This window comes from Pyrus communis, chromosome 5 (genome assembly GCF_963583255.1).
Source record: "Pyrus communis chromosome 5, drPyrComm1.1, whole genome shotgun sequence".
Classification (NCBI taxonomy): Eukaryota; Viridiplantae; Streptophyta; class Magnoliopsida; order Rosales; family Rosaceae; genus Pyrus; species Pyrus communis.
This window is the reverse complement of record NC_084807.1, coordinates 24,221,291-24,283,338: the sequence shown is the minus strand read 5'-3', so window position 1 is coordinate 24,283,338 and position 62,048 is coordinate 24,221,291. Positions and strand designations below refer to the sequence as shown.

The following is a 62,048-nucleotide window of genomic DNA, read 5'->3' as shown; positions in this document are numbered from 1 at the left end:
TGCATATTATTAAAATAGCTTTTAAAAGCAACCTACAACCTACTTTTAAAAGTTGTTGTTTGGAGCCATTATTTTTAACATAAGCAGCATATTTACTTTTACCAAACACTTTTTTTATTGCTTAACTTTAAAGTGAAGTAGTTTTTTTTTTTTCATGGGTCACTCTTTCAAACCTTCTAACCTCTTGTACATTTTCTCGTCTCCTTAATGAATATTATACTTTCATAAAAAATGAAAGACAGTATTTGCTACGTCACAGATGCATCGCAATTTGCAAGAGTAATAATTGTGAGAGCAGAAAACAAGCCAATTTACCATTTGCATTACGGTAGAAAACTAGCTAACCTTCCACTAAGGTAGAAAACTAGCTAAGTGCAAAACTAGCTAACATTCCACTAAGGTAGAAAATTAGCTAAGTGCAAAACTAGCTAACATTCCACTAAGGTAGAAAACTAGATAACATTCCACTAAGGCCGAACATTTCATAACTAACATGTAAGTCACTTTCTGCTTTCTATGATAGTTCTCTATGTTTTATTTTTTTTAAGTCACTAGAGAAATTTTTTTGATTGGTTTGTTGGATGTCAGCATGTGGGACACTTGAGTTTGAGTACCTTTGTCTGTTCCGATATGATAATGCGATGTTAATTTAGGCTATAATGATGAATCTTTGTGTTTAAGATTTTTTTTTTTTAATGACATATTGTGAGGCATTAGCCATGATTTCATCTGGGCAATTACGAAATATCAAAAAGTATCCCTTCTGCTAAGGATAATACACTCTTGCAGGAACTAGACATCCCAATATTTTGCAATCTGATTACAAATTATCTACCAAAAGTACATACCGCTATCAATTGTATGATATTTTTAGATTGTTAGTGGCTTTGTTCTATTTTATATATTGACGTACAACATTAAAATCCCGATCATGGTCAACTAAAAAGTATTAAACGTGTTATGAATAGAAACGCATTCTAACATGGATTTCTTTTTACAGTGGAATTATCTACAGAAAAGTTCTCAAAGGTGGTTACAGTGGAGACCAATATTCAAAACACAGTGAACAAGTCTTTACAAGCTAATCCCACCGGTAATAGGAACCACATCCTTTGTCTCTCTGCTTACATGCTTTTTAACATGGAGAGAAATTTAATCTGTATTTCAAAATTAGTGGTTCTTGATGTTTAACCGTAGGGAAATGGTTCTTAAAATTGTATTTTGGAATTAGTGATCTTCATTCAGAACAAAAGGACTAATTTCCTTCCTACATTCCACATGTATGTAAATAGTATCGCTATTATATATATATATATATATATATATATATATATATATATATACACACACATATATATATACAATTCTTATATGTTCTAATTTCTATACAATGTTGAAACTCACAGCATAAGAGACCTCTGTTTTCTATATTGATATATTTCCTAAATATTTTAAAGACCCGCAGCAACGCCTTAGCACTATTTCTAGGCTTATCTACTTTGTGCTTTTTAAAAACCAATACAGTAGAAAACTAGCTAGCAGATCTCTACGTTTTACTTTCTCCTTTTTATGATAATTCTAATGTAAAACGTCAATGTCTTATTTTTTCATCAAGAACCAACGTGTAAGTTACTTGAGTAGTGCAACACTTATCACATATTTGTATTATTATTTCTACCGCTTTTCTAATAGAGGTTTGTATTATTTTGGAAAGGCTCCATCTCAGCTGCAATAATCTTAAACCTCTTGGAAAGGTTTCTCTTGTTAATGCATTTGATAATTCTAACTTCTTTTTGTAACTTATTTGGAGAAGTTTCATGAGATCGACATTTTTTTTTACATGTTCGGTAATTTTTTTTTTTTTGGCTTAAACCTATATGGTTAGTAGTAATACATTTTTCAGTCATGGCTTTTCGAAGGAATTTTATTTTTGAGATTTAATTTAGATTTCGAATTCATTTGCAAGAAATTTTGCTAGATTAGTCTCCAAGGTGTGGGAGCAGGCATATCCAGATTTGTCTGTAGGAAAATATGAATCAAATTCTTAGAGAAATTATGTGGATATCGGTATAGTTTTGACAAATCAAAGCTAAAAACCGCGTTGATCCAATTTTCTTTTTGCTGACTAACAAGGCTGTGATGTCTATTAATTCCCTAGTCTTAATCTAACAGTGACGGGCATTTGTTTGCTCTCACAGACTATCAAAGCTGTTTGTCGTGTTCCCTAGTCTTAATCTACCAGTTGTGCAACCCAATTCGGACCCTGAAATTGACTCCATTCTTTGCGTCAACTGACAGTTACATAAACATCCAGAGCTTCATTTTGCAGCCTAGCTAAAATGGAGTTCTCAAGTATTCATATTAACATTTGGTTTATTTTCATGCAACCGCTCTTTCTTCTCTTTCTTTTTAGCTCTGCCTCCTCCTCCCGTTTAGCGGGAAATGAGGTGGATAGGCTTTCCTTGCTTGCCTTCAAAGCTGAAATCATGACCGATACCTTGGGCATCCTTAGCTCTTGGAATGAATCCCTCCACTTCTGTCATTGGCCAGGCATTACTTGTGGCCGCAGACACCAGAGGGTTACAGTGCTCGACCTCCAATCAAGCAGGCTGGCAGGCCACCTATCTCCCCACATCGGAAACTTGAGCTTTCTGAGGATTTTACGCCTCCAAAACAATAGCTTCAGCCACTCTATCCCTCCAGAAATTGGTCGTTTGTTCCGCTTGGAAAGATTAATCCTTTATAACAACTCCTTCGGTGGTCATATCCCATTCAACATATCACGTTGCTGTAACCTCCAATACCTGCGCTTATATGGCAACACTCTTAGTGGCGAACCTCCAACTGAAATTGCCTCATTGTCCAAGCTTCAGGAACTTGATTTTGGCAGGAACAATTTTTATGGGAAAATCCCACCTTCTTTCGGGAATCTTTCTTCTCTTCAGGTGCTATCTGCATCTGGAAATAATCTGCATGGAGGTATTCCAAATAGCCTTGGCCAGTTGAGAAGCTTAGTGTTTTTTTCTTTGGGTGAAAATTATTTGAATGGTACCATCCCTCCCTTCATATACAACCTCTCGTCAATTAAAGTCATTTATATACCTCAAAACAACCTTCATGGAACTCTTCCTCCTGGCTTGGGCCACACTATATTTCCACACCTCGAAATCTTTGTTTTCCATGCCAACCAATTCACTGGACCAGTACCAGCTTCAATCTCCAATGCCTCAAACCTTTTACTATTTTCTATTGCAGGCAATAAGTTTACTGGAAAAGTGCCTAGTCTGGCACGCCTGTCAAATTTGAATTGGCTTGATCTTCAAGAGAACAATCTTGGAAATAATGAGGAAGGTGGCTTGGATTTCGTATCTTCTCTACTTAATTGCACCAATTTAGAAGTTTTATCTGTCGGCGTTAATAATTTTGGCGGAGTGCTGCCTGAATCTATCAGCAATCTCTCAACAAAGCTCAGGTCAATAAATTTTCTTGACAATCAAATACGCGGAAACATTCCCATCGGGGTTGGAAATCTTATCAACGTGGAGAGACTAGGCTTTTCTGCAAATTTATTGGCAGGCACTATACCGAGTTCAATAGGTAAACTGAATAAGCTTTATGAGCTATTTCTAAATTCGAATGAATTGTCAGGTAGTGTTCCATCATCTCTAGGAAATCTTACTTCATTAAGCACTTTGCTTCTCCAGTCAAACCAGTTACAAGGCAACATACCACAAAGTCTCGGAGGCTGCAGGTTTATGTTATATTTGGATCTTTCCCACAACAATCTTAGCGGTCCAATTCCAAAACAAGTTGTCAATTTACTTGTTGAGTTGGATCTATCTAGAAACAAACTTACTGAATCCATTCCCATGGAAGTAGGTAACTTACAGCATCTTGTTTTCTTGGATGTTTCTGAAAACAAGTTATCTAGTGAGATTCCACAAAGCTTAGGGAGTTGCACAAGTTTAAGAAGTCTGTATCTAAGTGGGAACTCATTGCAGGGGACAATTCCTAAATCCTTGAGCTCTTTGAGAGGAATTGAAGAATGTGACCTCTCTCACAACAACTTGTCTGGCATTATTCCCAACTACTTGGAGAGTTTCCCCTTCTTGCAGAATTTGAATCTTTCATTTAACGATTTTGAAGGTGCAGTACCAATCCAAGGAGTTTTCAAGAATGCAAGTGCGGTATCTGTTGTGGGAAACACACGGCTTTGTGGAGGTATACCTCACTTAAGATTGCCTAAGTGCATCTCCACTCAGGCTAAGCGAGGGTTATCTCCTAAGCTGAACTTAATTATCTCAGTTTCCTGTGGGGTTGTCGGCTTGGTCTTAGTGTTGTTACTTGCGCTTCTTTATCGATCAAGAAAAGCTAGAGCGCTTAAGTCAACTTCAGGATCATCACTGGGGGTTTCACTCTTGAAACTGTCCTATGGAGATCTCCTCAAAGCAACTGATGGGTTCTCTGCTTCGAATCTGATTGGTGCTGGAAGTTTCGGGTCGGTGTACAAGGGAATTCTCAACCAGCATGAAGAAAGAAATGTTGCTGTGAAAGTACTCAATCTTCAAACTTCAAGAGCTTCTAGAAGTTTCATAGCTGAATGTGAAACCTTGAAAAGCATTAGGCATCGAAATCTTGTCAAGCTACTGACTGCTTGTTCAAGCATTGATTTTCAAGGAAACGATTTCAAAGCTCTGGTGTATGAGTTCATGGTAAATGGAAGCCTAGATGAGTGGTTGCACATATCAGCTGAAGGAGTAGATAGGCCGACCAATCTGCCGAAGAATCTGAATCTCACTCAAAGAGTTAACATTGCCATTGATGTAGCGTGTGCTCTGGATTATTTGCACAACTGCTCCCACATGCCAATAGTTCATTGTGATATAAAGCCCAACAACATTTTATTAAACAGTGACATGACTGCTTGTGTTGGTGATTTTGGCTTAGCAAGGTACCTCCGGGATGCTTCTTGCCCATCTCCTTTGCACGACAGCAGTTCTAATGTCATAAAAGGCACCATAGGCTATACTCCCCCAGGTAAATTTTCTTTTGTATGTATTTTATTTGTGCTTGCACTATGGTTTGTATATAGCAAGAGATTTTTGAAGTCACACATAAGAACAAAGCTACGTTTTTGTGCATATAACTTAAAGAGTATGGAATGGGAGGCGAGGTGTCAACATATGGCGACGTGTATAGTTACGGAATACTGTTGTTAGAGATGTTAACTGGCAAGAGGCCGACAGATGACATGTTTAACGGTGGTATGGACTTGCACAATTTTGTTATGATGGCCCTACCAGAACATGTGAGAGAAATATGTGATCCACTACTTGTTCAAATAGTTGAAAGCAGCAGCAGTACTAATCCCAGAAGTAATAGGGGGAATCATGCCCAAAATGATCGAAGAAAAAGGGTTGTGGAGTGCTTGACGTCCATTGCAAGAGTTGGAGTTGCTTGTTCTGTAGCAATGCCGAGAGAGCGAAAAGACATGAGCAATGTGGTAGCTGAATTGAGTCTAATAAGGGATGTGCTAACTGGAACTAGGACGCCTAGAGAGTGTCCGTGATGACGATCCAAGTAGTGAGTAATAATACCCTGTTATCATTAAATAAAATCCCATGACAATGCTTGAACTTTGCATGGTGATCTTCTGAATGATGACGAGGTGGATTTTCCTGTTTTGCAATTTCATTTTGTATGTTTTGTAAATGATCTTAATTTGTAAGATCATCTTTATGTTTGCTTGGAAATTTGGAATTTGTCAGTCTAAGTTTGGTTCTTGTTCTTATTAATTATGCAATTTTAATCGGGTTTTTATCACAAATGATTCATGAGATTGATCAAACTTATCATTTTGGTCCCTCACTTTCAAAATCAATCAATGTCATCGCTGACATTCATTATCCCACATCAATTTGATCATTCTGTTAAAATTCCGTCAACTATTCTGTTTGTTTGTATGTAGGACCCACACATTGAATGAAATGATGATATGTGGATTTCACAAATAAGGGTTTTTATCGCAAATGATTCCTGATATTAATCAAACTCCTCATTTTGGTCCCTGAGTTTCAAAAATCAATAAATTTTGTCCTTGACTTTCACTATCGCACATCAACTTAGTCATTCCGTTAAAATCTCATCAATATTTTTTGTTTGTGTGTTGATGTGGTCCCACTAATGCAATCATATGGCTTCACGTGAATTAACAATAAGGAACTATTTTTTTAAGAGTGAACCAATGGACGAGTATTCCGCACTGACATTTTTCTGGCATCCCACAACCCCAACTGGAAAAAAATTCAATCTAAATTCAATAAAATCAAATCCAAATTTAATTTAAATTTGAAGAAAATGACCAATTAAAGAGAATGAAGAGTGGAACAAAAAATAGTTTCTTTTCTTTTTGAGCTTACCTTGATGAAGACGATGATGGCTTTTTTTTCTTTTAGTTTTGGTTTTTGGTTTCTTATTTTACTTTTAGTTTTAAATCTTAAAAAAAATAGCATCTTATAGTTAATCCACGTGGCACCTTATAATTTGATTAGTGGGACAAAAAATATTGACAAAACTTTAACGGAAATATTAAATTGACGTGTGGTATTGAAAGTCAGAGACCAAATTTGTCGATTTTTGAAACTCAGGGACCAAAATGAGGAGTTTGATCAATGTCAGGGACCATTTGCTATAAAACCCCTTATTTTGTGCAATCCATATGTCACCATTTCATTAGATTTGTGGGTCCCACATACAAACTAACAGAATAATTGGCGGAATCTTAACCGAATGACCAAATTGATGTGTGATAGTGAATGTTAAGGACGACATTGATTGATTTTGAAAATAAGGGACCAAAATGATGAGTTTGATCAATCTCAAAGACCATTTGTGATAAAAACCCATTTTAATTTGGTGTTCTTATGCCTCGCCTTATGAGACATAAAACACTTGTTTGTAAGATCAGCTTTATGTTTGTTTGGAAATTTGGAATTATGAGTGATAAAATGTCAGAATACAATTTTGGAGAGGCTCCATCTCAGCTGCAATAAGCTTAAACCTCTTGGAAAGGTTTCTCTTGTTAATGCATTTGATAATTCTAACTTCCTTTTGTAACTTATTTGGAGAAGTTTCATGAGACCAGCAATTCTTTTTACATGTTCGATATTTATTCTTTATTTTTGGCTTAAATCTATATGGTCGGTAGTAATACATTTTTTCAATTATGGCTTTTCAAAAGAGAAGTTTTATTGGATTTTATTTAGATTTCGAATTCATTTCGGAAATTTTGCTAGATTAGTCTCCAAGATGTGGGAACAGGCATATCTAGATTTGTCTTTTGGAAAATACGAATCAAATTCTTATAGAAATTATGTATTTCTTGATAGGATTTTTACCACCTGCAAAAGTAAAAATAAAAACACTTAAAAATACTTGCAAGTGAACAAGGTTGTCGTAGTATAGCAACTCAAGTAAGGTCATTTTCCACATGAATTGAATGAATAATTTGTATTTAACTAATTTTTAGCTAATTATTTAGAACAAAGTTTCAAAAATGTTGATTTTGAAATTTAAAATAATAAAAACGAATTTAAAATAAAAACAATTAAATAGATCAACAAAGTAAAGAAAGCAAAAGAAAACGGTTTTGGAAAACAATTTAAACACTAGGGTTCTGCTGTCATCATTAACAATCCTATGCAATTTTACCAATTACTTATGAATTTCTACATACATGCTTTGAAGGTTAGACTTTCCTAATACATATTTTCCTTGTGATGTTTAAGCGAAAACGTATATCTAACATGCAACTCATCTATGATGTTTAGATCAAACATAAACATGCAAGACTCATTAAGCTTTGCAAAAACCCTTTGAAAAACCATGCAACCCTTCAGAGTGTGATGTTCACCTTAAGTGAACTTACAATTACTAATCACAAGAAGCCCTCTTCAATTTCAGGGTGATGTTCTAGCAGAAATTGCATCAAATTACTTATCTAAAAACCCTAATTGCCGCGAATCACTAAAACAATTAGAAAGTTTAATAACGGTGATTAATAATTCAAGGCAAGCATGCATTCATTCATAAGCAAATTAATAAAATCACATATTTATGCTAAGGCTCATGGCATCACCCTAGCAAACGGAAATTAGTTATGAAAAACTATAAAAACTAAAGAAAATATATTAACCAGAAAAAAATTGAAAATACCTTGTAGGTAAAAGGTTTGAAGTTCTCCAAAATAATGCGTGTCTTCTCCACCCAAACCCTAATGGCTAAAAAACCTTAGTTATACGACTCCAAATTAAAGCCCTCATAGAAAAGGTTTTCTAAAAACTAGGAAATAAAATAATAAAAAGATAACTAAAAATATCATTCCTATTATGACTAGGAAATCTACCAAGCAAAGAGATAGCTATGTATATAGACTTTCAGGGCCCCAAATCAGGCCCAAAATTACTCAAATTAAAGATTAGGACCTCATCTTCAAGTTCCAAGAAGAGCCCAAGTTCAAAATCCATCATCTTCATGCTCAAAAGTTGCAAATAAACTCTGCAGCTCAATCTGCCGGCACTGCACGCTGAGCATAAATTAATTCGCCACGATCAGATGCTTAGGGATAAAATTATGAAATTTTGAAGCGACCTTCTTGACAGATTCACGAACCCGCTCCAATTAGAATCACTCAAAAATTCCACCGTTTGATTACTTTATGCTCATAAAAAATTCGCATATCCTACATTAAAAATACATAACAAAGCATTAAAATCTCACCGAAATAATAACAAAAATATACCAAGAATTGGGAATAATATATAGTATAAAATAGCCTCATCATGGATATTGGTATAGTTTGACAAATCAAAGCTAAAAACTGCGTTAATCCAATTTTCTTTCTATTGACACAAGGCTACGATGTCTATTAATTCCCAAGTCTCTGCGTCATCTAGCAGTGACGGGCGTTTGTTTGCCCTCATAGATTATCACTAGACTAGATTGGACCAACTATTAGTCTAGTCTCATGTTTGTTATCATGCGCGACTAACGTTAATGAGATTAGCCGAAAACATTTCCAGGGTACTTGTCGGTACCTCCGGGATGCCTCTCGTCCATCTCCTTTGCATGAAAATAATTCCAGTGTCATAAAAGGCTCCATAGGCTATACTACCCCAGGTAGATTTATTTCTCCACCTCATCAGTGTAAATGTATTATTTTGTAAAAAAAATCCAGAAAAAAGTTATCAAATAGCACTTTTATGGTTGTGAAGTTATCAAATATCACTTTCATAGTAGCGATGTTCTCAAATAGCACTATTCCAATAACAAATCAACAATATCAATTAGGGAAGTGATTTTCATACACCTGTATCAGCTTCCCACATATTTCTCTTTATTATGACCAACAAATTGAAAACAAGAAACATGATTAAATAGGAGCGTGTGTGAAACTAGAAAATGTGTGCATCCTTATCAACAATAACATCATGATTATTGAGGATTTATTTGTTTCTTGTTAATGTCATGAGACGACATGGAGTCATGGACGGGGCAATCTAGTCAACAACATGCTGACGTACCCAGATGACGTCGATATTATAGCGTATTTGCAACGTCGCATAATGCATTGCAATTTGCAAGAGTACTAACTATGATAGCACTCATATGAAGGCAACTGCAGGAGAAACTTGCCAATGTACCATTTGCATGAACCTTCCTCTAGCTATAAAAAAACTAGCTAGCGAGCCTTTATGTTTTACGTTTTTTTCCTAGATGATGATACGTTTATCATATTTTTCATATCGTATTTGTTCTTCCCAATACGAGCATTTAATAAATAACGTCTAAGTCACATTCATCTATCTATGATAACACTATCTGAATTTTTTTTTTTCTTCTTCTCAGTTTCCTTTTACTACATCTGCAAGCTCGACATGGCTTTGTAAAGAGCTAATTAAAAAGAGCAATGATATACTTACTATATTTTTCATACTACATTTGTACCACCTTGTTAATAGAAGTACGACCCATCAATACATGTGGTCTCATCATATTAAAGATGTGATACAAATATAATATAAAAAATGTAGTAAGATTATATAGCATTTTTGAAGAATTATTGCAAGTGCCAAAGTTGTTTGTTGTGTTCCCCAAACCGTCAACCACGGGATGCATGCAGAAACCAGCTGTGGAACCTAATTCAGACGCTAAAATTGGCTTCTTTCTTTGCGTCAACTTACTGGTACATAAATATCCAGAGTTTTAAATAGAGTTCTCAAGCATTCATGTTAGCTTTTGGTTTATTTTCATGAGATCAACCTTTCTTTTTTTTTTTTTTTTTTTTTTTTTGGGCTTAAATCTATATGGTTAAGGTGCAGTTTGGGATTGAGGTGATTAAAAAAAAAGCTACTATGAAAAAAAGCTATGAGAATTTTTGGTGTTTGGTAAATTTTGAAAAGCAGCTTTGTTTCAAAGTTTGGGGTGAAAAAAAGCCCAAAACCTGAAGATGACAAGAAGCTGCAAATAGCAGCTTCCAAAAACAGCTTATTTTGAAAACACACGGGTGAACAGTGTACGTTTAATGAAATATTGAATAACCCAAAACTGCCCTCATTTCCCTTCACCTACGCTCTCACCTTTCAGAGCTCTCGCACATAACCCGAACCAGAGCGATCTCTCTCGTTCTCTCGTTCTCTCGTTCTCCAGGTTTCTCCAGGTAAGCTTCTCTTGTAAAAATTTGTTATTTATTTGTTTGGATTTTTCAAATTAGGGATGGGAAGATTAGGGAAAGAGGGGTGGGAAGAGCAAAGGGATGAGGGTATTGGTGTCGGGAAAAACAATTGGGGATGGAGGGTGGGGAAAAATTAATTGGGGAAGGTGATATGGTTTGTGGAAAAAATTAATTGGGGAAAAAATTAGGGTTTGTGGAGGAAGCTCGGCTGCGGCCAGGTCGAGGAGCTCATCGAGGAGGCGCGCGACGAGCTCACTCTCATCGGCAAGATGATCGGTCAGTATAATATGTTATTTTTATTGCTAGTTTTGGTAATTGATTTATTTAGTTTGTTCTCGTTTTTTAAAGAAATGAAATTGAAAATGGTTATTTGTGTTTTGGGATTGACATTGGCCATGAAAATTGGAATTTAGCTCAGAAATGTGGTTTTATTCTGGGAAATTGAGTGCTTGTTTGTGATTTCGACATTTTTTCTTAGTTTGGTTGATGAGAAATTGAAAAGTAATCGAATTGGCTGTGTAGTTTTGTTTTGTGATGGTAACTTAATAAGTTGTTCATTTCTAGTAGTGGAAATTAGGGGAAAAGTGAGCGAAGTTCATAAATTTTTTAGCAGTCGGGTTTTTTGTTTACTACGTCATGAAACGAAAGGTGGGTACTTGATTTTATCAGTTCCGAAGAAACTATGATTGCCCCAAAATGCTGGTAATGCATATCATATGAGGTGGTTAAAGAAGAAAAAAGAGGGTGGCAGAGGGCGGGTGGTGGTTGCAGTTAATGGACACAATTGAATCCAAGTTCAAGTGGAACATATAATAAGAAAATCTGTTTTCTTCACTTTGAAGCATTTCAAACTCTCGTTCAATGTCCAAAGTAGGAATCTTTGTTTGTGTGAACTGTGAACTATGGTTTTTACTAGCCATTGTGTACTTGCATGCTTTAGTTAATGCTGACTTTTTGGTTCTTCCGTCTCAGAGTTTTATCATTCTGATGATCAAACTGATGCCTTTCTGTTGCCTTTGTATGAAGTTCTTTTTTGAGCTGACATTTTGAGATACAATATACAATGGATTGTTTGTAATAGTTTGCGTTCTGTATTTACTTGCATTGCAGAGTGGGATCCATGGGGTGTTCCTGATGATTACGAATGTGAGGTGATCGAGAACGATGCTCCAGTTCCCAAACATGTTCCTCTGCACCGACCTGGTCCTCTTCCTGAGGAGTTTTACAAAACGCTGGAAGGACTTACTACAAACCAACCAAAGTTGGATGAGGCTAAAGTCACCTCTATTGGTTCAGAAGCAAAGGAGTAAACCATCCATCGGCATATGCTTCTAGGTACTCTGGATTCCAGATTTGAATTGAAGTCTTTTTTCTTGTATTCTCTCCTGTTTATTGCTGGTGACAATGCTTGTTTGCTGGGCTGTATAAATTTTAATCATGGGAGGAACGCTTGAATTTTTCGATTTCTGCACTTGATACCATTTTGATGTTGTTTACTTAAGTTCCGTCCTTGATTCCCATTGAGAATGAATAATGTAACACAGTTTTAGCTCTTCGAGTATTGGGATTGGGATTGTTCGTGGTTCTGGCGTTATGAACGATCTCTGGTTCTTGATTTGGATCACACAATTGCATAGTTATAAAATCTTTGTTGTGGCTTTCTGAATTCTTGTAATTTTACATATTAAAACAACCAGAAAGCTCCTCTGCTGCATATACGTATATACTTAGATGCGCGTATGGAGGCATTACACAGTGTATTGAGAAGACCGAATGCCACAGCTAACTTCTCACTATGCCGGATGGGAAGGCACTGCACATGATACAAGGGTTTTTCTATCCGTGCTGCGGAATCCAAATTTAAACTTTTCTAACCCTCCATTTATACTAATGAATCCAAATCCAAATTTATACTAATGAATCCTAGCTATTCACTCTAAAATATTTCTATTAAAGTAGTTTGTCATACTAATTAATATTTAAGATAAAGTTTATAAATATTTTTCTTCTAAAAATAAAATATATTTAGTAATTCACTTTTATTTGTTAAGAAAATTAAATTAATAGCACATCTAGTAATATACCATTTTTGGTCATTTCACACAGGCACAGCTGTTTTACAAAAAAGTTTACCAAACACTATCATACTGTTTTTTTTTTCCCAAAAGCACTTTTACAAAAAAGTTTACCAAACACTTTGCTGCTTTATTTCACAGCCGCTTATTCTCACAGCACAGCCGCTTATTCTCACAACAGCTTTTTTTTAAAGCACAGCAATACCAAACCAGCCCTAAGTAATACATTTTTCAGTTATGGCTTTTCAAAAGAAAAACTTTATTTTCGGGATTTTATTTTAGATTTCAAATCCATTTCCAAGAAATTTTGCTAGATTTGTCTCCCAGGTGTGGGAGCAGGCATATCCAGATTTGTCTGTAGGAAAATATCAATCAAATTTTTAGAGAAATTTATGTGGATATCGGCATAGTTTGACAAATCAAAGCTAAAAACCGCATTGATCCAATTTTCCTTCTATTGACTAACAAGGCTATGATGGCTATTAATTCCCAAGTCTTTGCGTCATCTAACACTGACTTTCATCTCTTACTAATTTTTAAGAGGACGTTTGTTTGTCCTTACTAATTATCACTGGACTAGACTGAACTAACTATTAATTTAGTTCCGTGTTTGTTATTATGCGAGACTAACGTTAATGAGTTTAGCCGAAAACAGTTCTGGGATGCTTCTTGGCCATCTCCTTTGCACGAAAACAGTTCTAGTGTCATAAAAAGGCTCCATAGGCTATGCTCCCCCAGGTAATTATATATATATATATATATATATATATTATTTGTGCTTGCACTATGTTTCTGTTTATATCATGAGTTTTGTGAAGTGTCACATGAGAACCTAGCTACTTTTTGTGGTTATAACTTAAGAGTATGGAATGGAAAGCGAGGTGTCAACATATGTTTAAACATTGTGTTTATTTGGATTGGAAACTGATTTAATCCTAACCTTCCTTGATTTTCATATCTAAAGGTCCAAGAAAAGAGCCACTTAGTACTACGGTCAAGTGATATTTCTCTTCGCTTATAAGTAAGAGGTATTAGTTTCGATTCTCGCAAAAAATATCCAAGGAAAGATACTTAGTACTATGTACTAATGGTGTCTTAGTACTATGTACTAATGGTGTTATTTTGTACTGATCACTGTTCTAAAAATCCCCAACTAGCACCGCCTAGGCGGGGCCTAGGCGCTCAGCGGTTGGTCACCGCCCCGATTAATGCCTAGGCGTTTGAAAATTAAGAAATGGCACCTAGACCTGTTGAGGCGCCCACCTAGACTACCTAGGCACCCACTCAGATCATCCAAACATGTCTAGGCATCAGCTTAGGTTGCGACTCACATAAACAAAAAATAGATAAATTTCATTTTGCATATTATTTTTTTCAATAAATTATAAGAGACTTGTTGAATACTTAAATGAACACACATTATATGTTTGTCCCCATATTTTCATTATGTTCCAATACTTCATAATATATATATATATATCATTGTATTTCGTAGTATATATATATATTTTAAGTATAAACAGATACTTATTTACACGAAATATAATAAATTTACTTAAATCCGCCTAGTCTGCCTAGGCGCTAGGCCCTAACCCGCCACCCTACTAGCGCCTAGCATCTTTTAGAACCTTGGTACTGATAAGTGAGAGGTTTCAGATTCGAATATAAAAAACGGCAAGTTCACAACCAAATTTAGTTCTTCAGCTCCTCAGTGTAAATGTATCATTTTGTAAAAAAAATATCAGGAAAAAAGTTATCAAGTAGCACTTTTACAGTAGTGATGTCCTCAAATAGCACTATCCCAATAAAAAAATCAACAATATTAATTAGAGAAGTGATTTTCACATACCCTTTTCAGCTTCTCACAAATTCTTCTTTACTATGATCAACAAAGTGAATAAAGTAAACGAAAAAAAAAAAAAATCAACAGAAGTATGCGTGAAACTAGAAAAAGTGTGCCTTATCAACAATATAAAAAATAATATCATGATTATTTAAGATTTATTTAACAAGCGTATTTGCAACGTCGCATAATGCATTGCAATTCGCAAGAGTATTAACTGTGAGAGTAATGATCAAGAAATCAGGAGAAACTTGCCAATGTACCATTTGCATGAACCTTCCTCTACCCTAGAAAACTAGCTAGTGAGTCTTTACGCTTTACTTTCTTCCCGGAGTGATACTACACTTATCACATTTTTTTTGCCATGTATGTGTGTGTGGGATGCGTGACACAATAAATATTACTTGAACACAAGAAACATAACTTGAGCATAAGATATTTTTGACCGGAAAAACCCACCTCTGGGTTGAAAACCGGAACTCTCTACTGAGTCCAATCTATTAGTATAATAAAGGTTCAACCACACAGCTCAATTCTTAGATCTCTATCTACCAACTAGCTTTATTTTGCAGCCTAGCTAAAATAGAGTTCTCAAGCATTCATATTAGCATTTAGTTTCTTTTCATGAGATCAATTTTTTTTTTTTTTTTTTTTCACATGTTTGATTTTTTTTGGTTTAAATCTATATTGTTAGTAGTAATACATTTTTCAGTTATGGCTTTTCAAAAGAAAAACTTTATTTTCGGGATTTTATTTTAGATTTCAAATTCATTACGAGGAAAGTTTGCTAGACTTGTCTGCAAGGTGTGGGAGCAGGCATATCCAGATTTGTCTGTGGGAAAATCTCCATCAAATTCTTGGAGAAATTTATGTGGATATCGGTATAGTTTGACAAATCAAAGCTAAAAACCGCCTTGATTCAATTTTCATTCTATTGACTAAAAAGGCTGTGATGGCTATTAATTCCCAAGTCTTTACGCCATCTAACAGTGACTTTCATCTCTTACTACTTTAAGCGGCGTTGGTTTGCCCTCACTAATTTATGATTGGACTAGATTGAAGTAACTATTAGTCTAGTCCTATGTTTGTTATTATGCGGGATTAACGTTAATGAGATTAGCCGAAAACAGTTCTGGGATGCTTCTTACCCATCTCCTTTGCACGAAAGCAGTTCCAGTGTCATAAAAAGGCTCCATAGGCTATACTCCCCCAAGTAATTTTTTTTTTTTTTTTTGTGTCTATATATATATATATATATATATATATATATTATTTGTGCCTGCACTATGTTTTTGTTTATATCATGATTTTTGTGAAGTTGCACATGAGAACCTAGCTACTTTTTGTAGTTATAACTTAAGGGTATGGAATGGGAAGCGAGGTGTCAACATATGTTTAACCATTGTGTTTATTTGGATTGGAAACCGGTTTAATCCTAATTTTTTTATTTATTTTCATAACTAAATATCTAAGAAAAAAGCCACTTAGTACTATGATCAAGTGATAGTCATCTTCACTTGTAAGTGAGAGGTCTTAGTTTTGATTCTAGCAAAAAATATCCAAGAAAAGATACCTAGTACTATGTACTAATGGTGTTACTCTGTACTAGTAAGTGAGATGTTTCAAATTCGAATATAAAAAATGGCGAGTTCATAACCAAATTTATTTCTCCAGCTCCTCAGTGTAAATGTATCATTTTGTAAAAGAATATCAGGAAAAAAGTTATCAAATAGCACTTCTATAGTTGTGAAGATATCAAATAGTACCTTTATAGTAGTGATGTCCTCAAGTAGCACTATTCCAATAATAGATCAACAATATCAATTAGGGAAGTGATTTTCACACACTCTTATCAACTTCTCACAAATTCTTCTTTATTATGGCTAGCAAAGTGAATAAATTAAACAAAAACAAAATTAAACAAGAGTGTGCGTGAACCTATAAAAGAATTTGAATCTCAATCAAAGAGTTAACATTGCCATCGATGTAGCGTGTGCTCTGAATTATTTGCACAACCGCTCCCACATGCCATTAGTTCATTGTGATATAAAGCCCAACAACATTTTGTTAGACAGTGACATGACTGCTTGTGTTGGTGATTTTGGTTTAACAAGTCATCAATTTACCTGTTTACTTGAATCTATCTGGAAACCAACTTACTGAATCCATTCCCATGGAAGTAGGCAACTCACAGCATCTTGTTTTCTTGGATGTTTCTGAAAACAAGTTATCTGGTGAGATTCCACAAAGCTTAGGGAGTTGCACAAGTTTGATGACTCTGTCTCTGAGAGAAAATTTATTGCAGGGGACAATTCCTAAATCCTTGAGCTCCTTGAGAGGAATTGAATATTTTGACCTCTCTCGCAACAACTTGTCTGGCATAATTCCCAACTACTTGGAGAGTTTCCCCTTCTTGCAGAATTTGAACCTTTCATTTAACGATTTTGAAGGTGCAGTACCAATCCAAAGAGTTTTTAAGAATGCAAGTGCGGTATCTGTTGTGGGAAACACACGGCTTTGTGGAGGTATACCTCACTTAAGATTGACTAAATGCATCTCCACGCAATCCAAGCGAGGGTTATTTCCTAAGCTGAACTTAATTATCTCAGTTTCCTGTGGGGTTGTCGGCTTGGTCTTGGTGTTGTTACTTGCGCTTCTTTATCGATCAAGAAAGGCTAGAGCGCTTAAGTCAACTTCAGGATCATCAATGGGGGTTTCACTCTTGAAACTGTCCTATGGAGATCTCCTCAAAGCAACTGATGGGTTCTCTGCTTCGAATATGATTGGTTATGGAAGTTCTGGGTCTGTGTACAAGGGAGTTCTCAATCAGCATGAAGAAAGAAATGTTGCGGTGAAAGTACTCAATCTTCAAACTTCAAGAGCTTCTAAAAGTTTCATATCTGAATGTGAAGCCTTGAAAAGCATCAGGCATCGAAATCTTGTCAAGTTACTGACTGCTTGTTCAAGCATTGATTCTCAAGGAAACGATTTCAAAGCCCTAGTGTATGAGTTCATGGTGAATGGAAGCCTAGATGAGTGGCTGCACATATCAGCTCAAAGAGTAGATGGGTGAGTCAATCTGCCAAAGAACCTGAATCTCACTCAAAGAGTTAACATTGCCATCGATGTAGTGTGCGCTCTGGATTATTTGTGCAACCGCTCCCACATGCCAATAATTCATTGTGATATAAAGCCTAGCAACATTTTGTTAGACAGTGACATGACTGCTTGTGTTGGTGATTTCGGTTTAGCAAGGTACTTTCGGGATGCTTCTTGCCCATCTCCTTTGCACGAAAGCAGTTCCAGTGTCATAAAAGGCTCCATAGGCTATACTCCCCCTGGTAAATTTTCTTTTCCTTACATAAACATACATACGTACCAGTGTTGGTAATATATATGCATGAGTTTTTTCAAGACACACATAAGACCAAAGTTATGTTTTTGTGCATATAACTTGAAGAGTATGGAATGGGAAGCGAGGTGGCAACATATGGCGACATGTATAGCTATGGAATACTGTTGTTGGAGATGTTAACTAGCAAGAGGCCGACAGATGAAATGTTTAAAGATGCTATGGACCTACACATTTTTGTTTCGATGGCTCTACCAAGATGTGGGAAGAAATATGTGATCCACTACTTGTTCAAATAGAAGAAAGCAACAGCAGTACTGATCCCAGAAGTAATAGGGGGAATTATGCCCCAAATGAACAAAGAAAAAAGATTGTGGAGTGCTTGACTTCGATTGCAAGAGTGGGAGTGGCTTGTTCTGTAGCGATGCCGAGGGAGCGAAAAGACATGAGCAATGTGGTCGCTGAATTAAGTCTAATAAGGGACGTGCTAACTGGGATCAGAATTCCAAGTGAGCGTCTCTGATCAAGGCCTATGTAGTGAGAAATAATAGTCTTTCATCTTCATTTCAACTGCCATGAAACTTGGACGGTAGTTTGCGTGGAGTGGTCTGTCGATTTCAATATTTTTGCAACTGCTTTTATTCCATGATTTGTGAATGATCTTTGTAAGATCATCTTTATGCTTGCTTGGATGTCTATTTAAGTTTAGTTTTCTGTCGGTTTAATATTTTGCGTTACTAAGTTTGTGTTTGTCAAGTCTTCAAATTTGTCAATCTTTCCGACTTTCTTTGTTGTTTACATTGATTGTTTACACACTTGTTATTGTAGTATATACTAACAATTGAACCAACGCGATGCCGCATGTTTTTAATTGTGTTAAACATGTAGAATATGTTAAAATTCATTTACATCCATATCAAACTCTATTTACATTCTTATGTTCAATAAGGAATAAAAAATAGGTGTTTGTAGAATGTAATACATAGCAAAAAAGTTGGAGACTAGGCTGTCCATATAGATGTAATACACACCAAAATATCTTTGCTTTTCATGTCCCAACGTTTCAGATCGTTCCTCAGGATTTCACTTTTCAATCTTCATCGTTGCCAAAAAGATGTTCTTCTGGCCTAGTCCGTTAAAATATTGTGTGAATGTAATTGAAACCTCAGACATCAGACAACAGATAGATGGCTAGAAAGAAAGAAAAACACATGCATGAACAAAACTTCAATTTTCGACCACACCTAATTTATAATTAAGCTAAGCAATGAAAACAAAATAAATAAATAAAATTAAAGAAGAAAATTGGGAGAACTAATTTAAACATACACCAACCTACATCCTTACAGTATTCATCCTGTTTTCCCGAAATCTTTCCAGACATAAATGAATACAAAACTGTTCGTAGCAATGAAAACGTAATTTATACTAATTGCATCCATACAAAAGCTGACAACCCAATGAGGCAGCTCTAAGTTACAATGCTTGATCCTACAATGGAACATTGTTAGAAAATTCAAGCACTTGAGCATTTTTTGAGTTTAATTACTACTACTTAAACATGCTAAAAATTGGCTAGACTTTTTTAATTAACACATCCGTAAGATGGCTAATTCTAATTAGGTGAATTTGGATTGGCAGTCCTATTGCCATTGTTCTAATATTCACATCTAATATTGATGTATAAGAAAACAAATGGGGGACATATAAGCAAAAGCTAAGCCAGAGAGTTTACATATATAATCCCTATTTCCTCTTTTTTCATCTGCTCTATGATCTATCAGATACAATGTGAATGTCTAAATGAGTGCATTTAAATTAGAAAGAATTGACATAGGCATAATTGGACAAAGAAAAGGAGGAAGATAAGATGAAACAAAGAAAAGGCCTTTGATAAAATTTGACAGGGGCGTTTTTAGCAAGTAATAAAACAGAGGAATTTCCAAACAGAAGATTAAGTGTTAGACTTGAGTAACAGACTCACATGAGTACTGAAGGGGAAGGAGAAAAGGCTAACGTCCACCGGCGGCGAATTAGGGACTCATGCGTACGGTTCAACGCCAATGCATAGGATGGTATATTTTGACCATTCAAGTTCCCTAAACACGCAAAATAGGATGAAAATAAATGATTTTATGCAATAGATGCGCAATTCTTGTCAATATTTATGTTTTCATGTCAAGGCAGCATATGAGAACTGATAGCATTCAACATTGCTCACTCCTTATCTAATGAAAAATAATTTTGCTCCTAACATTGAATTCCACCGATGATTGGTTTATGAGTTTCAGCCAATTCATCTCTCACCCTGCGGAAATTGCTTACCTGAGAAATTTTTGGGATCTAGCGTACGATAAATTGCTTACCTGAGAAATTATATAATGGCACTGTAGAACCACGTGGCAAGGCCAAATGGGAGTACTTACTGGAAAAGGATCAGGATATCCTGATTCCTTCCACTAAATTTATCAAATTCAAATATCTGGATCATTGAAATTTGATCAAATGGTTACGAATAATGACTCCTTTAAAAGTTATTATAACTTTTAACTGTTAGATTAAATTTTAATAGCCCAAATTCCTGAAGTTGGTGGCTTTGATGAAAGGGATCAAGAGAGAATGCCTTTCCTTCGTCTGTTGTTTAGATTTATACAAGAAATCAGAATTATTCATTTTGTTTCGATCCCTTGGCTGTAAAACGCTCAACAAATATTGCATATTTTTAATGACTTAAATTTTCCAGATTAACAATTAGTCACCGGCCGACGGAATTAGATACTCTCCGAACCAATTTCATGTGGACCCTCTGGACCACTTAATCCCGACGGTGAGGACTAAAACTTCTTTTTTCCTCAACACTTCTCTCACTTTCGCCAAACTCTTCTCGGTTCCCCTCGGCGACAGTTTAGAAAGAGGAACACGAAACAATGAAAACAAAAAATTAAAAGATGAAAATTGAAACAGTTTTCAGATTTTTTGCAGTTGAGAATTAGTGAAAGGATGGAAAATTGTATATTTGGATTTGTGGCAATCTTGAAGGTTGGAAAATTGAATCAGTTTTCAGATTTTTTTTATTTTTTATTTCTTGCAGTTGAAAATTAGTAGAAGGATTGAAAGTTGTAGATTTGCAGCAACCTCGAAGGTCTGGAGCTTTTCTTCAATGAATTGTGTTATGGGAGGAGAGAGAAGAAATCAGACGAAGTCGAGGCGGTGAAGAGTTAAATGCATTATTAATAAATTATTATAATTCATATCTCACAATTCCACGTGTTTTGATTAGATTAGTAAGTACCATTATGTGGCGTTGCCTAGTGGTACTACAGTACCATTCTGTAATTTCTCGAGTCCGTGAGGAGCCAGAGGGGGAAGAGAGAAGAGAAAAGAATACAAAATAAAAGCGTGTATATATACTTTCTCAAACAATGGTAGAGAAGTAATAAATCAAATTTAACAGGAGCTAAAGGGGGAGCAAACTATGCCGGTGAACTGTGAATCAGCTAGTTTTGAGTTTTAGTATATATCAAATTAAATTTGGTTGTGACTTCTTGATTCTTATTATCGTTACTATTTATATTATTTTCGTATTTTCTTAAATTGCTCTAACACTTTCTTCTATAAAGTATTCAGTTGTTTCTCTCAAAGTATCTAATTTTAATAATAATCAGTTGTGTCTTTCAGCTAATGCAGCCTTCATTATACGTAAATTTTCCTTGCAAGTTGCAAACAATACATAGTTTAGTGACGTCACCAGTTCAATAAATGCTTGTACATCACCAATTAAAAATTATTCCAATCACTCTATAAATGGCGTCAAAGTAATGTCACCTAGTCCCATGAGAGTCTCTCTTGAAATCAAGGACACTGAAAATCATTCATGTTCTTTGAGTCTTTGCGTCAACTTAATTACCAAACGCACTTAATATCAAGAGCTATAAGTACTGCATGCATGTATATATGCATGGTTAGGGAATCCTGTTGTTGGAGATGCTTACTGAAAAGTGGCCTACAGATGAAATGTTCAAAGATGGTCTGAACCTGTACGGGTTCGTTCAGTTGGATTTGCCTAAGCTTGTTGAAGAAATATGTGATCCTGTGCTTCAAAGATGGTCTGAACATAAATATGTGATCCTAAGCTTGTTGAAGAAATATGTGATCCTGTTGAAGAAATAAGTAATCGAAAGCAGCACACAGTAGTTGAACATAAAGGGTTTATGACAAGTATAAAAATTCTCTACAATCTCACAATTCTCAAATAACTACTTCAATACTTTATTCTTCTCCATAAGGAGGTATTTATAAGATTACATAGGAGCAATAAACGAAATAAATCTAAACAATCCTTTGTTAAAAAAACAAAGGAAACCTAGACCAAATCAAATCATATGAAAACCCTAATTAAATCATATAAAATCACTAATTAAATCAAATTCTAAAACACTTTCCTTTTTATTTTCCAACAATAGTAATACCGCAAACAATAGCAATCAGGTCCAAGATGATCAAAGGCAAAGATTTGCTTGTTCTGCAGATTTCCCGAGAGAGCGGATGGATATTGGACATGTTGAAGGACTATGCCTAGTAAGGGATGTACTAACTGGAACCTGGATTCCTAGAATTCATATGATCACGGCCTAAGCAGCATGCGATCCAACTGAGTTTGTTCGAGTACTGAGTCGAGGATTCGGGCCTATTTCATAAGCTTTCTATACTCTGAGTTACACTTGCAGAATTGCAGACATGAACAATATTGTAAGCGTCGAAATAAGTGATTAACATAATATTCTTCATAGTATGAATGAGCATAATTTATGGTCTTATTCTTGGCAGTTTGCTGCATAATTTCTTTATGCGCTGCAGGCATGGTGGGAAGAAATCAACTAGTTCTTTGTACATAATTTCTTTGTGCTGATTGAGAAATCAAGTAGTTGCTTTGGTCTACATACCTTTTTGTGACGACCCTTCTCTTCTTTCTTAACCTTTTTCAACATACCACTTCTGCAAATCCATTTGGGAATGAAACTGATCGATTGGCTTTGCTCAAATTTAAAGGATCCATATCCGATAATCGATATGGATTCTTGAACTCATGGAATGACTCCTTTCACTTCTGTAACTGGTACGGAGTTACCTGCAGCAGGAGGCATCAAAGAGTAGGATACTTGAACCTGCAAGGCTCTGTTTTGCAATGATATGATCTGTAATTAGTGATTAGCTTAATCACTATTAAAGGTTTTAATCTTGGGATTATTAGGCCTATTCCAGTAGTTCTTGTCTAACTCAGCATGAAACTTCTCTTGATTAGCCAGGAACAGCCGAGAAACGCCAAAATGCAAGTTCAAAACAATATGTCAGAAATGCACATTAACTCCTTGCTTCTTCATACCTTAGAAACTCCTTGCTTCTTCATACCTTAGAAGTTAACCGTAAAGTTGTGAGAAAGTTCAATTCCAAAATGTTTAGCTAAAAGGACTAGAGTTCAGAAATCGATTAACACGACGAATATTAGTAGTATTTGTTTTGCGATGAAGCCTAACAGGGAAACATTCTAGCTAAGATTTACGTAGTGAATCCTAAACAGTTGTGACCATTACTTAATTGAATTCAGAAAAGTTAAGTCGCAGCACAGAGAATAAAAGTTATGATCCAGTAAAAAGTTATGAATAACCAAGTTGAGTGGATGTCAGGAGCTACGTGTCAACAATTTGTGGCTCTTCTTCAATGCCTATTTCTATCAACTATTCAATTATTGAATGAATCAGCAATTCAAAAACGAAAGTTAAATGAAATAAACAAACTATAAGCATCAGTCAAAATAATCTTCATATGCATTCCAACCAAAAACTTAAATTTGAGGCAGTAAAGTAAGAAACCGACGTTACTAGAAGAGCTCATTGAAACAAAATATTATGCCGTGCTGATTATAATTTTTTGGAAAGCTAATTTGGTCTAACCTCCTCCCTTTCCCTGTTAGCAGCCTTGTTATTTTCAGTAGTGATCTTCCTCTTCTGGTAGAATCCCACCATGAATTCATCTGCTTCCTCAATTATTTAAACCAACAACTCCTTTTCTCTCTTCTCCTTCTCCTCGTGATGAATCGCATTCTGCCTGAATGTCACAAAAGCTCGGATTATTATAACTCCCTTACAACCTCAAAGAATTCAACCATTTATTTCTCCCACCACCTTCAATGCAAACACAAAATAACTTTCTGATAGTCAATAACTACACTTTGACAACAATCACCAATCTTTTTTTTCGATTCGAATTCAGCTCCACAATCTTATACGAACAATCGGCACGTTAAATTCATAAAGATTTGATATCAGAAAGACGATTACTGATCACCACGCATGCAATTCTTGAAAATTACTGAAATCAAAACAACAACGTCCACTCAATTTCTCAGCAACAGAAAGATCAAGCCAAATCAAAAACAACTTTCAACTAAATAGCACAAAAGAATCAAAATTTAATTGCTATACAGAACTATCGGTTCAATCGAAAACAATCAGAATTCGAGACCCTACCTCCTCCATTCTCTGAGAGCGAAGCCATCCTCAGGCGGCATCTACGACGGAGCCGGCAAAATCGGATCATCGGACCCGCCAACCCCCCCCCCCCATCAAACCCTTGGCCGTTCGATTCGGCGTAGATAGATGGAGGACAGAAGGCCTCTGACGCCGACTGAGTGGCGAAAGCTCCGCCGTGCAAGATTGGGGAATCCGTGACGGAGTCCTTAAGCGACGAAGGAGCCGAATCGCTCGACTCCGAGTCGCTGGGAGGAGAGTCGGGGGTCGTAGCCCAGGTAACCGTCATCGTCGAACGGGCGAGTTGACCCGGTGGTCGGGACCGAGTCGTCTTCGGGCTGAGCGTACGAGGCCATGATTAGGTCAAGTGCACTGATGAGCGAAATGCCGAGCGAAATGCCCCCGAAGCCAACACTCAAATACCGGCACGCTTTATGTTGGGCTGGGCCGACTCACTGGGCCTTCATTTGGTCCAATGTTTTAATTTGGATGTTTTTGTGATTTTGGGTTCCTAAGTTTAATTCACTTCCCTCAAGCACGCTTCTGCTCCTCGATTCGCTACCCAGAAGAACAGGTTCTCAAGGTTCCATGGTTCGTCCTCAACTTCTTCCTTCCTGCTCGATTTGGATTGGAACGAAAATGCTCCAACATGTGATCAATTTCTTCCCCCTTACTGATTATTTATTTCGGTATATCATGCATATTGGTTTTTTTATTTTCATTAACTTTGGTTATGTGACTAGTGGTTTTTGTTCTTCATTTTCTTTTGGGTTTTTCTTTCTGTTGTTTTTAGGGTTTTTTGCTCTGAAAATTTCGATTAAATTGCCTGCATTTGAATTATTTTGTAATTATCGTAAATTATATTGGGTGGAATTGGCCTTTCTATTCTCCAAAATCTTTGTTGGGAATTGCATTTTGCTTAAATTTTGTGAGATTAAAAAAAGATTGGGACTTTTTCTGATTTTAAATTATTTACACAGTTCCAAAGCACTGTGTGTTAAACAGTGGAATTTTGATTCAGATTGTAGTAATTGCCGTACGAGTTTAAACTTTTGTGTGGAATTGGTGCAACTTTTGGGGTTTGTGCGATGTTATTTTGATTAGTTGTTGGCTAAAATTTGTTTCTTTTAATTTGGGTTTGGTGAAAATTGTTTCAACGGTGGGCGGGATTGGTGTTCAGAGATATTATGGTTTTCTAAGGTTTTGATGGGGTTGTCATAAATGGAGGATGTTAATGAACATGCTTATCTTTGTAGGCTTGACTTCTGAACACGAAACCTACTCTTTTCAATTGTTGGTAAACGTTTCTTAATTTGCGGATGCTATTCAATTGAATGAAAATTTGATGTTTTTTTATTGTACTTTTTGGTTTTGTAGGATTTTAGCTAATAGGCAATTGGCTGCGAGGTAGAAGGAGAGGAAGGTGAGGTATACGGATGAGCTGGAGAGGAAGGTGCAGACACTTCAGACCGAGGCAACCACCCTATCAGCACAGGTCACTCTATAGTAGGTATAATGTCCTTTATTGATTGTTTTTCCTTCTTGGTTAATTGAATAAAATTGTGGTTTATGATATTCAATCAATGGAAAATGTGACTTTCACAAGCTCCAAGCCTCTGTCAATTATAGAGATCTCAATATATATCTAAAATTTTCTTAAGACACTGGTGGAAAAATGTATTTAACATTTTACGTTCATACGCATAGGCTCGACTTCTAAAAACGTATCCTGCAAAGCTATGCTTCACAAGTTTACAATGCCTGTCAAGTGCAGCACATACATTTGTGTTGTATAATTGTATTCGATAAGGATAATACTATCACTGCACCTTATTCCTTGACACTTTGGGCCTTCTTGAGTCTTCGTTGGAGCAGTGCAAATCAGTTTTCCGACTTGATATCATGGTGTTCAGTGACTCGGCTGGTAATTTTTGGCATAATCCATTTGAAAATTTTAGTTGTTTTTGTTGGTTATATTTATTTCTCAAAGTTATGATTTTGGTTTCATTGTTAGGGCTTAATGGGTATGATCATGATGCGTCAAAATTTAGGGAGCTTGAAGTGGCAATGAGAGTTAAAGTGATAATACATAGTAAGTGTTTGGGTTTTTTTTTTTAATTTTTTTAATTTTTATTTAATTTATTTAATTTTTATTTAATTTCTGCAGCAAAGTTTTTGAATTTCTCATTTTTCATACACCAAATTCCATTTGAAAAGAGTAGGTTGGTTAAATACAAGTTTTTCATAGGAACTTTTGAACTTATGTAGTATTGATGTAGATATTTTTGTCTTATGTAATAGGAGTGAAGAAACCAGCTGGATTAATAATCATCTGATTTTGATCAAATTTTGCAGTATAAATTACAATCGCATATTTTTGTTCGTATAATTTGTAATTACTTTTTTTAATTGAAAACTACTCATTAGATTTAGATTAATCATCATGACATTGGAATTCAAGTTTTTGTTTTGTTATTGGGTTTTTGGAATTTTAACTAAACTCATGTTATAGATCATGCCATGATGATAACAAAAAGTATAAGTGGATTTGTGATGAGTTTTAGTGAAAATTATACCATTGCAGTGAGTGGATTTTCGGACTTTGGTTTTCGCAGTAAAAGGATTAAAAACTGCCATGTCCAATTAAATTATGAGTTTAATAAAGGTTAAAGTGAAAGTTTAACTAAAAGAAATTATCGCTCAAAACCCCCCTAACCTCCGCAATTCGTTCTAGATTTTACACATCAATGGCTTTCTTTATCATTTTTTCTTAATGGGTTATCAATTCCTGTTTTCAGCTTTCCCAGCTCGAGTTCTCTCTCAGAATCCAGCTCAAGTCCTCAGGTAAAAACCCAACTTCCATTCTTCCTTGGTTTTTTCTTCTCAGCATCTAACAGCACTATTCTCTTTGTGTTTGGGTGAAATTCTGTAAATTTTGTATTTTTTTTATCAAATTTGATTCTTATTGTGGAAATGGGGTTGAATTTATTGTGGTATTAATTTTGCACACAAAGATTGAAGGGTTTGTTTTTATGCTTTCAAGCTTGGTTATTGAGAGGTTGTTGGTTAGGGAATTTATTTTAATTCCTATCCCCCTGGCTGTTTGCAAAGAAAAACACAGATGATTCATGTATTATTTAAGTTTTTATCTAGTGTTTGTGTTGGATTGTGCATGGTTTCGAAAATATAAGAATTTGTGTGTTTGTGGATATGAAAATCAGGGCCGCAGACCCTCATCCTTCACATTTTATTTTCTCTTTTTCTTCTCCCTCTTGGGATTTTGTGGAACCAAATTTGTAATTTTTGTGTATTATGAAAGTTGAATACTTGGGAATCAATCAGTTCTTCATTTTTCATGTCTATGGAGAATGCTGTTTTCTGCTCTTTTTCCAGTTTTTACAGCAAGAGTGAACTCTAAGGGTTAAAATTTTCAGAGTTTTGGAACTTTCCTTGGAGAGGGGTTGGTTTCGAATTTATGGGTTTAAAGCGTATCGATTTTTATATTAGGTTTAATATCGGGAAGAAATGAAAATAAAATTTGCCTTTTTCGAGTATTTCATCAGTACTAGCTTGCTGTATTTATTATACTGTAGGTGTAAATATAGTTCCCTTAGCAAGCTTGCTTATTTTTTCAACTCTTTAACTGATGTGTGACTTCTAACTGTAATTTTTCGTATTTCTTCTTTTATGTTCTGATTATTGAATTTGAATCACTTAATGAAATGAAATTGCCAAACCATGTTAGAGTGTAATTTTAAGCATTCCATTTGAGTTTACAAACAACATTTACACTCATTTGTATCTTTTGTTCAGTGCCTATCACCTGTTTGATAAAATATACCAGAGAAACATGCATGCCCGCACGCACGGTTTTCTCGGTTTTTTGTTCTCTATTTTTAGATGTGTATGGATTTAGAATTTTATGGGTGAAATGCCTCTGCGCATTGGGTCTAAATTGGAGGTGAGGAAAACACAGAGAGCCTGCAAAGCTTTGTAGTGAGGAGGCATGTGTTTCCTGTGATGGTCTGTCTATTCCTTCACTTGGGTAAAAGCGTCTTCACTGTCTTGGACCAAGCATGAATTCCTAAGCACTGTATCACCACAAACTGAGCAAGCAGAAAAGTCATTCCAAAAATCCCTTTTTGCAGAAGCACTTAACATTCTTAATTGGAAACGCATTCTAACATGGTTTTCTTTTTATTGTGGAATTATCTCCAGAAAAGTTCTCTAAAGGTGGTTACAGTGGAACAGTGGAGACCAATATTCAGAACACAGTGGACAAGTTTTTACAAGCTAATCGTACCGGTAATAGAAACCACATCCTTTGTCTCTCTGCTTACATGCTTTTTAACATGGAGAGAAATTTAATCTATATTTCAAAATTAGTGGTCTTCTTGATGTTCAACTGTAGGGAAATGGTTCTTGAAATTTTATTTTGGAATTAGTTATCTTGATTCGGAACAAAAGGACTAATTTCCTTCCTACATTCCACATGTATGTAAATAGTATCGCTATTATATATATATATATATATATATATATATATATATATATATATATATATTTACAAATCTTACATGTTCTATATAGTTTTGAAACTCACAGCATAAGAGACCTCTGTTTTTAATACTGATATATTTCCTAAATATTTTAAAGGCCCGCGGCAACACCCGGGCACTTTTTCTAGTCTTACATAGTTATGGGCACTTTTTCTAGTCTTACCTACTTTGCATGAACCTTCCAATACGGTAGAAAACTAGCATTTTTTAATTAAGAATTATTGCGACTGCGAAAGCTGTGTGCTGTGTTCCCCAACAGTCAACCAGTCGTGCAACCCAATTTGGACGCTAAAATTGACTCCTTTCTTTGCGTCAACTTACGATTGCCTAAGGTTAAATATCCAGAGCTTCATTTTGCAGCCTAGCTAAGATGGAGTTCTCAAGTATTCATGTTAGCATTTGGTTTATTTTCATGCAACCACTCTTTCTTTTTAGCTCTGCCTCCTCCTCCCATTTAGCGGGAAATGAGGTGGATAGGCTTTCCTTACTTGCCTTCAAAGCTGAAATCGTGATTGATACCCTGGGCATCCTTAGCTCTTGGAATGAATCCCTCCACTTCTGTCGTTGGCCAGGCATTACTTGTGGCCGCAGACACCAGAGGGTTACGGTGCTCAACCTCCAATCAAGCAGGCTGGCAGGCCATCTATCTCCCCACATTGGAAACTTGAGCTTTTTGAGGGCCTTAAACCTCAAAAACAATAGCTTCAGCCACACCATCCCTCCAGAAATTGGTCATTTGTTCCGCTTGGAAAGACTAGCCCTTCTTAACAACTCCTTTAGTGGTCATATTCCATTCAACATATCTCGTTGCTCCAACCTCCAATACCTAAACTTATTTGGCAACACTCTTAGGGGGGAACTTCCAACTGAAATTGCCTCATTGTCCAAGCTTCAGGTACTTAATTTAGGCAAGAACAATTTTTATGGGAAAATCCCACTTTCTTTTGGGAATCTTTCTTCTCTTCAAGCACTATCTGTGCAAACAAATAATCTGCATGGAGGCATTCCAAATAGCCTTGGCCAGTTGGAAAGCTTAACGGGTTTTTCACTGGCTGTAAATTATTTGAATGGTACCATCCCTCCCTCGATATACAACCTCTCGTCAATTAAAGACATGTATATATTTCAAAACAACCTTCATGGAACTCTTCCTCCTGGCTTGGGCCACACTATATTTCCAAACCTCGAAACCTTTGTTTTCCATACCAACCAATTCACTGGACCAGTACCAGCTTCAATCTCCAATGCCTCAAACCTTTCAGTATTTGAAATCTCAAACAATAAGTTCACTGGGAAAGTGCCTACTCTGGCACGGCTGTCAAATTTGTATTGGTTCAACCTTCTGGAAAACAATCTTGGAAATAATGAGGAAGGTGACTTGGATTTCTTCTCTTCTCTAGTTAATTGCACCAATTTAGAAGTTTTATCTATTAGCTACAATAATTTTGGACGAGTGCTGCCTGAATCTATCAGCAATCTCTCAACAAAGCTCAGGGAAATAAATTTTGGTGAGAATCAGATACGCGGAAACATTCCCATCGGGATTGGAAATCTTATCAACTTGGGCAGACTATTATTTGTTGAAAATTTATTGGCAGGCACTATACTGAGTTCAATATGTAAACTGAATAAGCTTTATGACCTAGATCTACAAGGCAATGAACTGTCAGGTAATGTTCCATCATCTCTAGGAAATCTAACTTCATTAAGAATACCACAAAGTTAAATGGAAGCATACCACAAAGTCTTGGAGACTGCAGGTTTATGTTACAATTGAATCTTTCCCACAACAATCTTAGCGGTCCAATTCCAAAACAAATCATCAATTTACTTGTTTACTTGGATCTATCTGGAAACCAACTTACTGAATCCATTCCCATGGAAGTATGTAATTTACAGCATCTTGTTTTCTTGGATATTTCTGAAAACAAGTTATCTGGTGAGATTCCACAAAGCTTAGGGAGTTGCACAAGTTTGACAAGTTTGTATCTAAGTGGGAACTCATTGCAGGGGACAATTCCTAAATCCTTGAGCTCTTTGAGAGGGATTGAAGATTTTGACCTCTCTCGCAACAACTTGTCTAGCATAATTCCCAACTACTTGGGGAGTTTCCCCTTCTTGCAAAATTTGAACCTTTCATTTAACGATTTTGAAGGTGCAGTACCAATCCAAGGAGTTTTTAAGAATGCAAGTGCAGTATCTGTTGTGGGAAACACATGGCTTTGTGGAGGTATACCTCACTTACGATTGCCTAAATGCATCTCTAAGCAATCTAAGCGCAGGTTATCTCCTAAGCTGAACTTAATTATCTCAGTTTCTTGTGGGGTTGTCGGCTTGGTCTTGGTGTTATTACTTGCACTTCTTTATCGATCAAGAAAGGCTAGAGCACTTAAGTCAACTTCAGGATCATCATTGGGGGTTTCACTCTTGAAATTGTCCTATGGAGATCTCCTCAAAGCAACTGATGGGTTCTCTGCTTCGAATCTGATTGGTGCTGGAAGTTTCGGGTCTGTGTACAAGGGAGTTCTCAATCAGCATGAAGAAAGAAATGTTGCAGTGAAAGTACTCAATCTTCAAACTTCAAGAGCTTCTAAAAGTTTCATATCTGAATGTGAAGCCTTGAAAAGCATCAGGCATCGAAATCTTGTCAAGCTACTGACTGCTTGTTCAAGCATTGATTTTCAAGGAAACGATTTCAAGGCCCTGGTGTTTGAGTTCATGGTGAATGGAAGTCTAGATGAGTGGCTGCACATATCAACTCAAGGAGTAGATAGGCCAGCCAATCTGCCAAAGAATCTGAATCTCACTCAAAGAGTTAACATTGCCATTGATGTAGCGTGTGCTCTGGATTATTTGCACAACCGCTCCCACATGCCAACAGTTCATTGTGATATAAAGCCCAGCAACATTTTGTTAGACGGTGATATGACTGCTTGTGTTGGTGATTTCGGTTTAGCAAGGTACCTCCGGGATGCTTCTTGCCCATCTCCTTTGCATGAAAGCAGTTCCAATGTCATAAAAGGCACCATTGGCTATGCTCCCCCAGGTAAAATTCCTTTTATATATATATTTTATTTGTGCTTGCACAATGTTTTTGTATATAGCATGAGTTTTTTGAAGTCACACATCAGAACAAAGTTATGTTTTTGTGCATATAACTTAAAGAGTGTGGAATGGGAGGCAAGGTGTCAACATATGGCGACGTGTATAGCTATGGAATACTCTTGTTGGAGATGCTAACTGGCAAGAGGCCTATAGATGACATGTTTAAAGATGGTATGGACCTGCATAATTTTGTTATGATGGCTCTACCAGAACGTGTGTGAGAAATATGTGATCCAGTACTTGTACAAATAGAAGAAAGCAGCAGCAGTACTAATCCCAAAAGTAATAGGGGGAATCATGCCCCAAATGATCAAAGAAAAAGGGTTGTGGAGTGCTTGACTTCCGTTGCAAGAGTAGGAGTTGCTTGTTCTGTAGCGATACCGAGAGAGTGAAAAGACATGAGCAATGTGGTAGCTGAATTGAGTCTAATAAGGGATGTGCTAACTGGAGCCTAGAGAGTATCCGTGATGACGACCCAAGTAGTGAGTAATAATACCCTGTTATCATTAAATAAAATCCCATGACAGTGCTTGAATTTTGCATGGTGATCTTCTGAATGATGACGAGTAGGACTGGAACAAGTGAAGTGGATTTTCCCGTTTTGCAATTTCATTTTGTATGTTTTGTGAATGATCTTAATTTGTAAGATCGTCTTTATGTTTGCTTGGAAATCTGGAATTTGTCAATTTTAGTTTGGTTCATGTTCTTATAAATAAATTATGCAATTTTAAGTTTGGAATTTGTCAATTTAAGTTTGTTTCATGTTCTTATAATTAAATTATACAATTTTAAGTTTGGAATTTGTCAATTTATATATATATATATATAGGTTAAATAGCCAAAATAGTCCCTGAGATTGAAAATCAATAGAAATTATCCCTGAGATTGTCCACCATTCATGATTTTGGTCATTTCGTTAAAAACTCTTTGGTCAATTTTCAAAGCTTCATAACTCAATCGTTTCTTTACCAAATTTGACCCATAATATATCAAAATGAAGATAGGAAAGTATAGAACAAGATTATACCATTGGAAGCCCAATGGTTGTTGTAGATGGCTGGAAAATAGCTTGAAATGTGACTGGTCTGCTGGAAAACTCGTCGGAAACTAGGTAAACTTTAAACATTCATAACTTCTTCAATACTTAATGAAATCGAGTAATTGAAAATCATACTTCTCGAAAAGAGAAAGAGAATGGTATCTTTTTCAAAGGTTAACTCGTCGTGGTTTAGCCGAAAAACAGCTCGAAAGTGGCTAACTCGAAAATGGTTAGCCAATTCCGAGCCGTTTTGTGGCCAAAACACGGCGAGTTATCCTTCAAGAAAGGTACTATTCTCTTTGTCTCGTCGAGAAATATGATTTTTGTTTTTGAATCACTCGATTTCGTTAAGTATTGTAGAAGTTAATAACGTTTAAATTTTACCTAGTTTCCGGCAAGTTTTCCAATTTTCATGTGAACCAGTCAACTTTCAGGCTATTTTCCGGCCATCTCCGGCAACTATTGGGCTTCCAAATAGGTATAATCTTGTTCTATGCTTTCCTATCTTCATTTTGATATATTATGGGTTGAATTTGGTTAAGAAACGATTGAGTTACGAAGCTTTGAAAATTGCCCAAAGAGTTTTTAACGGAATGACCAAAATCATGGATGGTGGACAATCTTAGGGACCATTTTTATTGATTTTCAATCTCATGGACCATTTTGGCTATTTAGCCTATATATATATATATATATATATATATATATATATATATGTAAGCCTTTCCGTAGACAGTCCGCTAAAATGAACCTTTTTTTCTTTGGGAAACCTCAATGGTACGAAAAAAATTTTATTGATAACGAAAAAATAAGTTACACCTAGTCAAGGGGGGGCATAAATTTTACCCCTCAAAAAACAGAGACAATAAAAAGGAATACACGAAAAAGAAGATGGGACATAAAACTTACCCTTTTAGAAACAAAAAATGAGAATGAAATAAAGAAAAGAGAGGGACATGAAACCTAACCTCTCTAAAACTGAACCTAAAGGTCTAAACCTGCAAAACAAGTCAAACAACCCCATAAAGTTAGGAGAAAAAAAAAAGAAAGTGAGACAAACATGGATGCCGACATGCCCATTAATTTGAGAAGCGGTAACCATGCAAACCAACATAGTCTGAAAACAGAGCATCTCGAACCGCCGTTGGAGGAGAATCATGCCAAGTTAAAGATGGAGAAGACAGTCTCATGTTAGCAAAATTGTCCACAAAAATGAACGTTAAGCACACCACTTGTATTGTTAATAAATTTACTCAATTTGCTCATTCGGTGGTTTTGGTAGCCCAAGTATCAGCTTCCTATACATTTCTCTTTATTATGACGAATAAATTGAATAAATTATATGAAAACAATAAACATGATTAAATAGGAGCTTACCTAAAACTAGAAAATGTGTGCATCCTTATCAACAATAACATCTTGATTATTAATGATTTATTTATTTCTCATGAGACGACATGGAGTCATAGACGGAGCAATCTAGTCAACAACATGCCGACGTACCGAGATGACAGCGATTTAACAAGCGTACTTGCAACGTCGCAAAATGCCTTGCAATTTGCAAGAGTATTCAAAACCCCAATCCAATTATGAAATCCTTTCTCTCTCACTTCACACCTCAGAACGCACTGTTCTTATATAGAGAGAGGCGCTTTCACATCTTCTTAACCGAAAACGGTTGGCGAAAAGAAAGGTTCCTTTTTTTTAGGGTACTCTCGGGAACAAATCCAGTGGAGACGGGGTGGGGCCTGTAGCTCAGAGAATTAGAGCACGTGGCTACGAACCACGGTGTCGGGGGTTCAAATCCCTCCTCGCCCACAACCGGCCAAAAAGGGAAGGACCTTTCCCTTTGGGGTTAGGAAAATCATGATCGGGATTAACTATGAGAGTACCCACATGAAGGCAACTGCAGGAGAAACTTGCCAATGTACCATTTGCATGAACCTTTCTCTACGCTAGAAAATACTAGCTAGCGAGTCTTTATGTTTTAATTTTTTTTTTTTTTTCCAGGTGATGCCACATTTACCATGTTTTTCATATTGTAGTTGTTCTTCTCAATACGAACATTTAATAAATAACGTCTAAGTCACATTCTGCTATCCATGAAAACCCTTATCTGTTTTTTTTTTTTTTTTTCTTCAGTTTTTTTTTCACTACATCTGCAAGCTCGACATGGCTTTTTAAAGAGCTAATTAAGAAGAGCAATGATATACTTCGTAAAATTTTCATACTACATTTGTACCACTTTGTTAATAGAAGTACGACCCACCAATACATGTGGTCTCATCCTATTAAAGAGGTGATACATATGTAATATGAAAAATATGGTAAGAGTATATAGCATTTTTGAAGAATTATTGCAAGTGCCAAAGTTGTTTGTTGTGTTCCCCAAACCGTCAACCACGGCATGCATACAGAAACCAGCCGTGGAACCTAATTCGGACGCTAAAATTGGCTCCTTTCTTTGCGTCAACTGACTTGCATAAATATCCAGAGCTTTATTTTGCAACCTAGCTAAAATAGAGTTCTCAAGCATTCATATTAGCATTTGGTATATTTTCATGAGATCAACTTCTCTTTCTTTCTTTTTTGGCTTAAATCTATATGGTTAGTTGTAATACATTTTCAGTTATGGCTTTTCAAGAGAAACTTTATTTTCGGGATTTTATTTTAGATTTCAAATCCATTTCCAGGAAATTTTGCTAGATTTGTCTCGAATATCTGGGCGCAGGCATATCCAGATTTGTCTGTAGGAAAATATCAATCAAATTCTTGGAAAAATTTATGTGGATATCGGTATCAAAGTTAAAAACCGCGTTGATCCAATTTTCCTTCTATTGACTAAGGTTGTGATGGCTCTATTAATTCCCAAGTCTTTGCAACATCTAACATTGACTTTCATCTCTTACTAATCTTTAAGAGGGTGTTTGTTTGCCATCACTAATTATCACTGAACTAGACTGAACTAACTATTAATCTAGTTCCGTGTTTGTTATTATACGGAACTAACGTTAATAAGATTAGCCGAAAACAGTTCTGGAATGCTTCTTTTACCCATCTCCTTTGCACGAAAGCAGTTCCAGTGTCATAAAAAGGCTCCACAGGCTATACTCCCCCAGCGTTTTTTTTTTTTTTTGTATTATTTTTTTGTGCCTGCACTATGTTCATGTTTATATCATGATTTTTGCGAAGTCGCCCATGAGAACCTAGCTACTTTTTGTGCTTATAACTTAAAGAGTATGGAATGGGAAGCGAGGTGTCAAACATATGTTTAACCATTGTGTTTGTTTGGATTGAAAACCGATTTAATCCAAATTTTCCTTGATTTTCATATCTAAATATCCAAGAAAAAAACCACTTAGTACTACGATCAAGTGTTATTCCTCTCCACTTGTAAGTGAGAAGCCTTAATTTCAATTCTCGCAAAAAATATCCAAGAAAAGATACTTAGTACCATGTACTAATGGTGTTACTTTGTACCGGTAAGTGAGATGTTTCAAATTCGAATATAAAAAAAGGCGAGTTCACAACCAAATTTATTTCTCCAGCTCCTCAGTGTAAATGTATCATTTTGTGAAAAAAAAATATCACGAAAAAAAGTTATCAAATAGCACTTCAATAGTTGTGAAATTGTCAAATAGTACTTTTATAGTAGTGACTAGAAAGTGATGCCCGCGCGTTGCTACGGGATTAGAAATTGTATGGGTAATTATGTTTGAAAAGTTACCAAAGTTAAATCTAGTATCATCAACAGATCTTTAAATTTCCAACAATATATAAATGTGAGCCAATAAATGTAGATGTGTTTAAAATGAACCTAATGGATCCATAACTTAGGTTTCAAAATGCACTATAGCACGGATTAATCTAAACAGAAGTACCTCACCAAAGCAAACAATTTTATTTCCTTTAGGAATATCATTGTTTTGTTACTTTACAAAGTGAATTTGTTCGAAAAGATTGAAAGTAAGTGGGTTTCAACTTTGAAATCCCACAGCATGAGTAGATTAAAGAATCAGTTTCTCCAATTATATTCAACACCACTAAACCACACCATGACATCATCTCGCAGTGAGCAAAAGGGAAATCTATACAAACAATTAGAAAGAATATAATTGTAAATATAAAGTTACGTGATTTCATGGTTAAGAACTATGAAAACCACGTAGATATTAAGAAATAAAAAGTATATAGAAACTGAGGACTTACTTGAGCGAAGATTTCAAATAATGTTTTAAGAGTGATAAAAGTTTTGTTGGATTGAGGGGGTTGTAATGAGATATCTTCTTCTGCACAAAGAGTTTCAGATGCATGTTACCTAGGAACATAACATGCTAAACAGCAAACTCTGAGCAAAGGTAACTCATTTTGGGTAATGACACATATTATTCATTAAAAGAAATCCTTTTTCGTTAAACATGTAACTATAATACTAACAACGATCAAGAATACAAATGAAATGTTTACATTGTTTGAATTAATCCAAAAGTCATGATTTTATCTTGTCAGACATGCTGATGAAAACCCATTTACAGCAGTCAAAATGAAATCCAATCAACTATAAATTCGTGATTAATGTGAATTGAAAAAAGAATAAGCCTGGTGACATGCAGGACAAAAACCTAATACTGTTAAAAAGACTGGGAAAAATCCAAAAAAAATTCTTGTTGCAGCCACAAATCAGTTAAAGAGTTCAAAAATAAGTGAGCTTGCTTAGATAATTATAATTACACCCAGAGAACAGCATGTGCAGCAAGTTAGTACTAACGAAACACTCAAAAAAGGCAAAACTCATTTTCATTTCTTCCCAAAATTAAACATAAAAATGTAAAAATTGATCTGCTTCAAACCCAGAGATTCAGAAGAATGGTCTACGAATAACAGAATCAAATTCTCTAACTTCTCAAGCTCTAGTAAGAAGCTTTCCTCAAGCTCTTGGAACCACTTTATGCAATGTTTCAGCCTTTTAACATACTCAGAGTCTCACATTTTTCCTAGAAAATCAATTAACATTAAATTTCATAATCTAAAAATATACCCAAAACCCATCTCAGGTAAACTAATCCCAATAAAATTAAAAAACTAATACATTCAAATTTCAAAGAGCAAACAAGATTAATAATAATAAAATTAAGAAGTGAAAGCTCACAGATCTTGAGATTGAATACATCCTTCCTTTTGCATCTCTGGCTCAACAATGCATCAACACAGCAAATACAATCTTTTCATTTGCGATCTCTGCATATCCTCGATAATTAAAAAGAAGCAGAAGCACAACATACCACTGAGCATTAAACCTAAACCCAACTAAGGAGATCAGGTAATCTACTCAAACATACCAACTTAGGGTCCTTGTGCCACTTCAACATAATTTTGCAAATAGACAACTTTATGTCCTCGCATTTGGCAACAATTTCCATGTCTCATAATTTCCCCTAAAATTGGCACCCAATTGGCACCCAATAAAGTGATATAAGCAGAGGAGAATCAAGCAATGGAAACTCTACCTATACACATATAACACATGTTTGACTGACCTCCAGTTTGGGCGTTCCTCCTTTCTATGCATTATATAAAACGAAGCAAAAATTTTGAGGAAAAAAGAAATCGATATACCAGAGCATATGACAATTAAATAACTATATAAAAAAATATGAATTTTATGTAATTAGAAGAAAAGAAAACTCAGAAAGATAATTTAAATTTTAGAGAGCTGCCTTCGAAGCGTTGGACAACTATCACTGGAAGCTTGTAATGACTACCCAGTTCACAATTGTGAAGTTGGAAGAGGAACTTACAGAAATTATTTATACTCCCTCAGGATTTACATATCTCAAGTAGTCATCCCAGTTGTTGCTAGTCTCATCATAGCCTAAAAGAAATTCACAAAACCATTCATATCACACATGAATTTTGATATAAAAAATATACCTGAATTTAAAGAAGAATCTGACAATCCATAAATAAACCAATCTAAAGCAAAGACTTCACCCATAAGTTTTACCTCCATAGTAATAGGCAGCAGACAGATAATAGTTATGGAGATAGCGCATAGATGAATCCATGAAATCAGGTAACAAAGGGGTAGCAGACGCTCTGATGTGATTTATCCATTTGTAGCATTACCAGAATGAATAGACCCGTATTGGTCAACAAAAGGCTGCATGGAAAAAGAACTCAAGCTTGGAACCACCACATATAACATAAATGAATGAATGTTTCAAATGTAGTTTGTTAATAGTTTTTCACGATCAATTGTTGTGATACCTAAATACCTTATCTCACCCTGTTCAATTTATATCATGTCTCATACCATAACTACAAACAAATACACAGTTACTCAGTTTCTCAAACAATCAACTTTCACAATATACAAAATAAAACTATCACAATATTACAAAAACAAAAAACCTAAAAAACAAAAAACAAAAAAAATTATTCCACAAAAGCCTCAAAGGAAAAAACCAAAATTATTTACCTTGAGCACAAAGGGCTTCCAAAGCTTCACACAAAAGCCCCAAAAAACGAAGAGTACCGTCTCCTGAAACGAAAAACAGAAGCCAATCATACGCCCAGACAACGAATCTAACGATATAAACAAAACCCAAAATTACAAAAACAAAATTCATACCTTTTATATACCTTGAGCACAATGTGGTTCCAAGGTTGCACATGAAAGCCCCAAAATTGCAACACCACCGTTTCCTGAAATTGAAAACTAAATCGTATCCAAGCGCACACACAAAACCCCAAAATTACAAACGCAAAATTTAAACACAAAACCCCCAAAATTATAAAATCAAAATTTAATCTGCTACCCCTTCTCTCCCGTTTTTCTCGCACCCTAATCTCCATTTCTTCAAATGACCTAACTCCCTGTCTCCGTGTATATTCCTTATCTCTCTCATTAAATCAAAACTCTCAAACCCAATTCAAAGCCTCATCAGAAACCACAGCATAATCTAACGAAAAATATTACCCCAAAAAAAAAAAAAAATCAAAAAAAATTCAATTTTTAATATTTTCAAATTGAAGAAAACACAACCCATAGATTTGAAAAAAAATGAAAAACCTATTCAAATAACTTACCAGAAAACGTTAACCTCTTTGGCTTAAAATCATCTTCAATCCAAATCAAAAAGCTGAAGAAGCTTAAACTACTTCGGATTTTTCCAGCGAGCCAAGATTTGACGGGGATAGAAACGAAAGTTTGAGAGCGATGGAGACTATGGCGACAAATAGAAAGGGAGAAAAGCTTGAGAGCGATGGAGACCATGGCGACAAAGACAAAGGGAGAAAAGCTTGCAAAACAGGGCGAGAGAGAAGAGAAATGGAAATCAAAGAAAGAAAAAGCAGATAACGGAAACAGAAACGGCAGCGATGATGGACGCGTGCCAATAAAGGAACAGAAAAAGAAGATCGTACCTAGAGGCACACGGACGAGAGACGCGTGGGCTGGGAGGACAAAACCGCCATTTTACTGTGGAAAAAAAAAAGTTGAAGACCAATTGGGGGCATTTTCGTCCGCGCACTGTCCTTGAACAGTGCATCCGAGTTTGGATTTTAGTATAGAAAAATAATGTACTCAAATAGCACTATTCCAATAACAGATCAATAATATCAATTAAGAAAGTAATTTTCGCACACTCAACAAAAAAAAAATTTAACGAAAATGTGCGTGAAACTATAAAAGATGTGCCCTTATAAACAATTTCAAAAATAACATCATGATTATTTAAGATTTATTTATTTCTTGTTAATGTCATGAGACAACATGGAGTCATAGACGGGACAATCTAGTCAACAACATGCAGGACGAATCGAGATGACATCGATTTAACAAGCGCATTTGCAACGTCGCGTAATGCAGGAGAAACTTGCCAATATACCATTTGCATGAACCTTCCTCTACGCGAGAAAACTAGCTGGTGAGTCTTTACGTTTTATTTTTTTAGAGTAATGTTATACTTATTATATTTTTCATATCATATTTATTCTTCTTGAGACGAACATTTAATAAATAATGTCTAAGTCACTTTTTGTTATCCATGATAATTCTATATTTTGTTTTCTTTTCAGTTTTCTTCTTTCACTGCACTTGCAAGCTCGACATGACTTTTTAGAGAGCTAATTAAGAAAAGCAATGCTATCTTTATCCCATTTTTTATACTATATTTATACAACATTCTTAATAGAAGTAGAACTGATGAGTCAATATAATATTATATATTTTACCCTATTATTCGTATTAATTTGGTAATTATTTTGGTAGAATTTTGATACTTTGATTTATATTTTCAATGTAGGACAATCGATTTCCTCTAGAGTAAAATATGACCAAACGGATGAATTTTGGAGTGATTCAAATCAGAAGACGTTCGTGTGTTCCTTAGCTTGTTCGTGTCAAAATTTCAGCAATTTCTACCAAGTGGTTATTTTCTGGCGATTTAATAAAGGAGCAGTGCGAGTTGATGGAAAGTGACTTTTTGGGCTTAAACAGCGTTTTTGGAGCCCAAGATGACCTCATATGGGTTCGTGGCCTTCTGGAGAAGTGTTCAGAATAGGCCAAGCTTTAAATCCAGCTATTTTGGGCCAGTTTTGGAGCTGATATGAGTCCAAAACGTGGATGTGCAGATTTCCAGGTGAATTTACCAAGTCAATTTAGGATTATGTTTCCTATTTTATTTCAAGTTTTTAGGTTTCCTAGTTTTATTCTAAGACCTTTTACTAGGAGGATTTTAATTAGAGTTGTATAAATAAGCCTTTTGGCAAACCTAGGGTTTTTGGGGTAGAACGTATGCAACTTTTGGGAGAAGATTTTGGCTAAATCTTAGAGATTTCAAGACTTATACTTTTAGGTGTTTTCATTCTTTTTCTAGTTTAATACAATTATGTTGATTTTAATTATAAATATGCGTAACTAATCCTTTTTGCTAGGGTGAGGCCATGATCCTTACCAAAAATGTGTAGTCTCTTTTTAATTTTCTTATGAATTTATGCATGCAAGTTTTGGATTGTTAATCACTGTGCTTTAAACTATTTAGTTGTCTTAGTGATTCGCGACCATTAGGATATTTAGAAAAGTAATTTGATGCAATTTTGGCAAAGGGCTGTCCCTAAAATTGACTAAGGCTTCTTGTAATTAACATGTGTAACTACTTAAGATGGACGACACGTCTTAGGAGTTATATGTGCCAGCAAAGCTTCATAGTGAGGAGGCATGTGTTTCCTGTGATGGTAAGTATGGTAAGTCTATTCCTTCATTTGGGTGAAAGCATCTTCACTGTCTTGGACCAAGCATGAATTCCTAAGCACTGTATCACCACAAACTGAGCAAGCAGAAAAATCATTCCAAAAAATTTTCCAAAGATGGTTACAGCGGAGACCAATATTCAGAACAAAATGGACAAGTCTTTACAAGCTAATCCCTATCCTCGCCAGATCCCTTTTGTGGGGATGCAGGATCAAGTAATCATGTTCATTCATCGTATATCATGTGGTCAGAAATCATTTAAAATTTAAAATTAAATATAAATAATACCTAACGAAAACTAACCGCACGATATACGATGAACGGACATAATTACTTGATTCTCGGGATCCCTGCAAAAGGGATCTGGCAAGGATCCTGATCCAATCCCTACCGGTAATAGAAACCACATCCTTGTCTCTCTGCTTGCTTTTTAACATGGAGAGAAATTCTATATATATACTAAAACTCAGTTCACCAGCTTTCCTAAGCATAATGAATTGATGGAAATACCCTTATTTTACTGTACACCACTTATTATTTTCCTCACTTGCATAGCTAAAGGACGAAAAAGGCAGCTGTCCTTGGCTGACAGTCTTCCTGCTCTTCAACTCTTTCAATCATAGTCATTGAACGAAAAAAACATCGCCTAGCTTCTCCATCACTTCACCCCACCACCGCCACTGCCGCTTCATCTAAATCTAAGAGCAACTCCATATTGTGAAACCTCCCCAGACAATATACTATGCTATTCACTCAGTGAACAGTAATTGCCCATAATGAACACTAATCGCCTTTCGCATCTCCACCATTGCCTCAATAGCCTTGGCAATATGCAATAAAAAATTAGTATTTTTATATTTATAAAATAATACAAAATAATTTTAATTGTAATTTCGGATAAGATTTTTAATCATTATCGTTGCGCCACATGTCATTATCGGAAAAATTATTAAATAATACAAAATAATTTTATTTGTAATTTCGGATAAGATTTTTAATCGTTTTCGTTGCGCCACTTGTCATAAAATCAGAAAAGACAATTATTGGGGATGGATTTCCGATAAGATTTTTAATCGTACTCGTTACGCCACGTGTCATTATTCGAAAATACAATTATTGGTGATGGATTTCTGATAAGATTATTAACCAATCACGTCACGTCACGTGTCATTATCTGTTACAATCTTTGAGGATAGATGTCCATAAGATTTTTAACGAATGACAACATGTCACGTGGCATTATCTACAACCTAATCCTTTCTGAATCCTCCATATAATTCACCATCCATCCTCACAAATCTCACAACAATTTTCTCAAAAGCGACCAATTCGTACCTGCATCAGTAGTCATTTTGTTGAAAAAAAATTGGATTGAAACTTTGAGAGAAAGATAGGAATGTGATTGAAAGTAGTTGAGAAAATATGAAATTGTGGTGTAAGGTAGATGATAATGAGAAGGTATTTATAGGAAAGTAAAAACAATTTTTTTTTATTTTTATTCAACTATTTAATCTCCGCCGTTGGATATAAAAAAAATTTGAATTCCAACACTCCAGATTATGCCACGTGTTACAACGGTAACTTTTCTTAATTTTAAAACTATTTTTTCTTTTATTTATTTATTTATAAAGCATATTAATATCGATCGTTGATCTCAGATCGAACGGTGGATATTAAATAAGACTTTTATTTTTATTTTTTTTACCGTTGAGATTGAACGGTCCAAGTTAAAGAGCCGTTGAGATCCAACGGATCGTGGGAAGTCACGTGGCTTCCTAACGGTAACATTTGAATATGAAAAAGTGGGCTGATTTTTCTGAAAATGTGTCGGCGACGCGCCCCCACGCGCGAGTGGGGTGCACGCGCTTGACAAAAAAAAAAAAAAAAAGGCCTGACGCCAGGCTGACGTCACATCCACTTGGGCTCTCGGGCTGACAATTCTTCACAGGCCCAGAGCTCGAGCCTCCACCTCCACTTGGGCTCCTTCACGCTAGAGCCGATCCACAGGGCCTCAGGCCCTTTTCTCTGGGCTGTCCCCGAGCAATCCACCACGGTGGAGTTGCTCTAACATGCGTGAATCTTCCCGCACCACTGGACTCACCACTGAACTCCGCGAATTTGGTTTTCTGATTATGTTGGAGTTGAAATATGTTTGATTTCCACACCGCTGCTACCACCAGTTGGAGAGTAGCTTTCAAATCCTAGTTAACAGCAACAGAACATGTCATCTATTTCCTCCCTGTGTCAACTGTCAACGGTAAGAAAAGTTTCAAAGAAAGCAGCACTGAGATTCGAATACAAATAAATAAATAAAAACATAATCGAGTTCTTATTCTTGGAAGTTTAATGCATCATTTATTTTTTTTCCCATTGGCCATGGTGTTGAGAGGTTAACTAATTGTCATGGTGTTAAGAAGTCCAGTAGTTGACCCGGTGGACGGGACTGAGTCGTCTTCGGGCTGAGTGAACGAGGCCATGATCAAGTCGAGTGCACTGATGAGTGAAATGCCGAGCGAAATGCTCCCAAAGGCGAAACTCACGCAGGAAAAATACCGGCACGCTTTATGTTTGGGCTAGGCCGACTCACTGGGCCTTCATTTGGTGCCTGACAATATCCGGTCCAATGTTTTAATTTGGATGTTTTGGTGATTTTGGTTCCACAAGCCCGATTCTGCTCCTCGATTCGGTACCCAGAAGATGAGGTTCTCAAGTTCGATGTTTCCTCCTCAACTTCTTCCTTCCTGCTCGATCAGGATTGGTACGAAAAAGCTCCAACATGGGATCAATTTCTTCCCCCCTCACTGATTATTTATTTCGGTATTGCATTCATATTTTTTTTTTCATTCTTATTAATTTTGGTTATGTGATTAGTGATTTTTGTTCTTCATTTTATTTTGGGTTTTTCTTTCTGTTGTTTTTAGGTTTTTTTGCTCTGCAAATTTCGATCAAATTGCCTGCATTTGAATTATTTTGTAATTATCGTAATTTTTAAGGGGTGGAATTGGCCTTTCCATTCTCCAAAATCTTTGTTAGGGATTACATTTTGCTTACATTTTGTGAGATTTAAAAAGATTGGGACTTTTTCTGATTTTAAATTATTTACACAGTTCCAAAGCACTGTATGTTAAACAGTGGAATTTTGATTTAGATTGTAGTAATTTCCGTACAAGTTTTATTAAGCAATTAAAATGCATGAAATAAACATGTTGGAATAATGGTAGGCTAGTCAATTTTCTTGTTCAAAGTTAGGCAAGTTAGGTTAGTCAAGCAAGTTAGGTAAGTTAGGCAAAATTAGGCTTATGTTCTTTTTCTTCCCTATATATATGTTTCATCTTGTAATTGTTTAGATCAAGCAAATATACAAAACCATCTTCAACACTTCTCTCTCATGGCTTAAACCCTAGAACCCACGAAACCCTAGCAGGTTCATGTTTTATCATGGTATCAGAGCACCGTTTCTGGTGACTCTGAATACCCCACCTATCTTCAACGCTTCCGCACCACAACCAACAACATCGTCATCATGAGTGATTCAGGAACCAACACAAAACCATTAGAGATGGCTACTGATCTCTCGAACCCGTTTTTATTACACCCCTCTGATCAACCTGGGAACATCTTGGTCTCCAAAACCCTTCAAGGAGACAACTACAACACATGGAGCCGTGCTATGCGCATCAGTCTAAGTGCTAAGAACAAGCTAGGTTTGGTCGATGAAACCATTGACCCACCTGCTGAAACAAATAAACAATTTGCATTGTGGCAACGATGCAATGACATGGTTCTCGCATGGATCCTGAATTCTGTACATGAAGACATTGCAAGCAGCGTTTCCTACTACACTTTAGCAGCAGATGTGTGGGCTGACTTGCGTGATCGTTTCTCTCAAGGGAACGATTCACGTGTTTACCAAATTAAGAGAGAAATTGTTGAGCACAGACAGGAGCAACAATCGATCTCAGTCTACTACACCAAACTAAAGGCATTGTGGGATGAATTGACGTCCTATCATGAGCCCTCAACATGCACTTGTGGGGGTTTGAAGAAGATCAATGAACGTGATGAAAAGGAAAGAGTGATGCAGTTTCTCATGGGATTAAACGAGTCATATGCCGCAGTACGTGGGCAAATCTTGTTGATGCAGCCACTTCCCGACACTCGGAAGGCATACTCTCTTGTTTTACAACAAGAGAAACAAGTGGAGGTATCTCTCACTCGTCATAACAACAGTTTGCATGCGATGCATTTGACAAGCCATAGGGAATCTGCTGCACAACGAGGTAACTCCTCTATTAAATGCTCATATTGTGATCAAAAATATCATACCGTAGATCGGTGTTTTTATCTCAATGGCTTTCCACCGGGGCACAAATACCATGGCAAAAAGATGATTCCTTCTAACAAGAAGAAACCTGCGGCTAATCAAATAAAGACTAGCAGTGAAGTCGCCACAGTCACGGATAAGCACCATCATAAAACCAACGGTGACAGTCCCAAGTTCACTCCTGAAGAGTACAACCAAATCATGGCCATGCTCAAGAAAAACAACTTGGATGGTAATCCTCACCATTTTGCAAACGCCACAGGTACTCTTACACCTCTGTCTAAAATGTCAGGAGCCTTACCACAGAAAAACCTATATTGGATCATTGATAGTGGGGCAACGGATCATATATCTCCTTCACCTCACTTGCTTCACAAGAAATCTATGTGTGATTATGTACAAATGCCGAATGGGGGAAAAGCCATTATAGAATCTGTTGGTTCCGTCCAAGCAACTCCTCTTCTTAAACTTGATGATGTGTTACATGTTCCAAATTTTCAAGTTTATTTGTTATCCGTTAGCAAACTCACTGAGTCTCTACAATGCATAGTGATTTTCTTTCCTACCTTTTGTGTGATACAGGACATGGCTACGAGGAGGACGATTGGCCTGGGCAAGCGATATAATGGGCTCTATTACTTGTCGTCAACACAAAATCCTCATTTAGCTCACAATGTCAACCGTCATTCAAACCTTTGGCACCGATGGTTAGGACATCCCTCCACCGGTCCCTTACAACTTTTGACCAAGCAAGTTCCAACTATTATGTTTGATTCTAGCCATTTGTGTGACATTTGTCCCCTTGCTAAACAAACTCGTTTGTCTTTTCCGTCAAGCTTTATTTCATCTCAAGCACCTTTTGATTTAATACATTGTGATATTTGGGGACCTCATCGAGTCAATTCTCATTCGGGGGCTAGATATTTTTTGACTATTGTTGATGATTATTCACGATTTACTTGGATCCATCTTATGCGTTTAAAATCTGAAACACAAGGGTTGTTACGTTCTTTTATTGCTTGGGTTCAAACACAATTCAATCGCATGATCAAGACGATCAGGGCAGATAATGGGGCTGAATTCATTTCTTTACGTTCTTTTTTTGATAGCAAGGGTATTGTGTTTCACACTTCTTGTCCTTCTACTCCCCAACAAAATGGGGTCGTTGAAAGAAAACATCGCCATCTTTTAAATGTTGGGCGAGCACTTCGTTTTCAAGCCAATTTACCTTTAATTTTTTGGGGGGAAAGTGTTCAAACGGCATGTTATTTAATCAATCGCTTACCAACACCACTCCTCCATCACAAAACCCCATTTGAGCTTTTACATTGTACACCTCCAGATTTTCATCACTTGCGTGTGTTTGGTTGCTTATGCTATGCCACAAATCTCACTCCCACACACAAGTTTGATCAACGTGCTCGGAAATGCATATTTGTTGGATATCCTCTTGGTCAAAAGGGGTACCGTGTTTATGATCTCACTACCCACAAATTCTCCACCTCCCGTGATGTGATCTTTCATGAGGACACCTTTCCCTTTCCTTCCCAACCCCCAGATCACCAACCTGACAGTGTTGTTCTCCCCCTTCCCCTTGATACTACCATCGACTCACCTGCCCCTACCACCACTACCATCCCCCTTCCACCGCACGACCCACCACAAGTCACACCCCCTATCCATGCCACCAACCCTTCCTCGGACCCTCTCATCACCGAGCCTGCTCCCTCCCCTCTTCCCCTTGTCATTCGCCACTCCAACCGTCCTCCAAAACCCTCCGTACGACTTCAGGGCTATCATTTATATCATGTACACTCTCTTGCTCCCAGTGCCACCTCCTCTTCCATGTCAGGTACACGTTACCCTTTATCTCACTATGTTTCTTATGCTCATCTTTCTTCTTCACACCGTTCTTTTGCTTGTGCTATTTCCAACATTGTTGAACCCACTACCTTTGAGCAAGCTAATAGTGATCCTGCATGGCAAGCCGCCATGCAAGCTGAACTCCTAGCCTTGGAACAAAATCAGACTTGGACTTTCACTCGTCTCCCTCCCGGGCATCGAGCTATTGGTTGCAAATGGGTTTACAAGGTCAAGTATCATTCAGATGGGTCTGTCGAGCGTTATAAAGCTCGCCTTGTTGCCAAGGGTTTTACACAACGTGAAGGTATCGATTACAAAGAGACTTTCGCCCCAGTTGCCAAACTTATTACCGTCCGATGTCTTTTGGCCGTAGCTTCTGTTCATCATTGGTCTCTCCACCAAATGGATGTTCAAAATGCCTTCCTCCATGGAGATCTTGAGGAAGAAGTCTATATGCAACTGCCTCCTGGTCTTCGTCGTCAGGGGGAGCACAATGTATGCCGACTCAACAAGTCACTTTATGGGCTTAAACAAGCCTCTCGAAGCTGGTTTCACAAATTTTCCACTGCTATACACCAAGTTGGGTATCAACAATCCAAGGCCGATTATTCCTTGTTCACCAAGGTACGTGATCACTCATTCACAGCTATACTAATCCACGTCGATGACATGATCATCACAGGCAATGATGAAGAGGCCATTCGTGATCTCAAACAGTTTCTTCACACTCAGTTTCGAATCAAGGATCTGGGACCATTAAAATACTTTCTCGGCGTAGAGGTGGCTAGGTCTTCTCAAGGTATTTCTATCTCACAATGGAAATACACGCTTGACATTCTTGATGAAGCCGGCTTACTGGGTGCCAAACCTGCAAAATTTCCCATGGAAGAAAATTTGAAGTTATCTCCAACGGAAGGGCAAGTTCTTCATGATGCCTCGAAGTATAGGAGACTTGTTGGTAAACTTATTTACCTTACTATCACTAGACCGGAAATTTCATATGCAGTTCATGTACTTAGCCAATACATGCAACAACCAAGAAAACCACATTTAGATGCAGTCCATCGTCTCTTGCGATACTTGAAAGGGGCACCTGGACAAGGACTTCTATTTCCTTCAAAGGGGGACCTAATCTTGGCTGGATATTGTGATGCTGATTGGGCTCGATGTTCAATTACAAGGAGATCTGTCACGGGTTATTGCATATTCCTTGGAGGAGCATTGGTATCTTGGAAGACTAAGAAACAAACCACCGTTTCTCGATCTTCAGCAGAAGCAGAGTATCGTGCCATGGCCTCTGCGACGTGTGAGCTTACATGGATGAAATACTTGTTGGCTGACTTACGAGTTGATCATCATGTGCCAGCAAAACTGCATTGTGACAATCAAGCGGCTCTTCATATAGCAGCCAATCCCGTGTTCCACGAGCGTACCAAACACATAGAAATCGATTGCCATGTTGTTCGTGAACGTATTCAATCAGGGGTTATCACGACAGCCTACGTTCGTACTGGAGCACAGTTGGCTGATATATTTACCAAGCCGCTTGGACAAGGGATGTTTCACTCATTACTTGGCAAGATGGGAGTGATTGACATTCACATTCCACCTTGAGGGGGAGTATTAAGCAATTAAAATGCATGAAATAAACATGTTGGAATAATGGTAGGCTAGTCAATTTTCTTGTTCAAAGTTAGGCAAGTTAGGTTAGTCAAGCAAGTTAGGTAAGTTAGGCAAAATTAGGCTTATGTTCTTTTTCTTCCCTATATATATGTTTCATCTTGTAATTGTTTAGATCAAGCAAATATACAAAACCATCTTCAACACTTCTCTCTCATGGCTTAAACCCTAGAACCCACGAAACCCTAGCAAGTTCATATTTTATCAAGTTTAAACTTTTGTGTGGAATTGGTGCGACTTTTGGGGTTTGTGCGATGTTATTTTGATTAGTTGTTGGCTAAAATTTGGTTCTTTTTCAATCAATGGAAAATGTGACTTTCACAAGCTCCAAGCCTCTGTCAATTATAGAGATCTCAATATGTATCTAAAATTTGCTTAAGACACTGGTGGAAAAATGTATTTAACATTTTACGTTCATATGCATAGGCTCGACTTCCAAAAACGTATCCTGCAAAGCTATGCTTCACAAGTTTACAATGCCTGTCAAGTGCAGCACATACATTTGTGTTGTATAATTGTATTCGATAAGGATAATACTATCACTGCACCTTATTCCTTGAAACCTTGGCCTTCTTGAGTCTTCGTCGGAGCATTGCAAATCAGTTTTCCGACTCGATATCATGGTGTTCAGTAATTCGGCTGGTAATTTTTGGCATAATCCATTTGAAAAATTTAGAGTCTGTTTGGTATCATATTTGAAAATTTTTATCATTTCTCAAAATATTTCTTAAGAACATTTCTTGAAAACAATTTTCTTTAAGATTCAAAACCTTAATTGGTTTGCGATTTAAAATTTTTAAATCTTACAACTTAAATTAGATAAAGAGATCTAAAAAGAGGGGGTCGCATGATAGGTAGAAAGATGAGAGAGGAGGAAAGAAAGTAAGAGATGATTGAAGAAAAGAGAAAGAATAGAGAGGATCAGACGAGATAGAGAGAAATAGTGAGTGAGAAATAACCGAAAGAATGAAGAGAGCGGATTGAAAGAGTGACGAAAATGGTGAGGATCCTCATGACCACACAACACGAGCAATTAGATTTTGTTCAAATGGCTACAAATAGGGGAATCCCTCTAAAAGTTATAATAATTGTAGTCGTTGAATCAAAATCTAACGGTCCGTATTATGTGGTCATGAGAATCCCTACCATTTGCTCAGGACGGAATCCAATTCCATATTTATTTGTCAAAGTAATGATTTTGGTTTCATGGTGAGGGCTTTATGAGTGTGATCATTATCCGTCAAAAGCTAGGGAGCTTCAAGTGGCAGTTAGAATTCAAGTAATAATACATAGTAAGTGTTTGATTTTTGTTTTTTGTTTTTTTATTTCTGCAGCGAAGTTTTTGAATTTCTCATTTTTCAGACACCAAATTCCATTTGAAAGGAATAGGTTGGTTAAGGCATGCTTGATACTCTACTTAAATCCAATTTTTTAAACTAAAAAACAATTTTCAAGTTTTAAACCTTAAAAACTTATTTGGTAGGACTATTTTAAAAAATTGAACTCAAGACTAACTCAAAAATATAGTATATTCTCTAAAAACATAAAAAATGAGTTTTTAAATTTAAACTCACTTATTTCTTTTCTCCCTCATCCTCTCTTACTTCAAATCTATCTCTCTCTTTTCTTCTTTCTCTCTCCTTTTTTTTTTTTTTTACCTTTTTCGTCTCTCTTCCAATCCATTTTCTTCGTTCTCTCTGTTCTTTCTCTCACTCCTCTTCTTCTCTATCTCGTCTGATCATCTCTCTTCTTTCTATTTCCTTCAATCATTTCTTACTTTCTTTCCTCCTCTCTCATCTTTCTCCCTCTCTTACGATCCCTTATTTTTAGATCTATTTGTCTAGTTTAAATCGTAACATTTAAAAATTTTAAATTGCAAACCAATCAAGTTTTTAAGTCTTACAGAAAATTGTTTTCAAGAAATATTCTTAAGAAATGTTTTGAGAAATGATAAAAAAATTTCAAATAGAATACCAAACATGCCCTTAAATACCTTTTGTTTTGATTGGTTTGTTGGATGTCAGCATGTGGGACACTTGAGTTTGAGTACCTTTGTCTGTTCCGATATGATAATGCGCTGTTAATTTAGGCTATAATGATGAATCTTTGTGTTTAAGATTTTTTTCTTACAACAGATGTGTGAGGCATTAGCTATGATTTAATCAGGGCAATTACGAAATATCAAAAAGTATCCTCTCTGCTAAGGATAGCACACTCCTGTGGGAACTAGACATCCCAATATTTTGCAATCTGATTACAAATTATCTATCAAAACTACGTACTGCTATCAATTATATGATGTTTTTAGAATTTTAGTGGCTTTGTTCTATTTTATACTAGTATTTGCTTACACATTTTATGTGTATGAACACATTTTTTTAGAAAATGAGAAGGGAAGAGGGGGGAGTGAGAACATGGGAGGAGTGGGAGGTTATTATTTTCGGTGTTTTTTTTTTTTTTTTTTTTTTTAATATTGGAGGAATTTCAATAAAAACAGTAAAATTTGGACATGTGAAATTACATTATTGCCCATCATTTTTTTATGTGATAGAAAACTAAGTAGTATTTTCACCCTCTTTTGGTTGATAAAAAGGGTTTCATTAATTAATAGAAATATTGATATACAACGTTAAAATCTCAATCATGGTTCACTAAAAAGTATTAGACATGTTATGAATAGAAAACGTATTCTAACATGGATCTATTTTTACATTATCTCCAGAAAAGTTCTCTAAAGATGGTTATAGTGGAGACCGATATTCAGAAAACAGCGGACAAGTCTTTACAAGTTAATCGTATCGGTAATAGAAACCACATCCTTTGTCTCTCTGCTTACATGCTTTTTAACATAGAAGGAAATTTAATCTGTGTTTTAGAATTATTGATCTTCTTGATGTTCAACTGTAGGGAAATGGTTTTTGAAATTGTATTTCAGAATTAGTGATCTTGATTCGGAACAAAAGGACTAATTTCCTTCCTACATTCCACATGTATGTAAATAGTATCGCTATTATATATATGTGTGTGTAAATCTTAAATGTTCTATACAGTTTTGAAACTCACAGCATAAGAGACCTCTGTTTTCTATATTGATATTGTTTGCTCCCTAAATTTGCCATGAGCCTTACGGGTATGCCGAGAATTTACTCAAACATGAAATTGGCGGGTGTGAGCGTGTCACTACTAGATGCCGCTAGTAGACGAGTTTTGAATGATTGAGGTTGCACCTGAGTTTGACTTCAAACCAAGAGATTCTGCCATTGAGTGATAGTGGCTCAAATCAAGGTTCTTTCTTTACCTTAAAGATAAGGACTTTACTTATATGGAGAAATGTAACAACAACTAAATGACAAGGTTGCTAAAAATGTAAATGAGAGAGGAAAGTAAATGATTGGAAATGAGTTATACATAAACTACAAAGGAGATCGATACTACCAGGTGAGTAGCAGAGCTAATAAACTAGACCAAAGATAGCTTTTCTAAGAAATCTATTGCTAAAAGAACTGGAATCTGGGCTGATTACAACTTTTGGATGCAAATCTGGGTTGAGAGCAGAGTTTGTATGTTTGTTTGTTTGATTGGTTGAGTGTCCTTGTGCCTCTGCTCTTTTATATAGAAATCTGAAAGAGCCCTCTTGCTGAGAACACCAGTCAGCCCGAATGCATTCCATTTGCCAGCTTGCATGTGAAATAATATTAAAAAGACTAACTTGCATTTCCACCACATGTTTCTAGCACATGTCTCTACCACTTGCAATAAACTAATAATTAAACAAAAACAAGGTGGCTTGTTTCCTCCATATGTCCACTTCCGTGTCTGCATATTATTTTCCTATCCAAAAGCAAGCATTTGTTTTGATTAAACAAAGCTCTTGGCAAACCTCCACCACTCAAACAAAAAGGAAACGGAATATTATAACGTCAAATTACCTCACTTACAGCCAAATATCTTTCCAAGTTAGCCTTCTTGCACAATAATTCTCCAAATACCATATTTAGCCCGAATGCCCCAAATGAATAAAAATAAGTACATTTTAGGTGCAAACAGATATATTTCCTAAATATTTTTAAAGACCCGCGGCAACGCCGGGGCACTTTTTCTAGTCCTGCATGCTTATGGGCACTTTTTCTAATCTTACCTACTTTGCATGAACCTTCCAATACGGTTGAAATCTAGCTAGGGGGTCTCTACCTACTTTGCATGAACCTTCAAATACGGTTGAAATCTAGCTAGGGGGTCTCTACCTAATTTGAATGAACCTTCCAATACGGTAGAAACTAGCATTTTTTAATTAAGAATTATTGCGAGTGCGAAAGCTATGTGTTGTGTTCCCCAACCCGTCAACCACGGCATGCACGCAGAAACCAGCCGTGCAACCCAATTTGGATGCTAAAACTGACTCCTTTCTTTGCGTCAACGTACGATTACCTAAGGTTAAATATCCAGAGCTTCATTTTGCAGCCTAGTTAAAATGGAGTTCTCAAGTATTCATATTAGCATTTGGTTTATTCTCCTTCTTTTTAGCTCTGCCTCCTCCTCGCGTTTAGCGGGAAATGAGGTGGATAGGCTTTCCTTGCTTGCCTTCAAAGCTGAAATCGTGACCGATACCCTGGGCATCCTTGGCTCTTGGAACGAATCCCTCCACTTCTGTCATTGGCCAGGCATCACTTGTGGCCGCAGACACCAGAGGGTTACAGTGCTCGACCTCCGATCAAGCAGGCTGGCCGGCCACCTATCTCCCCATGTTGGAAACTTGAGCTTTCTGAGGGCTTTATACCTCCAGAACAATAGTTTCAGCCACGCCATCCCAACAGAAATTGGTCGTTTGTTCCGCTTGGAAAGACTATTCCTTGGTAACAACTCCTTCAGTGGTCATATTCCATTCAACTTATCACGTTGCTCTAACCTCCAATACCTTTACTTATATGGCAACACTCTTAGTGGCGAACTTCCAACTGAAATTGCCTCTTTGTCCAAGCTTCAGGTACTTGATTTTGGCAAGAACAATTTTTATGGGATAATCCCACCTTCTTTTGGGAATCTTTCTTCTCCTTGGTGGCTATCTGTATCTGGAAATAATCTGCATGGAGGTATTCCAAATAGCCTTGGCCAGTTGACAAGCTTAATGCATTTTTCATTGTCTTCAAATTATTTGAATGGTACCATCCCTCCCTCCATATACAACCTCTCGTCAATTAAAGTCATTTATATGTATCAAAACAACCTTCATGGAACTCTTCCTCCTTGCTTGGGCCACACTATATTTCCAAACCTCGAAACCTTTAATTTCCATACCAACCAATTCACTGGACCAATACCAGCTTCAATCTCCAATGCCTCAAACCTTTCACTATTTTCTATCTTAGGCAATAAGTTTACTGGGAAAGTGCCTAGTTTGGCACGCCTGTCAAATTTGAATTGGCTTCAACTTCATGAGAACAATCTTGGAAATAATGAGGAAGGTGACTTGGATTTCGTATCTTCTCTAGTTAATTGCACGAATTTAGAATCTTTATCTTTCGGCCTCAATAATTTTGGAGGAGTGTTGCCTGAATCTGTCAGCAATCTCTCAACAAAGCTCAGGGAAATAGGATTTCAGTTCAACCAGATACGCGGAAACATTCCCATCGGGGTTGGAAATCTTATCAACGTGGAGAGACTAGCCTTTTCTGAAAATTTATTGGCAGGCACCATACCGAATTCAATAGGTAAACAGAATAAGCTTTATGGCCTATATCTAAATTCGAATGAATTGTCAGGTAATGTTCCATCATCTCTAGGAAATCTCACTTCATTAAGCTCATTGTTTCTCTACTCAAACAAGTTAAATGGCAGCATACCACAAAGTCTTGGAGACTGCAGGTCTATGTTAAAATTGGTTCTTTCCCACAACAATCTTAGCGGTCCAATTCCAAAACAAGTCATCGGTCTATCATTGCCATTTAAAATGGATCTATCCAGCAATCAACTTACTGGATCCATCCCCATGGAAGTAGGTAACTTACAGCATCTTGTTTTCTTGGATGTTTCTGAAAACAAGTTATCTGGTGAGATTCCACAAAGCTTAGGGAGTTGCACAAGTTTGACGATTCTATCTCTGAGTGGGAACTCATTGCAGGGGACAATTCCTAAATCCTTGAGCTCATTGAGAGGAATTGAAGATTTTGACCTCTCTCGCAACAACTTGTCAGGCATAATTCCCAACTACTTGGGGAGTTTCCCCTTCTTGCAGAATTTGAACCTTTCATTTAACGATTTTGAAGGTGCAGTACCAATCCAAGGAGTTTTTAAGAACGCAAGTGCTGTATCTGTTGTGGGAAACACACGGCTTTGTGGAGGTATACCTCACTTAAGATTGCCTAAATGCATCTCCACGCAATCCAAGCGAGGGTTATCTCCTAAGCTGAACTTAATTATCTCAGTTTCCTGTGGGGTTGTCGGCTTGGTCTTGGTGTTGTTACTTGCGCTTCTTTATCGATCAAGAAAGGCTAGAGTGCTTAAGTCAACTTCAGCATCATCACTGGGGGTTTCACTCGTGAAACTGTCCTATGGAGATCTCCTCAAAGCAACTGATGGTTTCTCTGCTTCGAATCTGATTGGTGCTGGAAGTTTCGGGTCTGTGTACAAGGGAGTTCTCAATCAGCAGGAAGAAAGAAATGTTGCGGTGAAAGTACTCAATCTTCAAACTTCAAGAGCTTCTAAAAGTTTCATATCTGAATGTGAAGCCTTGAAAAGCATTAGGCATCGAAATCTTGTAAAGCTACTGACTGCTTGTTCAAGCATTGATTTTCGAGGAAACGATTTCAAAGCCCTGGTGTATGAGTTCATGGTGAATGGAAGCCTAGATGAGTGGCTGCACATATCAGCTCAAGGAGTAGATAGGCCAGCCAATCTGCCAAAGAATCTGAATCTCACTCAAAGAGTTAACATTGCCATCGATGTAGCATGTGCTCTGGATTATTTGCACAACCGCTGCCACATGCCAATAGTTCATTGTGATATAAAGCCCAACAACATTTTGTTAGACAGTGACATGACTGCTTGTGTTGGTGATTTCGGTTTAGCAAGGTACATCCGGGATGCTTCTTGCCCATCTCCTTTGCACGATAGCAGTTCCAATGTCATAAACGGCACCATAGGCTATACTCCCCCAGGTAAATTTTATTTTGTATATATTTTTATTTGTGCTTGCACTATGGTTTTGTATATAGCATGAGTTTTTTTGAAGTCACACATAAGAACAAAGCTATGTTTTTGTGCATATAACTTAAGAGTATGGAATGGGAGGCGAGGTGTCAACATATGGCGACGTGTATAGCTACGGTATATTTTTGTTAGAGATGTTAACTGGCAAGAGGCCGATAGATGACATGTTTAAAGGTGGTATGGATCTGCACAATTTTGTTATGATGGCTCTACCAGAACATGTGGGAGAAATATGTGATCCACTACTTGTTCAAATAGAAGAAAGCAGCAGCAGTACTAATCCCAGAGGTAATAGGGGGAATCATGCCCTAAATGATCGAAGAAAAAGGGTTGTAGAGTGCTTGACTTCCATTGCAAGAGTAGGAGTTGCTTGTTCTGTAGCGATGCCGAAAGAGAGAAAAGACATGAGCAATGTGGTAGCTGAATTGAGTCTAATAAGGGATATGCTAACTGGAACTAGGATGCCTAGAGAGTATCCGTGATGACGATCCAAGTAGTGAGTAATAATACCCTGTTATCGTTAAATAAAATCCCATGACAGTGCTTGAACTTTGCATGGTGATCTTCTGAATGATGACGAGGTGGATTTTCCTGTTTTGCAATTTCATTTTGTATGTTTTGTAAATGATCTTAATTTGTAAAATCATCTTTATGTTTGCTTGGAAATTTGGAATTTGTCAATTTAAGTTTGGTTCTTGTTCTTATTAATTAAGCGATTTTAATTGGGTTTTTCTACAAATGGTCCTTGAGATTAATCAAATTCATCAGGTTAGTCCTCACTTTGAAAATCAATTAATATTGTCCCTGACAATCATTATCTCACATCAATTTGATCATTCCGTTAATGTACAAAAGAGGCGCAATTCTCGTCAATATTTATGTTTTCATGTCAAGGCAGCATATGAGAACTGATAGCATTAAACATTGCTCACTCCGTATCTAATGAAAAATAGTTTTGCTCCAAACATTCAATTCCACCGATGATTGGTTTATGAGTTTCAGCCAATTCCTCTCTCACCCTGCGGAAATCCTCCTTATGACAAAAACACAACGCGATTGAAACAATAATCTTAACCATGATGACAAATTTGCAAGGATTTATATCAGTGATGTCAGGACTATTGTTTTCATACCTGTGCAGTCAGAAGAGAGATTCTTTGGCAATCACCTGCATCGGTACACAAACACCATCAAATTTCCAAAATCGGAAAAATTACCAAAAGTAAAATAAAAAACCCTAATAATAACATTTTTTTTTTCTAATGCTATGGCTCGGTTCAATTGAGAAAGGGGTATGAAAAAAAATCAAGAAATCAAGAAAAGAATAGCGAAAAGGGATATTTGTAAAGAAATTTTTGGAAAACGTCGCGGATGGAATGGTGGTGCCGTGGAAAAATTTGCTGACTCCGATTAGCTCACAATCTAAGATAATTCGAGGTGTACAGGAAAAATATTACCTTCTCCGGACCCAAAAAAGGTCGGAAAGGCCTGAAATTGGCCGGAAAAATAAACACCGCAAGCTGGGCTTATGGAACTCTTCGGTCGAGGGTAGATTCGAGCATGCAAAGGTCGAATGTTGCTGTTGTTGGCACTCTCTTGAGTCGAATTGTTGTGGTTGCAGTGCCAGCCGCCAGAAAACGTCGATTTTGCGTTTCTCGTTCGAACGATAAGTCGGAGTCGGTGAGGAACAAGAAGGGGTAGAGAGAAGAGAAAAGAACAAAAAATAAGAGAAGTATTATTAGAAAGTTTGGAATGCTAATAACAATTCTTAAAAATAAAAATAAAAGTATATATATTTTCTCCGACAGTGGCAGAGAAGTAATAAATGAAATTTAACGGGAGCAAAACGGGAAACGCGATTTGTGAACAATGAATCACCTAATTTTAAGTTGTAGTATATATCAAATTAAATTTGGTTGTGACTTCTTGATTTTTATTATCGTTAGAATTACTTTAGTCTAAAGTAGGAGGGGAAATCGCACTATTCATATGAACAGTGTTTTGGACCACATTTCAATTTATTTACAAGATTGCCACTCAGATGCTTTTAGCTTTTTACAAAGATGCCATCATCAGTTCGAATGACAGGAATGCCCGTCTAGGGTTAACATCACACGGTTGGGGGTAAAAGTTGGGTGGGCATTGTTGTCAGTTAGGGTTGCATTCGGTGGGATTGATGGCTCGGTGTGGGATTTGGTGGGAAGGCGGCGGCATGCTGCTTGCAGAAAGGAGGAGAGAGAGGGACGGAGGGAGGGGAATAGAGAGAGGGGTTTGATGAGGGGAATGCATGCGACTTGCAGATAGGAGGGAGGGAGAGAGGAGGAGAGAGAGGGAAGGAGGGATGGGGATGGAGAGATAGGGGTTTGGTGAGGGGAAGGCATGCGACTTGCAGAGAGGAGGGAGAGAGAGAAGGGTTTGGTGAGGGGAATGTATGTGACTTGCAGAGGAAGGGAGGAAGGGAGGGAGCGAAGCTTAAAAGCAACTGCAGAAAGTTCAATGGACAAGGTCGCATCAATGGAGACACCTCGCTCTAAACCATTTCCCCTTTCCTCAAGCGAATGCTGAAAAAAGTTTTGAAGGAACAAAAAGAAGAAGAACTACACATAATAGAATCCGATTCGCAAGGAAAAGAAGAAAGCCAGCTTTTCAACGAAAAAGCTAAAATCAATCTCTTCAACCTCCTCATCGGTGGCCGCACCCACGACCATCAGGTTCACTTTTAATTTAATTTTAATTTTTTGCTTTTTCAGTGGATTAAAGAATATGAAACGAATTATAATTTAAAATGGTGAAATTTTGTTGATTTTTGCGTTCAGTGTTCTGAGTGATCATCGAGCTGTGATGGGTTAGTGTTGGATTTGATTCAATTGAGGTAAAAGCTCTGCATGATTGTGATACAGAGAAAATGCTAGAATCTTACCTTCGATCCAAATATCTGATTTTTGTTACAATTGCTATTTTCATTGCAGGAAAATGTGGTGGAGACAATAATTCCCAAATCCTCGAGTTTTATGAATGCATTCCAATTGATAGCCATGTCAAATGATCTCGATTTGTCAGGTATGTTCGAGGAACAGGCAAGTTTACAAGAAATAGATTTACTAAAATAACTAATCCTACTTTTTTAGCTTATAACGAATAATGTTGAACTGTTAACTTAATTTAGGATGAGAAATAGAAGACAACAAGAATTGGACCCAAGCATACCGTTACTGAAACCATGAAGAAAATAGAAGCGGCTACAACGGATGCGAGTATTCTGTAGCAAGAACAAACAACTTCAGGGTACACGAAACTTATATTCAATCTTGCTTCTTTATTAGCTTATCAAAGTTCCTTCCTGCCAACTAATGATGTATTATTTTTTCATCAGATGTAAATGCATGCAAAAATTCCAATGAAAACGTAAATCACCATATCCAGGTAAATCCGAATTGTAGATCAGACTTATATTACAATTTGCTTTCTTTGTGAAATTTTATTGTAATTTACACTAAGTCTCTGGCTTTTGAAATTCTATATGAAATTGTGAATGTTATTCGGAATCAAGTCCGGCCAAGTTCTTTACTAAATAGTGCGAAAATATGCATGATGAAACTAAATTACTTTTGTATCATCTATATTTACCTGTTATCATAACAGGATTTAAAATATAGAAACATACTGCTTATAGGATATTAAGGTTGAAGTCATTTAGTTCCAAAGATGCCATAACTAATGTATAATTGAGTGAAATGCCAGTTTGCATAAATAAGCTTTTTCTCAGTATTGCAACACAAGTTTTCTTATAATTGAGAGACGAGTGCATGGTGCATGTGTCTTAATTTATTCAGGTTAAATATGTCTTATTTATGTAGTTAAGGCGGGTGCATTCAAGTCCCGCAACAACGCGCGGGCATATTTTCTCGTTTATACTATTTTCGTACTTTCTTAAATTGCTCCAACTCTTCCTTTTATAAAGTATTCAATTGTTTCTTTCAAATTATCTAATGTTAACAATAATCAGTTGTGTCTTTCAGTTACTGCAATCATCATTATACATAAATTCTGTCTTGTAAGTTGCAAATAATACATAATTTAGTTGCGTCACCGGTTCAATAAATGTTTGTATGTCACTAATTAAAAATTATCCCAATCATTCTATAATTGTGCATCATGTAACGTCAACCAATCTCATAAGAGACACTGAAGATCATTCATGTTCTTTTTGAGTCTTTGCGTCAAATTAATTACCAAACGCACTTAATATCAAGAGCTATAATGATTGCATGCGTATATATGCATGGTTAGGGAATCCTGTTGTTGGAGATGCTTACTGGAAAGTGGCCTACAGATGAAATGTTCAAAGATGGTTTGAACGTGCACAAGTTCGTTTGGATAGCTTTGCCTGAGCTTGTTGAAGAAATATGGGATCCCGTGCTTCTTCAAGTAAACGAAAGCAACACACAGTAGTTGAAAATTAAGGGTTTATGACAAGTATAAAAATTCTC

The 62,048-nt window shown here is 36.6% G+C and overlaps 2 protein-coding genes, 4 long non-coding RNA genes and 2 pseudogenes across 7 annotated transcripts; 6 read left to right on the top strand and 2 right to left on the bottom strand.

Moving 5' to 3' along the window:
- Positions 1 to 2,310: 2,310 nt before the first annotated feature.
- Positions 2,311 to 5,791, top strand: LOC137735391 (probable LRR receptor-like serine/threonine-protein kinase At3g47570). The gene is made up of 2 exons (XM_068474814.1): positions 2,311 to 5,037; positions 5,154 to 5,791. Exons 1-2 carry the CDS (start codon positions 2,340 to 2,342, stop codon positions 5,567 to 5,569), a joined length of 3,114 nt encoding a protein of 1,037 aa, XP_068330915.1. The 5' UTR covers positions 2,311 to 2,339; the 3' UTR covers positions 5,570 to 5,791.
- Positions 5,792 to 10,887: 5,096 nt separating this feature from the next.
- On the top strand, positions 10,888 to 12,290 carry LOC137735666 (uncharacterized). The gene is made up of 2 exons (XR_011068673.1): positions 10,888 to 11,008; positions 11,843 to 12,290. It is a non-coding gene; the product is annotated as an uncharacterized lncRNA (long non-coding RNA).
- Positions 12,291 to 16,239: 3,949 nt separating this feature from the next.
- Positions 16,240 to 19,739, top strand: LOC137734455 (receptor kinase-like protein Xa21; annotated as a pseudogene).
- A 9,647-nt stretch (positions 19,740 to 29,386) lies between these two features.
- On the top strand, positions 29,387 to 32,817 carry LOC137735516 (probable LRR receptor-like serine/threonine-protein kinase At3g47570; annotated as a pseudogene).
- A 4,314-nt stretch (positions 32,818 to 37,131) lies between these two features.
- On the bottom strand, positions 37,132 to 39,636 carry LOC137735538 (uncharacterized). The gene is made up of 6 exons (XR_011068663.1): positions 39,237 to 39,636; positions 39,031 to 39,104; positions 38,572 to 38,793; positions 38,382 to 38,470; positions 37,442 to 37,521; positions 37,132 to 37,320 (listed from the first exon to the last, which is right to left on the bottom strand). It is a non-coding gene; the product is annotated as an uncharacterized lncRNA (long non-coding RNA).
- A 15,187-nt stretch (positions 39,637 to 54,823) lies between these two features.
- Positions 54,824 to 58,054, top strand: LOC137735515 (probable LRR receptor-like serine/threonine-protein kinase At3g47570). Its single transcript, XM_068474944.1, has 2 exons — positions 54,824 to 57,506; positions 57,625 to 58,054. Exons 1-2 carry the CDS (start codon positions 54,824 to 54,826, stop codon positions 58,038 to 58,040), a joined length of 3,099 nt encoding a protein of 1,032 aa, XP_068331045.1. The 3' UTR covers positions 58,041 to 58,054.
- A 367-nt stretch (positions 58,055 to 58,421) lies between these two features.
- LOC137735517 (uncharacterized) lies at positions 58,422 to 59,259 on the bottom strand. The gene is made up of 3 exons (XR_011068662.1): positions 59,016 to 59,259; positions 58,692 to 58,726; positions 58,422 to 58,591 (listed from the first exon to the last, which is right to left on the bottom strand). It is a non-coding gene; the product is annotated as an uncharacterized lncRNA (long non-coding RNA).
- A 312-nt stretch (positions 59,260 to 59,571) lies between these two features.
- Positions 59,572 to 61,365, top strand: LOC137735638 (uncharacterized). 2 transcript variants are annotated; one of them, XR_011068671.1, is made up of 5 exons: positions 59,572 to 60,269; positions 60,375 to 60,430; positions 60,528 to 60,618; positions 60,725 to 60,843; positions 60,932 to 61,365. It is a non-coding gene; the product is annotated as an uncharacterized lncRNA (long non-coding RNA). The 2 variants fall into 2 exon arrangements; XR_011068670.1 differs by having other exon boundaries at positions 60,725 to 61,365.
- The last annotated feature ends 683 nt before the right edge of the window (positions 61,366 to 62,048 follow it).

Coding starts and splice junctions, on each gene's coding strand:
- LOC137735391 (XM_068474814.1), top strand. CDS start 2,340: ATGGAGTTCTCAAGTATTCATATTAACATTTGGTTTATTTTCATGCAA. Junction 5,038..5,153: donor CATAGGCTATACTCCCCCAG/GTAAATTTTCTT, acceptor TATAACTTAAAG/AGTATGGAATGGGAGGCGAG.
- LOC137735515 (XM_068474944.1), top strand. CDS start 54,824: ATGGAGTTCTCAAGTATTCATATTAGCATTTGGTTTATTCTCCTTCTT. Junction 57,507..57,624: donor CATAGGCTATACTCCCCCAG/GTAAATTTTATT, acceptor ATATAACTTAAG/AGTATGGAATGGGAGGCGAG.